This window comes from Amborella trichopoda, chromosome 2, assembly GCF_054954075.1.
Source record: "Amborella trichopoda isolate Santa Cruz 75 chromosome 2, AtrichopodaSantaCruz75HAP2 v2.0, whole genome shotgun sequence".
Classification (NCBI taxonomy): Eukaryota; Viridiplantae; Streptophyta; class Magnoliopsida; order Amborellales; family Amborellaceae; genus Amborella; species Amborella trichopoda.
In genome coordinates, this window is record NC_142337.1 from 63,489,263 (window position 1) to 63,561,351 (window position 72,089).

General features: G+C 34.9%; 3 protein-coding genes, 1 long non-coding RNA gene and 1 other non-coding gene across 11 annotated transcripts in view; 3 read left to right on the forward strand and 2 right to left on the reverse strand.

The window, feature by feature from the left end:
• Positions 1-1,816: 1,816 nt before the first annotated feature.
• LOC18445333 (26S proteasome non-ATPase regulatory subunit 2 homolog A) lies at positions 1,817-30,241 on the reverse strand. 6 transcript variants are annotated; one of them, XM_088859406.1, is made up of 27 exons: positions 29,908-30,241; positions 29,682-29,782; positions 26,657-26,777; positions 26,121-26,180; positions 24,457-24,524; positions 17,094-17,136; positions 14,299-14,364; positions 13,987-14,025; positions 13,822-13,904; positions 11,724-11,838; positions 11,563-11,637; positions 10,749-10,907; positions 8,756-8,843; positions 8,563-8,667; positions 8,301-8,441; positions 8,099-8,203; positions 6,185-6,406; positions 5,777-5,890; positions 4,517-4,732; positions 4,351-4,410; positions 4,126-4,239; positions 3,962-4,047; positions 3,344-3,452; positions 3,081-3,259; positions 2,497-2,627; positions 2,263-2,340; positions 1,817-2,161 (listed from the first exon to the last, which is right to left on the reverse strand). In XM_088859406.1, the coding sequence occupies exons 12-25, from the start codon at positions 10,760-10,762 to the stop codon at positions 2,543-2,545; spliced, it is 1,638 nt and encodes a 545-aa protein (XP_088715532.1). In that variant the 5' UTR covers positions 10,763-10,907; positions 11,563-11,637; positions 11,724-11,838; positions 13,822-13,904; positions 13,987-14,025; positions 14,299-14,364; positions 17,094-17,136; positions 24,457-24,524; positions 26,121-26,180; positions 26,657-26,777; positions 29,682-29,782; positions 29,908-30,241; the 3' UTR covers positions 1,817-2,161; positions 2,263-2,340; positions 2,497-2,542. The 6 variants fall into 6 exon arrangements, with proteins under 6 accessions (XP_088715532.1, XP_088715534.1, XP_088715529.1 ...); XM_088859408.1 differs by having other exon boundaries at positions 2,263-2,343; XM_088859403.1 differs by having other exon boundaries at positions 8,756-8,863.
• A 3,787-nt stretch (positions 30,242-34,028) lies between these two features.
• TRNAG-CCC (transfer RNA glycine (anticodon CCC)) lies at positions 34,029-34,099 on the forward strand. The gene has a single exon. It is a non-coding gene; the product is annotated as a tRNA-Gly (tRNA).
• A 3,618-nt stretch (positions 34,100-37,717) lies between these two features.
• Positions 37,718-41,010, forward strand: LOC110008200 (uncharacterized). Its single transcript, XR_016050096.1, has 4 exons — positions 37,718-37,889; positions 39,209-39,258; positions 39,521-39,619; positions 39,831-41,010. It is a non-coding gene; the product is annotated as an uncharacterized LOC110008200 (long non-coding RNA).
• A 609-nt stretch (positions 41,011-41,619) lies between these two features.
• On the reverse strand, positions 41,620-47,146 carry LOC18445336 (uncharacterized). 2 transcript variants are annotated; one of them, XM_006855474.4, is made up of 6 exons: positions 46,236-47,146; positions 45,926-46,134; positions 43,100-43,298; positions 42,668-42,753; positions 42,502-42,593; positions 41,620-42,365 (listed from the first exon to the last, which is right to left on the reverse strand). In XM_006855474.4, exons 1-6 carry the CDS (start codon positions 46,323-46,325, stop codon positions 42,139-42,141), a joined length of 903 nt encoding a protein of 300 aa, XP_006855536.4. In that variant the 5' UTR covers positions 46,326-47,146; the 3' UTR covers positions 41,620-42,138. The 2 variants fall into 2 exon arrangements, with proteins under 2 accessions (XP_006855536.4, XP_020529821.2); XM_020674162.2 differs by having other exon boundaries at positions 41,620-42,379.
• A 22,114-nt stretch (positions 47,147-69,260) lies between these two features.
• Positions 69,261-72,089, forward strand: part of LOC18445337 (ABC transporter G family member 14) — a 4,488-nt gene continuing 1,659 nt past the window's right edge. Inside the window, exons 1-3 of the mRNA XM_006855475.4 lie at positions 69,261-69,605; positions 69,701-70,562; positions 70,697-71,019. Of these exons, the coding sequence (XP_006855537.3) occupies positions 69,504-69,605; positions 69,701-70,562; positions 70,697-71,019 (1,287 nt within the window). The 5' untranslated portion in view covers positions 69,261-69,503. The remainder of the gene's footprint in view (positions 69,606-69,700; positions 70,563-70,696; positions 71,020-72,089) is intronic.

A 72,089-nucleotide genomic window follows, 5' to 3' on the forward strand; every position in this document is an offset into this window, starting at 1 on the left:
ATTCAATCAATGGCACCAGCGTGACCAAGAAGAACAACAACGCCGTCTATCATTTTATTTTTAGATCGTATGTTACTAATTTTATGCTTTATTGTAGTCCATGTATGTTGATATACTTATTCCATGATAATTCTATGTTTATCCTTTTGTGTGATGTAAATTAAATGTTGAATGGCGGTTCATGCAAGGGAAGAACATATCAATATTCGCATATTCATTCAAAAACATGAAAATTCTTAATGGAGTACCCTCATTTTTTATTGAATTCCTAAAAAACAATATTTATAATGAATTTTAATAATTTTTTCGGATTTTTTTGAAGCTTTATTCTGACCGATTCACCCGATTCAGATTCGGATCACCAATTCGCCGATCCGGATAGATTTTTGGAAAGCCCGATCCGGGTCACCGATCCGATTTTTAAACCATTGTATGAGTATGTTTGCCGAGTCCAAGAAAGTGTGTACATAATTTTCCATTTTTAATTGCAATATTTTGATAATTTAAAGCTCGTCGTTAAAAGGTATTTACAAATAAAAATAAAGTTTCCCTGTATATATTAGAAAAAATAAAATTCCAGAATTTTTTGAGTTGCTTAATTTTTTGTTTTTCAACTAAATGATTTTTAGGTAATAAATTAATCATACAAACTATAAAATTTGGGAGTTACTTATTTTCAAATCTTTTACTTTTTAAATTAGCATATATTAGTTAAATTAATCCAAAATTTTCAAGATAAAACAAAAAGTTATCAAACTATATCATAATTTATGAATTATTCTAACATTTTACCCTTGGTCAACCATTTCTAGTGATGATCAAATGCATTTTAATAGGAATGTCAAAAGACATACATAAAACATTAAATAGTTAATCTCTTAAGGGCATTCTACTATTTTTCCATGAAAACATCAAATGATTAAGTGATCCAATAAATTATAACTTTATATTAATCCCACCTAATCAAGAAAATATTATATGGTAGGTCTCATTCATGGATAGGAAACCTTAAATCCCCCAACCCGCATGCTAATCACACACAAACACAATGAAAACACAAGAAATCTGATGTATCTAGTATCTATTTTAATTATGGGATTGTCTATAAAAAAAAGACTATTTTTCTTTTTGTACATGAAAATCACAATCATTCTCACCCATTAAATATCAAATTGGGTGGCTTGAAATGAATCAAGATGCCCAAGAACTTTTTTAAAAAATTGTATCTATTCAGTAACACTCTTACAACCACCCATTTTGAAATTTAATGGACAAGAATGATTGTAACCTCCATGTACAAAAATAAATAAATGCTCTCTTTATAAACAATCCCTTCAGTTATTATATTCAAAAAAGTTCAAAAGATTTCCTATTCTAATGTAATCCCCTTCCACAATCTCTCTTAGAGATTGATTTTGGAGAAAAAATTACACAGCTCAATAATTTCAACCACCACTATCCTAAATCTAAAGAAACAAATAGGTTTTTAACCTCATACGGATTTCATTCAAAAGAAATAAAACGGTAAGTTTGAATCGGTCCAAAAACAAAACTTAAGAGCCTTTTTAAAAGTTTAAAATCTATTGCATTTATAAATTCATATTTATGATCATATAGGCCGAGATTATCAGCTATATAATTTTAGATTCAAAATCCCAAGATAAAAATTGGGCTTGTGCTTGAGCGATTAGCAGCAGGCCTATTAGCGTCGCTTCATCTCAAGTCCAATTCCTAACACTGAACTACCCAAAAAAAAATCCATCTACAAGATGGATTTCAGGAAGGAGAGAGAGAGAGATCCACCGCAAATTACATATTCAGAAAATATTGTTAAATTATAGCCAAGGTAGAAAATACAGGCTTGAGCAGCGAACGTACAATTTGACCCATGAGCCTCACTTTGAACTACTGCAGAATAAGCATCCATTAAATGATAAAAAACCGTGAGCCTATCGAGTTCCTCTTGAGAATTAACATCAAAGAGATTGTAAACAACCGTGATCCCTGTTGCATTCCTCAATTTGTAATGACAAGCCAACCACCCGCCTCCATCGCCTACATGCTTTCACTACTTTTTTCCCATTCCTTGTATTTTTAGTAATAAGTACTACAAGAAACTCCTCAAAGCCCAAGCTCCAAACCATTTGCAAATGGAGATATCCTAAATAAATATCCATTTTGAACTCAGAAAACCTCAATTCATCATAACTTCTTCAAAAAGAAAAAGAAACAAACAACAAAAGCACTGATTTAGCAGCTCACCCTATTCATTATGCTGTCAACCAAGGACTCTTGACTCTCAATGAAATAGTAGGCCCACTGTTGAGTAATAGCACATTTCTGCTTTTGTCAAGAAAAACAGAGGGGCCCCTAGTCAGTTGCATATGGAAACTATGTTGGGTTCTGTGCGGTTATTTGTAACAAAAAATATCTAGAAACTTGCTATTATACGGAATTCAAGCACTTAAGGTATACAAGTATGTGAAGATGATGTACCTTTGGTAGAAAATCACTGCCACAGAATATTCTCAAATGGAACCCATTAACTCGAGTGATGATCCGCTCGGTATTCTGGGTTCTCCTTCAATACGACAAAACCTTCAAGGACAGATGAGAGTGCAAGATATCTGTGAACAGAAACAGGTCACAAATCTTTCAAATACTAGACCACCAAAGAGAGAAAGCAGAAACAAGATGTAGGCAACATTGTGTGCGCGCACATGCACTTATTGCACAGACCACACTCAAATATGATTCGAAACTTTGAACCTAGAATGATTGGCTGACTGCCCCTTCTGATCAAACTACTTATGATAGAGCATTTTATGCAAACTAAGAAAATTGAAATTGTCTACAAGTATGGGGTTTCATTTTATGTTTGGCTGATCTACATTTACTATGCTGAGATCAGTTCAGAGTATAACTGGTCTTAATCTAACTAAAATATCCCCACCCATACTAGGGAATTCATGACCTCCATCCAAATGAGATCAGCTCTAAAATGTAGAGATATTTGACATATTTGTGTTCCAATTTTTGGGACTAAAATGCACAAAAACTACACAAAAAGGGAAGCCTACTTCTCAGTTGCCAATTCTGCCCTTTCTCCTGCTGATAGGAGAACAGGGGTTGAATGAGTCTGGAACCCTGTAATGGTTTTAGGACGACCTGCCTGTCCAACCACATCAACAGCCTGACCAACTCGGACTGGTACTGACACGGGTTTCAAATCTTCATCCACAGTCATTAGCATTCTAGGCTGCCAAAACAAACAATGAAGGTTTGCATCAAACAACGCAATCTCAGGAATACACAAAGCAGAACCAGAAAACTCAGCCCCAACCTGCACGGCCAAAACAAGGAAGTAGAGGACATAGTGGTATTTCCCCAATACGATGGACTTCATGTCCAGGCAAGCATGTAGCAGAATGATTAATCCAGCAGCTGCAGAACTGGGTAAGAAAATGAAAAGATAAAAGGCATCATATGAAAAGAATGGTGAAAAAAAGGAGCGCAGTACACCACCTAAGAAGAAGCAAAAATAGATTCTATTTTTATTTTTTTGATAAATGAACTGACGACTCCTTACAGACTTGCAATCAATTCAGTAGAAGTTCAGTCTGAAGACAGCTTTTGCAAGTTTGGTGGAAATTTTAGTCCAAATCATATTAAAATCAGAGAAAAGAAAACTTATACAAAAAACTTGAAATAAACTGAGATTCCAGTCAATCATCCCTTCCAACAAGGTTTCAATGAATTATTTAAAATTTTGAATATAAAACCAAGTAATCAGCATAAATCCACTTCACAGTTGCCTAATATTCACGGTATGATACCCTCAAATTCATTGCATCATGCTGACCCATCATACGCTGAATTTCAGCCTGTTCTGAAAAAAGAATGTTGCCTGACATTCTAAATTAAATACATGGGACTCCAGCACCAGGTGCCTTGGACTTACGGTGACAACAAAAATCGATCTGAATGATAAGGAGCTAAGGTCAATAATCCCTTCCCCAGATGTACAAGACCTTGAGCAATCCGTACCTGCACATAGTTAAATCAAATCAGAAGATTCAAAGCCAGCTATGGCCCCAAAGTTGACAATCTAACTTTGAAACTTACACAGTACAGAAGGCTGGCATCTTTGTAGTAATAACTTGAAAGGTTTCGAAGCATTCCAGCAATGCGTGCATTATTCGTGCCTGCACCTATTAAGCCCAACGAGATGGTGGCTGCCTGAAAATACAGTAGTAATAAGAGTTCTATTGGTTTCTTATGGACAGGTATTGAAAGTAGTTAAAATGAAGTTCGAAGAAAATAAAAAGCGACATCCATAATAAAACTGACCATGGCTACATCTGAATCAGCGTCATGGCTCAATCTGCTCAAGGTGTCCATAACATTAACCTGGTTCAATCCAACATGTTAGTCTCATGAAGCCTCATCTAGTCACTATTGAAGGGATGGAATATTCGAGACAGAAGACTCTTGGACGGCCAAGAAAGTAGGTAACCTTAGGGTTGGAGATGCAAAGCAGGCCAAGTGCTGAAGGCACTGCTCTTCTAATGTTCTGTTCTCCATACTGTAAAAGATGCCCTAGAGATCGTATAGCCATATCAAGACCTAACTCTTCAGCCATAGCAATAAGAGCATATCCAATCACAGCAGCTCCTTGGTGGGTCTCGCCCTTCTCAAGATGTTCTGCACAGATCCCCAAAAGGCTCTGAACCTGTATGTATGTAGAAAGATAATTTGTTTAAGCAAGGAGCAAAGTGAACATTCAAGTTTCCAATCAGTGTTCAGAAAGTCAGATGCGACCGCCTAGGCAGCCCTAAAGTGTGGGAAGGGGGGATGTATATTTAGAATAGTGTGAAGAAAAGATGGAAGGCTACTATAAGAAATTTCATCGACAAAAATAGGGTACTTATAGAATATTTTATAATCAGTCATATGTTATATCTTCATTCACAAGGAGCAAAGCAAGAGAGAAAAGAGACGAGGGATTAGAGAGAGAGAGCAGAGATTTTTACAAGCTTAATGGCAGTAGTGGTTTTTCTTACTGTTTCTCTTTGTAACACCTGCTCTTGTTTGTGCAAGGGAGAAAAAAGAGGAAAGAGAGAGGACAAGAGGGGAGTGGGGGGGAGAGAGAGAGAGGAGAAAGAGAGGACGCTTTCTTCAATGTTAATGGCAGTTAATGGTTTTATTCTCGAGCCTGTCTCTCTTCTAAACCCTGCCATCTTCTTCTTCTTCTTCTTCTTACATTTTTTTTGGGATTGTATATAATGAAACCATTTACCTTTGATACAAGGTGGACACATTTCCTTACAACCATTTGATGTGAAATTTGATAGCTTGGATGCGTCACAGAGTAAGAGAAAATTTCTTTTGAAGTTTGAGCCTGTTCAATAGAATAATTGCAGCCACTCAATTTCACATCTAATGGCCATGATTATTGTGATCACCCTGTATCAAAGGTAAATGGTGTCATTCTATTCTCTCTTTCTTTTACTTTCCTTTAGAGGGACTTACATAGCTTTTTTTAGGACTCCAATGTTTTTCTTGAAGGGGGCTTATGTCTTTTAACTCAATTTTTTTGTTTTAAGGGGATGGAACTAGGCAGGAGATCCATGCGCTCGCCTAGACCTGTTTGATTCAGTGGCCTACCTAGACTGCCTAGGCAACCAGGCGTCCAAATTTTTTAACATTGTTTCTAATTTTAAGGCCAAGAAGAACAGATCTTAAGCAATATCTATCCAAAATAACAGAAACACACCTTAAGCACATTCCCAGTGCCTGCATATGCGCAGGACATCAGCGCTACTTGGCAATATTTGGAAATTTTCTGGTTGAATGTTTTGGTCACTTCAATGGTGGCATCAACATTTTCCTGTTCGCAAATGAAGAACACCAACTAGTTATTTAGAAAGAACAAGCATAACTGGAAAATAGCAAAAAATAAATAAATAAATAAATACTAAATTATATTCTTGGGAACTTTTACAGTCATTTGAGAAACCCGAAACCTCAGAAGTCGGGTTATTAAGTGATCACAGACCAGGTTAATAAGTCACCAAATACCAACCAAAGTAAGAAAGACAAGTGAATACAGCAAACTAGCATATATTCAGAAAATAGAGTAAGATGATAGAGGCCATATTTTCCCAAATTTTAAAGATAGTACCTGTTTGCCCAGGTACAAAAGGCCAAGACCTAGAGGAAGAAACCGAGCAAGGGGCTCTCCGAGCTCAGACTCACTTCTTTCCATGAGTGCAAGTACAATGGACTGTGCAACATCATCATTGCAAGAACCGACATAAATGAGCCCAAGTGAGATTGCCGTAAATGCAATAACTTCAATTGGAACTTTTAAGTCAATCAAAATTGGAGCCAGAAGCTGAAGAACCTGCCAAAACATCAGCAAAACAGTACGGCCTTCTTATACATTGATTAAGGGGTATCAAAAGCAGCTTTGCATAGATAGACAACCATATCTTCAGATTTGCATGGATAGACAACCATATCTTCAGCTCATTAACTGTTTTTTTTGCTTTAGTTTTCTATGATGATACCCGTAACCCTCCCTCCCTCCCTCTCGGTTTAATGCTGATGCCTGGTGTCATCCTTTAGAAGAATTGGAAGGAATATGACAAGTAGGAGTACTAGAAAGGAGAGGAAGATCATAAGGAAGGGCATCTAGATAAACATCATATCCGGATCTTGTAAGCAATGAGTTAAAGAGGACTAAATGTGAGAATTTACAATGAACAGAAGGGAAGGCTGGAGTTTGGGCGCAGTTTAGGTTTTGGGTGACAGTGCAGCAAATTAATTTCATTTTTGGAGGAACCTTGAAAAGGAAAAGAGAGGTTAGACTGTTGGAGAATAGTTTATGAGTTGTGGAGCCTAGCAAAGAATAGGAGGCAACAAGTCAAGTGTGCTGTCAATGGAGGAAAGGTGATTCATGTCTATGCTTAAGCGGGAATCAAGGTATGATAATGTTTTCAAGCTAGTGCATCAATTTGGGCTAGGGCCAATAAGGTGTCGACTTGGGGACTGATTAGATGATGTTCCTTTAGATCTTTTAACAGATTTCTGCAACCATATCAGATTGGTATTGAAGAGCAGTCCCACTCCAAGGGTGGCAACATGTGGGTGGTTGGAAATTACAGAGAAGAATCAGAATCTATATATATAACCATCTCAAGGGGTTCCATTTTCTTAGTCCTCCATATGAGCAGAGCACAGAAACCGTGGACTATCTTCTCACACATAACGAGTCCTTTTGCCTTAATGGCATCTTAAGGGTGCTCCTTGGAATCAACTAGGACTCTCCTTATTTCATTTTGGCCTTTGTTCCCTTATCTGTATGAGGGGTTGAATTACATGGAGATGCAGCAATTTCATGACCATTGGAGGAATTTGAAAGAAATAAAAATATGAAAACATTTTTGAGTAATAGAAAGGGGAGGGATGTGGAGGAAAAGGTATCAAGGTGAACATTATTATCAGAGATCATGAAAAGGGCGTGTTTGGTAAGTAGAAAACTTCATGTTCACTGGAAACTATCACAGATGGTGAAACTATCGCAGTAGCAAGCAGCATTCATAGGCCAAGTCTACAAGTCTCATGACTGGGCTTTATGATTTCCTTAAGAACTCCTCTCTGGTCTATTAATTTTGGAAGAGGACTCAGTAAACACAGTTAACTATGAGATCATAATAATTTATTTTTTTAAAAAAAAGGCAAGCAAGACTGCCCCGACAACCGCAAATGTTGTGGAAAAGATACTAGAGATGGTTTATAGCACGAACATCAGTTTTGTTTGCCATATTCAAAAAGCAGTCAATGGCTAAAGCGATACCTTAGCCTGGTGGTGACTAAGGGAGGGAGGACAACGTGCCTGAGAATCAATTTCTTCTATATAACACCTTCTCAATTGTGTAATTTCCTATTGCCTAGTGATCAATAATTACTCTTCAAACAAAAAAAATCACTTCCAGATTTTAGGGACCAGATCGACAAGTCCAACTTCCATAAAAGCCCCAAAGTGAATATCAGAATTATAAATTTACTCATCAAAAAACCAAAAGCAACTCACCTCCTCTTTTTGGGTACCAGCATAGGCAAGACCAAGCCCCATGATAGCCCCTATCCGGATGCTAGAATCATCCTTAGTTACATAATCTGCCAGAAGGGCATAAGCCTGCAACAAATGTAAAAAGACAAGTGTTGGTTCTGGGTACCTGCATAGCCATCAGTTTCAGAAGTCATGGTAAGACAGAAAATGTAATAAAACTCACAGGGTCACATTCATTCCGGATGCCACAATTGACAATCCCAACTGCTAATAAAGCCCCTGTAATGACATGATTGTCATTGCTGTGGAAATACTTGTCAATCTGTGCAAGGCCAGCATCTACATCCCACAAGTGGATCAAACCCTGGATTTGTAGCCCATGTTATTAGAAATGTCCAAAAGAATAACCCAAACGATATTAGGAACTTTAAAAAAGCAGACAAGAGCTTTAGAAAATGTCAATTTTAAATAGAAAAACAGCCTACCAAACTAGCTGCAGCACTGGCTTTTCCATGTTCCTTGTTCTTAAAAAGCCAACTTCCTGAAGAACCGCCACTCGAAGATTCTGAAGGAACAGTCATCAATTTATCCTGCAAATGACAAAATATAGACGTTCATCCTAAGCTGCCCCAATAGATAGACAAGGTTCCAAGTCCAGAAAAGGTGTCCAGAACGTGCCTGACCAAAACCTGCATTCACAAATGCATTGACAAAAGTGGCTGCTAGGTTTTGCCTGGCTGAATCAACACTTGCTCCAGCACTCGCCCTGCCATCAATCAAATGCACCTGAGAAAGCAACGTATAATACAAAAAGAAGCCAGTAAATTCCCATAATTATCGAGAAAACTACATCTTCAGCTATTCAGCCAGATATTGTTCTTTGGCTTCAAAATACATTTTAAATACCTTCTGTCCATTAATAATCTCATCCCACTCAAGGAAAAATACAACTTAAAAAAAGACAGAAGGACAGAGAATGTTCAATTACAGAAAACAAGTGTGCGAAGGCTACTTCTACCAAGGCAGAGGATAAATGTATAAAACAAAAGAGAACCTAAAGAGTAAGGAAAGGGAGAGACTTTAGCATCCAAGATATTTGGATGCAATCCTATAAAGTAGTATCATGCAGTCTCCAATAGGCATATTTATCAAGACCGGACCAAACCGGCTGGTTAGACTGCCTACAAGTGCCTTGACTGGTCTGGTTCAAAGCAAAACCAAATTTGACTAAAAACTTGTTAACGCCAATGTTTAATTGGATTTAGCCTATTGGTTCAACTTGCTTTAACCATTTAGACAGGTTTAACAAAGTATAGAGAACCTTTTTTTTTGTAATATACTTCATTAAACTAGTATTCTTTTTTCCCTTTATTTCTTAAAAATACTATCCAACTTGCTTCGACTGGTTTTGACAAAACCAACCCCTCATTAGTTTGGAAGCCGATCTGGTTCAAACAACACTGCAAATAAATGAGCTACATCCTTAGAACTAGTAGTCTAACACAGAATTAGCATTCAAACATTTGTCAGCACTCAGGAAAGCCAGCTTACCTCTGGAAAATGAAAAACAACCTTAAAGTTGAAACCTTAGTACCCCGTAAATATGACAGATAAATAGTTAATGCAATGAGCCAGACAATAAAAAACTAGAATGTACCAAATAAGAAAACTCCTTTACTATATGAAGAGCATATCAAATACATCATGGATATGCTATAAAATTTGCAAGAGGGTCATTCACGACCCATTCTTAAGAAGGGCAGTGGTTTGTGAAACCCAGGCAGAAGGTAGTATGGAGAAAACTTGGGAAATAACTTGCCATTACTTGTATGCAAACACGCACATGCAGACACACACATATACATTTGATATACATATACCACAATGTTTTTGTGCGTCTCATAAAATCAGATACTTTGGCCTCAGCCTAAAATACACTTGATCATACTATTGTAGACTTCAAAGAGTTACTACCCTTTCCCTTTCCCAAAAAATCCTTGAGACACACGCACACATGCACACGCACCATCCCAAAATCCAGGACACTAGTACAAGTATCATATCCACACAAACAAGCGCACACGCACTAGACACACACGTCATGTATTTACTTTATACACAACAAAGTTTGGGCATATCATAATTATTATATTTCATCATAGTATTATTCTGTAATGTCTCTCTTATATGTCTACAAGGATCCTGAGAGAAGTTATCAGCATCTGTATCATATCATGCCTACCAATAGGCCAGGCCTACTTAGATGCAACACAAGTAATGCTTTCAAGAAGTTCTCTTCATGCAACAAAAGAATTACATGCTGCAAAATCCCCAAAAGCACAAGGTTTTGGACAAAAAAGACCAAAATACCCCCGAAACTTTACAGGGGCATTTTGGTCAATTTTTTTCAAGTAAAATATTTTTTTTATATTTTCCGAAGATTCACCTATTTTTTATGTACACACGCTCCAAATTTCAGATCAATCCGATTTGTAGAAAAAAATTAAAATTCAAACACTACCGGACATTCGAGATCGTCAAATCAGTCCAGATTGTTGGCGTTTACTGTAGCAGTACGCCCTTGGGCTAACAGGATCTTTTCCCTATATATATATATACGAATGTGGAAAGGGATAGATCACCAAAGATAAAAACAATCCAATTGGTGTACCTTATAGATATCATCAGGGGACTTAGGTTCCATGACCTCAATGTCCCGTGCAAGAGTAAGATAACCTTCACTTAATTTGGCATTGCTCATGATTTCTTGTAGTATCTCTCGCTGTTCTTCATTTCCAATCACCTCATCATCAAGATCCAATGACACACCCTAAATAAAAGAAATGTGTTTTAGCACAATTCCGACAAAAAGGACATGACGATATTTTTGGATAACTGTAGATGAATACACACTTAAATTATTTTATTTCCACATATCTTGTCAAATAGTTATATACTAAAGTAAGAATTATGGTCCCAGATAAACTATTAAAAACAGGGGGTTATATGTTCTATGCAGGTCAATGGAGTTAACCAACAAAGAGAAAGGGGTAAAAGACGTTCTGAGAACTTATTCATTAGGAAACATTTTCAAAACTTGTTCATGGCTTCATGTCCCCCTAACAGCGAGTTAAATAACATTAAGTACTCGTTGGTAAAAAAGGTGATCGTTGAATTTGGAACAATAAGTAACATTGACTTGGCTCTCGTGCATAGTGTTATCCATTAGGACTAATGAGCACTTCATATGTGAGGAAAGAAATATCCAAAATATCTCCTCTTAAAGAAATGTCTCACAAAAGTAGGGGAAACACATAGATTCTAGTATCATTGGACGAGATGTACATCATTTTGATCTTGTGTTGAGTAGGATTGCTGAGCTGAACTCCTAGTCAAATAATTTTGAAGGATCCAGTCCCCAAGGGCTTCGATATCTACCAAAAGAGAAACTCCCAAGTTTGAAAATATGAAACCATGCAACATACCTGTCGAGCCAAAATGTAGCAAAGCTGTTTCTTCTTTAGAGGATCCGAACAGCAAACAAATAACTGTCGGACATACTGTCAAAGACAAAATAAATGTAAGGTGAGGAGTCAAAAAATAGCAAGTGGCAACATAATGGGCATCAATGCTGAAGGTATCTTACAGGAGCATTATCCATGCGGAGTGCTACGCAAAGTGCACTAGTGTACTCCTCAAACTTGATGTAAATGGAAAATGCAATTTCGAGCACCAGCATATCATCAGGGCTAGGCAGATAGCTGAAACAGGTTTGAGTGGTAGATATTAGTCCAACAACAAAAACAAGAAACATTAATCATACGTAAAAAACCATAAGTCTTCCAAAATACTCATAAAATAAGTGTGACTGTAGCATCCAAAAAACAAATCGTGTAGAGGGTATAGTAGCGTGGGCCCCATGCTTTCGAAGGGACCATAGAGATGACGGGATCTGTTGGTGAATAGGCTCCTGGCTAGATAAGAGGTATTAATCCCCACTAAAAAGTTGTTGGCAGGAGTATTTTTCTGAGCTACAAAGTGATGGTTCTGCTCAAGCCATTCTTTATCGCCCCATGCTTCAGAAGGGACCATAGAGATGACAAGATCTGTTGGTGAATAATCTCCTGGCTAGATAAGAGGTACTAATCAACAAAAAAAAGTTGTTCGTAAGAGCATTTTTCTAGGCTACAAAATGAAGGTTCTGCTCAAGCCATTCTTTATTGCATTAAAAGCAGGAATCCTGCCATCCTGTTACCATACCAGGTTGTCTGGTAGATAGTCTTCCAACTAACTACCAGAAGGCTGTTAGCTTCAGGGTTGTTTAGTCAGAATGAATCTATCCTCAATGCTGGAGTATCAAGTTTCTGGACTATTTTATGCTATTTCAAAATGAACATGACTTAATAGATCATCTTCTACTTAAAAGTGCATACACAAGGAGATAGGTTTCTAACTCAATGTGGTGCTTCATGGTACCGCTGCCGGCATGAGGAGCAGATGCACTGTGAGGTAAGTATCTGGTCCATCCTCGAAAAACAAATCTCATGAAGGATCCACTAATAGCTATCTCATGGGGACTCTAGAACGCTCTGAATAACAGAACTTCACAAGAAAATTGATGCAGCATCAAGGTTCTCAAGGTGAGAATAAGAGCTTTGATCATCTCATGGGCATTATATAAAGGGTGCAGTTTGTATAGAGCCGAGGCTCTAAACAATCAAAGTAAAGCGCACCTTCAAATAGTATCGAGAAATGTGGTTTCAATATTGAAAATCTTTGTGATAGCCTTAAAATATATATATTCATCTTTAATTATAAAATTTAAAGCTTCAAAAATAGTGTAGATGGAGCAGATCTATGAAAACTTGAAAATCTTGAAAATTGACGGTCCCAAAATGCATTATAAGATGCACTATTTCCAAACCTTGAAATCCATTTTTTTCTCATGTCCATGCATCTTGATGTTGAGATGATCAATTTGAGGATAGTTTGGCATCAAAACAAGCTCTTCTAGTGAAATTTTTTAGGTGGGCTATAATTTGATTGTTTAGAGCCTCAGCTCTATATTAACTTTTCCCTTATATAAAAGATTTTCAAATCATCAAAGTGCACACTATATAAAAGAGTTTCAATGCATCAAAGTGGATGATTTGATTTGGGATTCTAAAGTACATTTAGTGAAATAAATAAGGTACAAAACCAAAAGTAATAGGTTCCAAACCTAAACCAGTTTGGAAGCTACTTTTCTTTTCTTTTTTGCTTTTTTTCTTTTTGGTGGGGTGTGGGGGGAGGGGATGGGGAGTTAAAAAGTTCAGTTTTGATGGTGGATCTAAAAAGGACACTGCTCCTCAAGTGCAGGGTTTTATATGGAACTATGAGGTTCAATTTTGAGTCCAACTGAGAGACCTATAAGGCAGAAGCATAAGTTTAGACCGGACGAGCATATTTCTCATGGAGTTCTTAAGACCACTTGTAGCGGGAGGTGATTTATTGAATCCCTCTACCATGCGTTGACACCAATTTAAAATGTTGATCCTATAATCAGGGTGCATTGCCATGTACCAACTATTGGGAACTCCATCCTGCTTCTCTCTGAGCTATACTCGAGGCAAACAGCATCTGCTGGACTTGAATTCTTGAACAGTTAATGAAAGGTGACAAAAGAATTATGAAAGCGGAGGAAATAATGGTGATGATCATAAAAGATCCACGCATACTTGACTGATAGTTTACAAGGCGCTTACCTAGCAAAACTGGTCAAGTACAAACACGTCCGTACGTAATTAGTGGAGTCGATGTGGTCAACTAACATATCTAAGTCCTCCACCTGAAATGCCAAAAATCAATTAAATAAAATTCAAGACTAAGACAATACACAAGAAAATAGACTAGGAGAATCCAGAGCGTACCTCCATTAAGAGATCAACAGCTTCAGGTTCAGCATTGTGCTGTAGCAAAGTCAAGACAGAAAAAAAAGGTAAATGACAAAAAGAAAAGAAAACTGAAACAAGTTTAGAAAATAATGAAGTTCAACATGAGTATCCTAACACCAAACAAATGGTATCAAAGATTTATTTATCAATAAAAGATCATAGAAAGATATTTCAGATTGTTAACTGTTGAGAAATATTATAGAAACTGAGGACAAAGGAATGAAAAAGCAGCATCAAGACAGAAATTGCAGGGTATCATACCAAGAAAAAAAATTGGAAAAATAGTACCTTTACATGGAAGGAAACAATTTGCTGAACAAGTTCCATAAGATCATCAATTGGGGCTTCATCAATCTGCTTTACAAAGAGGTGCTAGTGTTGGTACCAGAAAAATATGAAGTCATTCATAGCATAAGCATTTTTTTTTGCATAACAGGACATGGTATTTGACAGTTGGTGAAACAAGACATCAGCCTATACAACCCAGATAACCAATACCCAGTCAGACCGCATAATGTGTAAAATAAAAGACAACATTATGTAATTGAAAAAATTGTAAAAATAAGAAGTCCCCAGATCATCTACTTATGCAATGCTTTTTCACTACAGAAATGTAAGGACTGTTCCTTAAACTATTTGGTGTCCCATAGGCAAACCGTAGCATGTGGCCCTTGGCCTCATGTCACGTCGTCACATGTCGACAAGTCAACACATGAGGACAATCTTTATATGTTAACCTCTTAAAAAATATCAATAAGGAACATGGGGGACCTCAAACTCAAGACAGTTCGAGTCACCCCCACTACTTCAACTACTCTCACTCCACTTTGTGTTACAAAGTTACAAATTATATTATCTAGTATAAAACAATAAAAATTTTACTTACAAAATTAAGTGTACGAACGTGTTTAGCCATGTCTAATTTTTAGGCTGACATACTAGACAACTGCATCAGTCATAGACATTGACAACATATCGTGTCCATGTAACACTGCTCACAGGTCAAAGTGATTTCAGTCACTAATTTAGACTGCTGGGTCTTTGGCCCTTTCCATCAAAATGGTCATTCAAGAAGATTTTTCTATGGGACTGGCTCAAGCTAGGATTCAATCTGTCAGTAGGTTCAATAAGAGCCAATCTAATGAACCTTAGATTGAAAAGAATTCCACCAAAGTAGAGCATTAGACTTGGATCATGAGTGGAAGACCATGTTTGCAACGTCCTTCACACCTATTGGTGGATCCCCTTGGAGGGGCTCTATAGCTCATGTTTTAGTTCAGAATTGAATCTAAGTCCTTCTGAATTAGGGGGCATTTTGAGGGATAGTCTCAAGTAGTGAAGAAGGCTTTCCCTCTCACCAGATCAGCATAGGTGGAGAACTAAATGCCATTTAAGCAATAACGCTAAAGAATGCTATTTGGATTTCTTTTTGGGTGTCTAAAGGAAAAATAACTGCATGTTTTACTGAACAAAATTGCATTGACATGTCAAGAATCACTCTTCTTGTGGTGGCTTGTTGATATTCCGAGGAGATCATCAACATTAACAGTAGGGTGCCTATCACTTCCATCATATTTTAGGAGTTACAAATGAGAATGCTGACTCCAGCTAAAGAGGGGATACGATGCATAGAGCTTCACTTATGGTAGGGAATGAAAACTCACTATAATGACACTTCTGCAATCTCACGTGCATATCTTTGCTTGCATGCACTGGCCAGTGCAACTACGTATATATCTTTTAGATCAATGATATGCTACAAGAGCTGACCAGAGAAGCAAAATTCTTCCGTCCATGTCTTTGTTGCACTCACAAGTGCAACTAAGTGCACAACTTTTGAATCAATGAAAATCCAACGCAAAAGAAATTAAAACCTCTTTCCGGCAAAAAGTAGAATGCATGAGAGCTAAACACTATATAGGGAAAGACCTTTTTAACCAACTTTTCAACCACTCCCCCACAAGGACTACCAATGATGAGAACTTGGCAAAGTCTCATTTTATGCAGTTACCACATGTAGAAAGACATACAGTTCCACCCTATGAAGAGCAAAACACGCTCAAAGACTAAAAACTCACAAAACAAATTTTGGGAACGGCCCATTTTTTCCTCAACCCATTTGGGAGTGAAAAACAGTCCTGCTTGGTCCGCTCCACTATTCACAAGTGATGGACTTTTGTAACCCCACTTGATAAAACAATGCCGCCAAAATTTTTATGATCCAGCAACAGGAAAAACCATGCTTTCCCTTCATTTATAAATAACTCCCTTATTAGATTTGTATGGCCATCTAAAAGGGGCTCTAGTCTGGAATGGTAGTTGATTTTACCCAAGAAAGGGACCATACTTGACAGTTGATATCTGTGTGTGTCCGTCTAGTTTTATCCAAGGGAGAGAATAGGACTGTATCTCTATGAAGTTGAGTGATGCTTGTGCATGCTTTCATCCAACAAAACAAAACCATTTCCATTAAAACAGTCAAAATAAAACTGTAAGCAACAAAGGGTAGCAAATGATTAATCAAAAGCAAAAAGAAAAAATAAAAGACCTTGAACAAGAGTTTCCAATTTCATCTCAAATGACTTCCCTACCAAGTCTAATCAACATAAATTCTATAAGTTTTTACCATGTATATTATTTTAGTTGATAAGAGTATGGGAAATAATCATTGTGTCTTCCAATGTCAAGTCATTCAATTCCTTTCATCTCATTATTTATGTTTCAAAGGTAAAAATACCATATTTTAAATCATGTTCTTTTGACAACCAGTTTGTGAACATGGAACAATTAATGAGATCAAGAACATCTTGTCCCAGAAGAAAAGAAACATGGAACAATTACTAGATCAAAACAGCAGCCGTAAACATGGAGTAATTAATGAGATCAAGATGGTAGCCGTCAAGCTTCACCCAGTGTAAACTCTAATAGGAGAATACACCAAGTTTATTAATAAAAAGACCAGCGGCACAAAAAGGAAGCCTGAAATGGAGTTGTCAGTAGTAACCACAGGGACAATCCAACACGCATGCAATATTAGCAAACACAACAAACATAATATTCAAAGGGATAGTTCACAATGTAACCTGGCGCTTTGTGTATTCTTGAGAAATTTCCCCTGCAAGATTTCTGACCAGACCAAAGAAAATTTCATATAGTGAGCAAAATTCAGCACATCTCAGTTAATTCAGTTCAATCCAATGCTAAATAAATGCAATTTTATGAAGGGAAAATAATCCCAAAAGAAGAGAAATGCTTGCATCCACGACAATATTAGAAAAATAATGATCATGATGATGACAACGGCAACGATACTGATGACATACAATTCTAACAATAATAACAATGCAAGCAGCTATTAATGGTGGTGGTGGTGGTGTTGTGGTGAGAAGAAGAAGAAAATGAAACATAAGCATTGAAATACAAACAGATGAATCTAAGAAATATAATTTCAATAATAACAGAAAAAGGAAAGATAGATTAAGCTGTATTAAAACAGAACACGAATATCTGAATTAAACTTGAGAGATTTACAAAAAAGTGATTTAATCCACACTTTTGGTTTTGAAACTTCATAAGAACTTATAAGGGGATAATTTTCAGAAATGTAGATTCTATAGAAGCAATCTTTCATTCCAGAACATGGTGGAATCCACACAAGGTCACTTACAACTCATAATGTATTCATGTGATCACACTTACAATGCATATCACTCATAACCACTTTTTGAAAACCAGGATTGCCTGGCTAACCGATCATTCAAGAAACAGCTCGGGATCGGCAATGCAGTGATCTAAATCGGTGGATCAATCGGTTTGGGCCGATCCAGCCTTAAAAAACATTCAAGTAGTTTTTTAAAATCATTATAAACATTGTTTTCTGGGTTTCCAACAAGGGGGTATTGCATAATGGATTTTCATTATTTTAAAAAAATATGTGACTACGAAGATGTCGTTTCCTGTTTGAGGGTTTATTGATATTATATTCAATTCACAGTCAAAATGGAACATACAATTATAAAGAATATCAATACATAGTCCAAAATAGAAGATACAATTATCAAGATATAGCCTAATACCAAAACAAATGACAAGCTGCCTCATTGGCATTCTGATTAACCTCGTTAAATTGTCAAAATAAATCATTGAGTCAGTTGATGTATGAGTATGGAGGTTCAAACTTGAAAATAATAGGTTGACCGTAACTGCCCAAGTAGTTCAAGAATGAATTGGGCATGGGGAACCATTCTCCTAGCCTGAAATCCCCAAGGGTGCTCCAACCCTTTTACGAAGCCCCACCCTCCTGCGCCAAGGGCTCGGGTTGTGTATCTCTTGGAATTATGCATTTTCTTAAAATGTATTTTAGAACTTTATGTATAGTACTCTTTTTTTTAAATGTATTCCAAAAAGATACTACTATTCTAAAAACAAATTATACATTCTATTGGAATAAATATCGCAATTAAAAAAAGAATTATTATTATTTAAAATTTTATATGTCATATATTAATAAATATGACAATTAATTTTTAATAAAAACCTTTTACATTATCTTATAACAAAAAACTACAATTTACAATTTACAAGATATCACTTTTAAAAAGAAATTATATAATTCTATTTAAAAATTTATGTTTTCAAATTATAAATCAAAATAAAGCATTTTTTTCAAAAATTGCAAGCCTTTTTCCCCAAAAAATTAAAACTAAGCCAAGAAAAATTTAGATCTTCATAAAACAAAGGAAAAGAAATAAGGAAATTGAACAATTTATTAGCTTTTATTTTTCAAAAGGAAAAAAGAAAATCTTTTAAGGGCACCCAAGCATGAGGATTCTTTTGGGCCAAGATCTAAATAATACTAGGTTTAGATCCTTTAATTTGAATCAAAGATGCTATAGAGAGATGGATGAATATCCCTTCAAACCAAATATGAAGAAATTTGGTGCAAAATCAAACATGGAATCTTTGATTAGGGAGATTTTGCAAAACAAAAATATTTTAATGTAATGTTAACAGATACAAAAAATATATATATATATATATATATATATATATATATAACCCTAAATCTGAGAAAATAAAAATTCAAAACAAATAATAGAAATTAAAAATATAAATACCTCGTTTAGATGAAATCAGATGTCTTCTCGATCCTAATTTATAAATCTTGAATTCAAAAAACTCAGATGCCACAAAACCCAAAATTTATCAGGCTAGATATAAGGAAAATTAGATTTTGATCACCCAAATTGAATTTTTGATGTTGAAGAAGCTTTGATTAATATTCTTTAGAATCAAATTTGAAAGAATTTGGTTCAAATTTGAAAGGGAATCTTGAACTTCAATGGATTTATCCAAGAACACCAAAAAAAACTTGAATTGTTCTTTAAAAAAGGGAATATTAGCTTAAAATCTACTTGCAACAACTAGATCGTTGTGTTTAACCTACGATCTAGGGCAAAAAACTTGAATTTTTCTTTAAAAAAGGGATATTAGCTTAAAATCTACTTGCAACAACTAGATTGTTGTGTTTAACCTACGGTCTAGGGCTTAATAATAAGCCCAAACTTCAATCATTTTCATGAATTATTGATAAAAAGATAAAAAAAATGTAAAGCTCAAAAGATGTAAAGCAGTCGAAAAAAATATAGTCCGTCAATTATTGGTGGATTGTTTCGACTTAGAATGATCCACATGTTCTCTGTCTGGTGGGTTGTCGATTCGCTTACAGAATCTGCGACCCACTAAAGAATCGGACCGATTACCAATACGCTCTAGGAACTAGTTCGTTCAACGTTGATTCCCAATTCGGACAGGCGATTCCCAATCCAGATCGGTTACAAAATAATGGTGTAAACAAATAGTACATCACTTCACCAGAATAGGTTGGAATGCCTATATGGCTAATCTATGCAAAGTTGGTGCTTTATTCAACAATACAGCATGTCCTTCCATAACCTTTTGATGTATTTCCCATACAATTGGTTCTTTTTCCTGGACTTTACTTTTAGCAATCCAAAAGTTGAAAGTAGCATGTTGTCTAATTAGACCACGAATTACAAATGTTTGTGAGAGCTCTATTGCTATTTCTTGGGGCAATCCGCATCAATGAAATGAAAGCAAAGGGCCCACCATAATGAAAGAATGATCCAAGTAATGACCCATTTACCATGTAGAGCATCGCAAAATCTTCCCTCTTTGCCTTCAATTACATCTGAAAAAAACTTGTAAACTTTGTGTGACCATCCCTTATTGGTTATCCATTTGATCACATTATCAAGAAATATATCTACGGTTTCATGTACTAATTCCTCCTAATAAATCACTCACCAATCTGGACTGTGCATCACCAATCCAGATTGGAATCAGAGTTCAACAAACCAGTTCCTAGAGATATAGGGAACCGGTCAGATTGTGTGGTGATCGCCAAATCTTGTCAGTGAATCGGTGACCCGCCAAAGAATCGGTCGATCGTTTAGAGTTAGAACGATCCACCAACAATTGATGAGATACCTTTTTCTTGCTTTTACAAGTCTCGAGCTGTAAAATTTTGATACTTGTGATGAGCAACTCATGAAAATCAATGATCTTTGCTCTATATTAAGCCCTAGATCGAAGTCCAAACACAAAAATCTTGTTGCTACAAGTAGATTTAAGCTAATAATCCATATTTTGAGAAAAAAAATGCAGTTTTTTGTTCTTGGATAGATCCGCCAAAGTTAAATATTCTCCCTCAAATCTGGTTCTAAAGAATATTAATTGAACCTTCTACAAGATCATAAGATTCAATTTGAGTGATCAAAACCCAGTTTTCCATAGATCCAGCCAGAAAAATTTCCGCTCTTTGGCATCTAAGTTTCTTAAATTCAAAATATCAAAAGTTACATTGATTATCTACAAAATGCATTGGGGTTTCGAATCTAGGAAGTACCCGATTTCATCTACACTAAGTATTTATATTTCTCACTTTAAATTTCTTTTATTTCAAACTTTTCTTTTCAAAAATTTAAGTTTTCATTAAAATATTTTTGCTCTTCTTGGAAAAATACGAAAAATCAAAGATCTCATCTTCGATTTTTGAACCAAATTTGTTCAAATTTGGTTTAAATTAAATAACCTTCATTCATCTCGCTACACTATTGTTGATTCAAATTAATGGATCTAAAACTAGTATAACATAGATCTAGCCCAAAAAATGCTCACATTTAAGGTTTCCTAAAAATGCTAATTTTTTAAAAAATGTAATATATTTTCAAATTTTCATAGGGGTTCTATTTGACCTCTTATTGGAAAGGATAAATGGCAATCATTTGATTTTATTTTTTTTTCTTCATTTTATAAAGATCACGATTTTTCTTGGCTCAGTTTTCTTTTCTTTTTTTTTTGAGGAGGTGAGTAGGGGGGGGGGAGGGGGGTGGAGAGAGATCTCACGTTTTTTTAAAACTAATTTTTGTTGAATATTTTTTTATCTATATAGATTTTTGTTTTCTTATAAGTTTTAATTTTGTTTTACTAGAAAATGACATTTTTTAAATAGAATGTACAATTTTTTCTATAAAAAGTACTATCTTGTAAATTGTAATTGTTATCTTTGTTATAACACAATGTAAATTTTTTTAAAAAGTATTATCTCCTAAATTATATTTGTTATATCAATTAAAATAGAATATATAAAATTTAAATAATAATTCTTTTTGTTATTGTAATATTTAATCGTATGGAACCACTACAGGGTACGTACAATCAGCCACATACTATTGAGTCTAAACCCCAGACTTATGCCTCATCCGGCTCAATGATTTGTCTTGACAATTCAACGAGTAGAATCAACATTCGAATGACAATGAAGCAGATCGTCAATCTTTTGGTATTATATTGTATCATGCTCCATCTTGGATCATGTAGTTATTTCTTGATAAATGTATATTCTAGTTTGACTGTGGAATGACAGTAATATCAATAGAGAACTCAAACAGGAAATAGCTCTTAGTATTCACACATTTTCATAAAATAATGAAATCCATTAGGCAATACCCCTATTTTTTTAGAAACCCAAAAACACCACTTATAATGATTTTAATCAAAAACGTATTTTTTAAGGCCAATCAGCCCAAACCAGCTGATCCACCGATGCGGATCACTGATTCGCCAAACCAGACCAAACACTGCTCATAACATTCACTCCATAACTAAGTTCGCATATGCATGCACCTATAAATAATAGTATAACCACTAAAAATTTATAATTATTTCATTTATTAATTATTTGTATCTTTTGGCTGTCTTGAACCCCCGCAGTCCATGACTCCATGTAACAGCCGCTTGGACCACCTAGGCATCCAGGATACCCCACCACCTAGGTATCACCAGATGCTGTTGAGCGCATTAAAGATGACGTAGTAGGACATGGCAATAGAAAGAAAATTGACCCAAGTAATTAATACAACTTTCAAGAAACTCAAACCTTTTGTAACTTTGTTATCATTTTAGGCTTTTAAACTTCAAAAGACAAGGTACCAAATGTCAGTTAAGTGGTCAGGCTGAGACAAAAATCATTTTCCAGGGTTCCAAAACACAATAAGGTAAGTGATGATGCTTGTCATAAATGTGCTCTATATTGGGTGGCGAGAAGCAAAGTTAAAGCACATTCCTCAACCAAAAGAATTAAGGAAAAATGTTTTCCGCAATGCACATGAGACGTTTGTCTTTTGTTAATTACATCTTAAGTGGGCAATGACAGTTCCACACAAATGAAAAGACATTACAATTCAATGAACATGGAATATTTGTACTGCAAAGACATTACAATTCAATGAACATGGAATATTTGTACTGCAAAGACCCGTAAGGGATTAACCATGTGGGAATGCAAACACCCTTACTTGATAACCAGACAAAGCTAAGATTCAAAACTCAGGACAGACTAGTAAGTCGAACTCCAGAAAAAACGAAGCCCCGGGGCAAATGCAAGAACAAACCATGATAATCGCAATGATGGCAATGGAGACACACATGAGGTTGTTGGATGGGAGCATGTTGGGGTAATGAAACAGAATCCAAGCAGATACCACGACAGACTCCATGATCATAGACACATTTCACCAATTTGGGAAGCTTCGCACAACAAAGAACTATAACAAGAAATATCATTTGATAGTTTGAGGGTGAAGGCCAAGTGAGTCCTTCATCCATCTTTGGTAGTGCCAGCATAGAAGAGAAAAGTAAGGACAGGGCAGCCAGTTACTTTTGATGACTACATAGGAGAGCAAAGTTTGGTGATAAGAGGCATGATGTATTTGAGTCATTTAACCTTTGATTAAAACTGGAGTGATGCAATCGCATAAATTTTGATTTCTAAGTACTGTGAACACTTTGAACTTAGAATATAATCTTATGTCATGATAAATGCACACAATACTTCTTTTTTTTTTTTACACTACATATAGCGGGGGTTTGTGCAGGAACCCCATCCATTGTATTAAACTGGACAAAAATGTATAGCAGTCAAGAGGTAATCCTTGTGTAATATAATATTTACAAAAATGCATATTCTTGGGAAGCAATTTTCCAATTCCTTATATTTTTTTTCAAAATAGATTAAATAATAAAGCTTTTATTTCCACCAATCACAGATAAAAAAAATGTTTTAAATTAGAGTATCCCTTTTTCATGGTCCTTAATTTTGCATTGATTTTAAAATTCTATTATGAGAAAAATAATCATCTGCAAAGTAGACCTGATTTTGGCTCATTTTGCATCACAAACTGAAAATGACTTCTTCTATGATCAATACAATGAAAATCAGATCTCACCCTTCAAGCCGACAACAAGATCCTATGGATTTTCAAAGCTCTTCCAAATGGAAATTCAAAACCCCAATGCAACAAAGCAACAGGGTTCCAAAACCTCTAACGTTTGCATGAGAACGCCTCAAGACTCTATTAACATCCTCGATTTGAAATTCTACTACACCCAAAATGTCATACTCTGCAACGATTAGTTTTTCAGATTGCTAACACTCCACTTGGGTCCAAACATTAATGACCATGGAACTCCAATAGAGAGAACCAGAACATGACACAAGTACCAAGTTCAATAGCTGAAGCACTGACATTTGTTGTATCAATGCATTTCTCCAAAAGAACATTAAAATGGCGCCCCACCATGATGGCACAATCTATTGAATTTACAAATCATAAGGGAATCAAAATATCTTCGAAGCAAAATTAACTGGTTAGATTTGGTATATCTATCTTGGTATTTCAAAGTATACAAAGCCAACCCAGATCTATTTAATGAGATCAGAGAAAATGGATAACATGCATATTGTAAGGTCATTGTTGTAATAATAGTTGCTAAATCACGATCAATAAAATAGAATCTTAAAAAAAGAAAACTGAAAATAACAGGTAACCAAGAAATGCAAACGTTCATTCATGAAATGCTCACCGCACATATTCATGGCCCCATGAACCAAGATCTCCTTTTGAACCCAGCAGCCGATACTTTAAACTCTCCTGCAAATGTTGACAAGCCAACATACAATATTGTTGAGGAATACTGAATAAATAGAATATGATTCCCTTAAGGTATTATAAATTTCTGACTCAACGACTATCAATAGGTAGCAAAATAAAACCAATATACAACAATAAAATCTGAAACCCAAGAATAATATAGGATTTATGAGATAAAAAAAGGTACAAAATAGATATAAAATCAAATTCAAAGATCCAATACCATTGACTTCATGGCTAAAATCAAGAGAAAATTACATAATCCCCCCCATACCCCACAATGAAGGATACTCAACATAGTGGCAACTCCTCTCACCATCCACACTACTACTGTTTTTTCTCCCATCAACCGACCATTACTTTACAATAGCTTATTGGACAAAGATGCCCCTCAACAAACAATGAGTAAAAAACAATAATAAAATTCTCTTTTCTCTCTCTATTTCTTCCCTGTTTTCTCTCACCAAGTTCTCTTCCAAGGAAAAAACATTCCATTAATGGCCACCATTCTTTAAGTTTCCGGTCTACTGCCCATGGACAGATGCTTTAAGGGTTAGTTTCTCTTCAATGTTTTGCTGCTTTTCTATCATGAGATCTGAGGTTTTCCTTACCACATTCACATTGTATAAGTTTGACACCTGATTATTTTCAGCAATCACTGATGAAAAAAAAGAAAAAAGGCATTGCCCATTTGCCCATGAGTCCTGAAGTCCTTGTTGTCATTGTTTTTGTATTTATTGCCCATGAGTGTGGAGCTGAAAACCAAAGATGTAGAGAGAGAAAGGGGAGAGGTTGGAGAATTAAAGGGAGGAAGGAGAAAGAATCAGAGAAAGGGGTTTGACAAAGATTACATTCCTCACCGAGAAGCACATGTATTTGCTGCAACTTTCAGGCTATCTCTCTTCCATGTTTCTACATTGTACCCCCTCCTTTCTTCTCTCCCTAGTTTGAAGAGTGCGAGGATGGTAGAGAAAGAAAACAAGTGAGAGAGATGGAAGCTGCAAAAGGTGATTTGATGGCAGGAAAAGATGAGGAGGAGAGGGAAATTGTACATGAAGAAATTAGGGAATTGAAGGCGGTGGTTGAAATTTGGGGAAAGAAGAATGAAAAGAGGTTGTTGAGGAAAGGGTTGTAAGGACAGGACATTAGAGAAATACAAGTTTGCTAGGAAAATCCAAAGATGAGTTTTTTTTTTTTCTTTTTTTCTTTTTTTGTGGTTCCTTTTGATTTGCATTTGAGAGAGAGAGAGAGAGTGAGACAGAGAGAAAGAGAGAGAACAGTAGAATGTATAGTATCTTTTATACAGGGGGGATAACATGATTGCCCCCAAAATTAATAAGGCAATCCATAGGTATGAACAACACCACCTCACCAACAAAATTATACAATATACCCAGATAATAGAAAGAAAAAAACCATATGCCCAAGATAACCAGAATAATTCATGTTAATGATGTAATATTTATTTTGTATAAGTTGAAATTGGATTATCCAATCACTAGGTTCCGTTCCAATTGCAACTCTCAAAACTCCTTTTGAATTTAGTTACTACAAGATAGACAAGAAAATGCTTGATATGTGGTTACTTTCACTTACCCGTTCCCCTTCCACACACATGGTCAGTGCCAGAACTGAAAGAATATCTGCTAGGTATTTCTGCAATTTGCATTGAAACACATGAATAGATCATGTAACATTGACCAAAAAGGAAACTAAGAGGAATATATAAGGGTTATGTTAGGGTACTCATACATGTAAGTATTTCCTTATTGTACTCAACATTTTTTGACACTCGATACCATTATCCCAACATGTAGTAACCTCGTTGTCTAGGGGTATTTTAGGTAATTAATCAGGGGTAAAATTGAAATTCTTGATAGAAATAATAGTATTTATTAACTATAGTTGAGGATGACATCATCGTAACATCACCCACATGGAGCAATGATAGCTTCTTAACCACTAATAAATGCCACTATTTTCTTATAGAAATATTTATTTTACCCCTCCTAATGACGAAAAATATTATGTTACAAAACAAGGGTATATGAGTGTCCAAAAAAGTAGAGTACATTAAGGGATTACTCATATGTATGAGTCCCCTAACATAACCCCATATGTAAAAGCCCCACCTTTAGATCAGAATCTGCCATTGTTTCATAATATGCTTTCAAAGTACCATAATGAGGACGAAGAAACTTCAGAGGTTTTGGAACTGAAGTCATGGAGCTTGTTGAAGTACGTATCTCTTGCCTATTGAACAAAATAAACAATCAAATCAAAGGGAAACTATAAAGGACGTAATTTTGTTTGAAATATTTAGAACAAATTTAGAAACATAAGTCTGCCATGTAGCAAAAACTGTGAATACCCTTAAGTACTACCAATTTAAAGATGTCAAAAATGATAGCCAAATGGCTATAATACCATGTTGTGCATGCGATTCAATCAATTTGACTTAATCAAGTCTGCTCAAAGTCATTGCTCACTCAATTGAGTCAGAATTAAGAAACGAAGAAGACCATGTTGAGTTTGTCTCTAGGATCATAACTGTGGGATGTTTTCCCCCTTTCATTTTGGAAAACCCTTTAAGGTCTCCTAATTTTAAGGTTAACTATGTTAACTCCCCATTCCCAAATTCAACTAAATAACCCTTAGAAGGCTGAAATTTATTTACCATTTAGGGTAGCCTCCACATGCTCGTGGATTGAAATGTTCCTTCTTTTTCCTTGTCCTACTACTACTACAGCTTTCATAATTTTATTATTCCCTTAACATAAATGACTTTAAGAATGCATAAACATGGATACATAAACATTCAACCAATCACATCTGAATCACGAACTTAATAGCATAACATCTGCAGTAACCCACATAAATGTGACAAACTCAATTTTCCTAACAACTTGGGAATCTATCTTTAGGGTTGACAAGTTAGCCTCCCCAATTCCAATTGATATCTTAATAATGCTCAAGGAACAAAAATATCATCCCAAGCCCTAAAGTCAACTGTTTTTTACTTTTGAGGCCTGATGGCAATAAGATTCTTTACAGCTTAATATCGGTATCCCTTGAAGATTCCAACCAGGGAACACAATGAGCCAAAATGCATACAGTACATCCTCCAAAATGAACACACATGCACCACTGCCCCACAATCCCCCACCCCCCTCCTCATAGTTTCTTCTTAAGTAGATCTGGCCACATGATGTTGAAAAGTTCATCCCCATTATTAACAGGTTTGCCCGTCTTGTAAAACTTGAAATATCATATGAATAGACATTTAGATCTAATCAAATTTGGCAAAAGGAAGGAGCAATTCATTAATGCAAGAAAAACAATCACTTTTTTAGAGCTAGGGGACAAGTAGGGTTTACCCAGCCATGAATAAATATGCGGACAAAGGGGGTCATATTTTCACTCCTAAATGATGGAACGGGAAAAAATGACCCTAATACAAAAATTTCATTCACCCAAACAGGACCTTAGACAAATATATATAATACTCACAAGTACAGACACAGTCAATATCACTAAAAATATCTGTCATAACAATATTCACATTCTTTAGGGTGCAGGGGAGCAAGCAAAATTTGCAAGCAATAAACATTTCAACAAACTAACCAGGCAGGAAATTCTGATCAATCCCCAAATTAGGAGAGAGGGTCTAGGTTCTCCTATTTGGTTCTTGTGTAGCACAACACAAAAGAAGCATCTGCTGTAACTCTCTATGCAATACAATGTTCTAATGAACAACTATCTTTGAAATTGAAGTTTCTTGTTCCCCATGTCAAACTCATGTTTTGGACATGTAGGTAATTATGGACATTCCACTTATTGACCTAGACATAGTTCATAAGTTACAAGATCCTGGATATTTGAGGTAGTTTGGGAAATCCTAATAATTATGAAATAGCAGGCTTCTTCATTATAACTTTCTTAGAATGCGGGTTCTCATGCCAGTGCTCAATAAGTTTAATTTTAGTGATCCAAGCCCATGCTTTGGATGGTTCGGATTTCAGAAGAAGCATGATCACTTCTTTTTATTATGTAACAGCATGACCACATATCCTAAAGACCAAATAAGTTTCCATGCTAGTGCCCAGTCCCATTTCCTAGAGAGAATGTGTACCTCTTTTTCGTTAATTATTGCTAATAATGCATTTAACTTGTTAAAGTTAACTCTTCTAAAAAATTTGAAAAAAATAATGCATTAACTTGTTAAAAAATAAAATTGGTGGATTAGTTCAAAAAATGTCCAGACTGCTTTGCATAAGATTAGAATTGTTGAGTTCTGAGAACTCCACTTAGGGAGTGGCCATACTTTAATTAACACATCTGAGAGGAATTCAGATCTCAGTTAGCCATGTGAGGTCCGAAATGTGCTTGGTGATGAAGAGGAAAGCATGTAGACACTTTACAATGGGAGAGTAGCAAGTATCTGAACCTTTCTAGAAACCCTTGATAGGTGGAATTGTTAAATGAGCAAGGTGATTGGGGTTCTGATCTGATGATGTAAATTGGATTCCTCAGATGTATAGAAAAAATAAATAAAGCTAAGTATTACATCCTCGTGTTGGAGCAATCTATTGGGGTGATTCATGCCAAGAACATCATGTTGCCAATAACAATGCTGTATAAGAAATTTGAAGAGGGAGAAAGAGCAGATAAAAAGTGAGTTTTGACTGCTCTAACTGGACATCCACAACACAATGAATAGCAGATTGGAACCAAGTGGGGTTGGAAAATAATGGTAACTAGTCAACAATAAATCAGTCGATGCCCGTTGGTGCATGGTTTTCTAGAGTACTTGCAAGGAACTAATATACTTAGTTTTCAATAATTCAAGGACATAAAACCAACAATATTACTTCAATTGCATTAAATTGACACTTAAAACATTGCATCAATTGATTAAAAAGTGGAGGTAATGATAAAACTGGAACTAAATAATACGATTATTCTCAACAAAAAAAATAAAAATAGTGTAGAACGAATAATTGATTAAAAAGTGGAGATAATGATAAAAATGGGACTAAATAATACGATTGTGTAAGAACAATAAAAATAAAGGTGATGGTGATGCATAATAATGAGTGAAACAAAAAAAAAAAAAAAAGAGCTTAGTTGACAAAGCAAAATTAAAGCTAGAATTACCTCATGCTTTCTAAAGCTAACTTTTGAACTCCAGGATCTGAGTCTTGAACTCTCTCCACGTATAATTCAAGTTGTTGTTTCAATGCCAAATCCTCATCGGACTGTAAGAGAACAAAAAACTCACACATTGCCAGATTAAACCAAAAAAATAATAAATCGAGGATAAAAATAATTCAGCATTCGTAATAGCGATAAAAGATGAAGAAATGAGTTTCAAATTATATACCAAATCTTCATCTTTCTTTTCATCTTTCTTCTTTTTAGGGTCTTTAGATGGGGCTTTAAGAGAGGCCTGCTCTAAGCCGCCGCTTGAGTTGGGATCAGGGGCCATATTGGTGAGGAAGGTTAAGGCGAACCAAGAAACACTGGAAAACGCAAACCCTATAAAGCCAGTACAGCAGTGATCTTCGGTAATGGACGTCGAGGAAGAAACAGAAGGAATTCGTCGGAATATTTTAAACTCGCAGGTTAAGTTGGAGAAAGAACACGCCCATTTTAAAGCCTCTTAAGGCTCGAAACAATGAAAGGAAGGTGCATCTCTAAAGAGTGACGAAAGGTGCATCTCTAAATTTTATTTCTATCTTTAATTTGAAGTTTTAAAAATGGGCGCAGTTTCTATAAGGTTGCAACATGAAACAATCCAATTATGGCGCAAGTTCAAATTTCATGATAACATGCATCAAATTTCGTGATAACATGCAATTTTGATGTAAGAACTTTTTGGGATTATTTAAAAATCTATTTTCCTATCCAATTATAAAATCTTAAACTTCAAAAATAATTAGAATCAAGTAGATCTATAAACATAAGAAAATTTTGAAAATAGATGATATAGATACTGTGTTGCAAGATGAATCATTTATGGGACTCATAATTTATTTATTTTTTAATATTCATACATCTTGATGTCGAGATGATCTATTACAGGATTTTTTAACATTAAAATAACATTCACCGGTAGATTTTATAGGTCTATTGTATTTCTACATTTTAAGGTTGGAACCTTGTATAAACTTTTTCTTTTAAAAATAGAGGTTGTACTATGACTATTTATTTTTAATACAAGAAGATCACAAAATTTTTTAGTCATTGGATGTGAAATCTAATATATTAAAATAAAAAAATTCTTTCATGTGGGTTGGACCGCATGTCTACAATATGTGGTCCAAAGGTATAGAGCATCATCCATCTTAAATATGGATGCAAATAGGTGGTCCATCTAAAAACAATTGTACCGAACAGTGCAAATGTTTTCTCCAACTGTTTTCTTAATATAATTATTATTTATAGTTTTTTAAAAAATAAAAATATTTGTGATCTCCATGTTAAAGATTATATATTTTCTAAAAATTAGGATCAAATTAGATTTAAAAATATATTTATTGTCAAGCCCGCATTTATGCAATATGCGGGCTTGGCGCATAGAAACCGTGTACATTAAAATATATCACAATTTTTTATAATATTTGTTTCGGACTTTATACTAAGTTGTGACACATCACCACTTGTCCAAATTTACATCCAATGTGATAGCAATTGCTACCTTCATATATCAAAAGTAAATGGTCTCATCTTATACATTTCTTTAAATAACATAGATCAATCATATCTATAAATAATGTAAAATATTGAAAGTTAACAACCTAGCTAATGCATTGCAAGATGCATTTTTTCCCGTAATTGAAACCTTTTTTTTTTTTTTTTTACGTCTATACATCTCGAGGCTGGGGTGATCAATGTGATGGTTTTTCGACATCAAACATCTTCCACTAAATTTGTAAGTTGCGTCTTAATTTGATTGTTTAGAGTATCAACCTTATATAAATGTGTTTCTTATTGTATAAGGCACTCTCTTTGTATTGTAGAAATAAGGTCCACCACTAAATTTTTATCGGAGAATGATGTTAGAAAACTTGTGGCTGCTTGAAAATCAATTTTTATCCCCAATTATAGATTTTTAAATTTCAAGAATAATGCAAATCGAGAAAATCTACAAGTACTTGAAAATAGACAGTCCAAATAACTAGTTATAAAATGTGTTATTTTTAATACTTGAAATGCTTCTTCTTTTTTTTTCATGAAGAATTATATTTTAAGACGGGAACTCGCACACTCTCTATTTGTACTGATTAAGAACAAAGGAAATTCCATTATATTTTAAGAATGGAAAAAAAGCAATGAAGAGTTATATTTTAAGATGGACAAATAAAAATGGAATATCCGTTATATTTTAAGAAGAAAAAAAATGAAGATTTTTATTCTAGAAAGGGAAAACATGTGGCCGCTTGAAAATCAAGCCTACCAAGCCCTTCTTCGGCAAAAATGAAAAATTCTATGCTCCTCCACTCTAAAACCGAGCCCACCGGGCCCCCTCTTAAGGGAAGAAAAACCTACCAAACCCAAACCCTACCCCTACTTGAGAGGGCACCATCAACTTAATCAGAACAACCCATTCAAGGTACCCAATATCATTGTTCAACCACTTTGCATGCTTTCGCTCGAGTTACAAACCCACGCTGCTGGGTCGGGCCGAGGCCACCGATACTCGTCAAACAATGGACATTTATATGTTTTGAATGTCTTGTGCGGCCTTGATGTGGGAATTTCTACCTCTGTCCACTCTCCCTTCCAAAATGCCTCTTAACTCTTATTAAAATTAAAGCTTTCCTGTGCTCTCTCTTTTCTTGTTTTTATTTCCCCCAGCTCTCCCTCACTCTCCCTTTAAATTATTCACTCTCTTGACTTCACTTGAGTTTTTTTTAAAAAAAATAATAAAAATTGTTAACTTCATTCTCTCTCTCCTCTCTGAAATTAATCTATGCCCCCGTTTCCAATTTACCGTTCTATATATGGCTATCATTTATGGAAAGTTTGGCTTGTGTATTAATAGATGACAAATTTATACATATCTCCCCGAAGTTATTGTTATTTACAATAGGGAAATTATTTCATGCGGGCTGGATACATTTCTGGTCTAAAGGTATAAAGTATCCATCTTAAAAATGGATGCAAATAGGTGGTTCATCTAAAAACAAGTGTAACCAACGGTCTAAATGTTTTCTTGATATAATTATTATTTATAGTTTTTTTTGTTTAAAATATATTCATGATCTTCATGTTAAAGATTAAATATTTTATAAAAAATAGGATCAAATTATATTTAAAATATATATTTATTGCCAAACTGGTATTTTCTACACTATGCGGGCTGGTCGCATAGAAACCGTCTCCTTTAAAATATCACTTTTCAAGTTTAACATTATGTTCATACTCATTATTTGGGTTTTATTATTATTATTATTCTAAATTGTCTCTATTTCGGAGCTTGAGGGTTGAGGGTCCGAATTTTTCCTTTTCGCTTTCCAGGTTCCAAATTGTCACTATTTTGGACCTTAAGGTCTGAAGTTTTGTCTAAAGTTTAAAACTCCATACTTTCAAGATACGAAGTTACTGAAGTTATTTTTTTTATCAATGCAAGACTTTTAGGATTATTATTGTTTTAACATGCTCCCAAATGAATAACTTGCTGCAAATTTGGCAGTATTTAAAAAAAAAAAACTGAGTCTATTAAATAACATGCTCACAACCACATGATTTGAAATGTCAAGGACAAGGTGATTGTGCCGTCTTTATACTAAAAGTAAGTAATCTCTTTTGTAAACTTTTTCTTATAATATTCCCTCTTCCAAACCCTATGAAAGAGAATGAGAGCGCTGGCAAAAGGCAAGAAAAAAAGAATAAGATTGTGCATGAAATGAAACGACTGGTGTTAGATATTACATTGTTCGCCGTCTTTTATCTATAGCTTTAAATACAAACCACACACAAAGCATAAAAAAGAAATCACCACTCTCAAAATTTGTAGCACGGAGCTTATTAAAAAAAAAAAAATTGTATACAATGAGACCATTTACCTTTGATACAAGGTGATCACAATTACTTACAACCATCTGATGTGAAGTTTGATAGTTTGGATGTGTCAAAGTTCAATTATTATTTTTTTTGAAGTTTTAGCTTGATCAAAGGAATAATTGCAGCTAGCCAATTTCACAAATAATAGACAAGATTAATGTCTCACCTTGTACTAAAGGTAAATGATTTCATTTTATATTTTCCCGTAAAAAGCCCCTCAAAATTTTGAGATTTGGCTGGAGTTGTTTTGTGTCGTACCACTGAATTTTGAAATCGTTTCTTATAACGATATCCACTTCTCACTTAAAGTACAAGCTAAGGTTGGCACAGCCATAACAATGAGAAACCCATTGTTCAATACATGGGCTTTCGTCTACACTGCAACTATAGTTTTCTCATAGTTATAACTTTATGAGCAACCCGTTGTAAACAAAAGCGCATCTGGTGTAGTGGTATCATAGTACCCTCCCACGGTACTGACCAGGGTTCGATTCCCTGGATGCGCATTCTTGTTCTTTCCTTTTGTTTTCGTTTTTAATATTTTTGCTCTTCTCTTTTTTTTTCGTTTTTAATATTTTTGCTCTTCTCTTTTTTTTTCCGTTTTTAATATTTTTGCACTTTTCTTTTTTTTTTTCGTTTTTAATATTTTTGCTCTTCTTTTTTTTTTCGTTTTAATATTTTTGCTCTTCTCTTTTTTTTCCTTTTTAATATTTTTGCTATTCTCTTTTTTTTTCCTTTTTAATATTTTTGCTCTTCTCGTTTTTTTCCTTTTTAATATTTTTGCTCTTCCCTTTTTTTTCCTTTTTAATAGTTTTGCTCTTCTCGTTTTTTTCCTTTTTAATATTTTTGCTCTTCTCTTTTATTTCCTTTTTAATATTTTGCTCTTCTCTTTTTTTTTCCTTTTTAATATTTTTTCTCTTCCCTTTTTTTTCCTTTTTAATATTTTTGCTCTTCTCTTTTTTTTCCTTTTTAATACTTTTGCTCCTCTTTTCTTTCCTTTTTTAATATTTTTGCTCTTCTCTTTTTTTTCCTTTTTAATATTTTTGCTCTTCTCTTTTCTTTCCTTTTTAATATTTTTTCTCTTCTCTTTTTTTTTCCTTTTTAATATTTTTGCTCTTCTCTTTTTTTTTCCTTTTTAATATTTTTGCTCTTCTCTTTTTTTTCCTTTTTAATATTTTTGCTCTTCGCTTTTTTTTCCTTTTTAATATTTTTGCTCTTCTCTTTTTTTTCCCTTTTTAATATTTTTGCTCTTTTTTTTTTTTTCTTTTTAATATTTTTGCTCTTCTCTTTTTTTTTCCTTTTTAATATTTTTGCTCTTCTCTTTTTTTTTTCCTTTTTAATTTTTTTTCCTTTTTAATATTTTTTTAATGGATGATGCCTATATTGTTTCCTTTTTATTTTTTTTTCCTTTTTAATATTTTTTAATGGATGATGCCTATATTTTTATTTTTTTTTAATTGACGATGACTCTCTTTTTTGCTCTTCTCTTTTTTTTTCCTTTTTAATTTTTTTTAATGGATGATGGCTATATTTTTTTTCTTTTTCTTTTTAATTTTTTTTTAATGGGTGATGGCTCTTTTTTTACTTTTAAATTATAATTTTTTTTTTAATGGATGATGGGATTTCTATGAGTCAGACAACTCATATTGTGCATATGCGGGCCCCCACTTAAACTTGATGACTCATACTGTGCATATGCAGACCCCCACTTAAACTTATCAGGTCCCCACTTAAACCTATATAAAAAAAATGGATTTTTATTCCAAAATTGCAGTGATTCATAATCTGCACTTTGGGCATAATAAGTCTCTATGATTGCTCTAAAATCAATTTATATGACCAATTATAAAAATTTAAAGCTCAAAAAGTAATACAAATCTTTCGAATTTGTTGACACCTATTTTTACGACAAAATGGACAGTGTGTTATTATATACATTATTTTTAAGACTTGAGATTGTAAATTTTTTTCATGATCTCTGAAATTTTCTAGAGAGCCAAAGTTTTTAAGGAGAATTTCTATTTCTTTTGGACATTTATTATTTGGGGGAATATGCTGGCAAAATTTTGAAGGAAACTCCTTATTAAATAAAAAATATTGTTTAATATCACTTTTAATAAGCTTGTTGTAAAATGAAATTCCAAGATTCCAAATAAACCAACAAAAAGGATGTTGCAAGATAGTCAAAAAATGATGGCAACCTGAAACAAGTTTATTTTGAGAAGTTATTTTGGAAATAAAATAAAATGCCCTTTTATATTGTTTTCACTAAAAAAAATATGTTTATTTGAAGATCCTTTGAAAAGCTCCTAAGCTTTTTACGAAATACAAAAAGGGTGTGGTTTGCATAAGGATGAGGTTCTAAATAATCCAATTAAGACACACCTACAAATAGTACTAAAATATGTTGTTTTAGTATAAAAGATCTTTATAATGGCCTGAAAATTTATTTTAATCTCTAATTATAAAATCTAAAGATTAAAAAATACTGTAGATCGAGCAAATATTTTTTCTCATGTCCATACATCTTGAGGTTAGGATGGACGAATTGAGGTTTTTAGCATCAAAATAAAATCTTCTAATTAATTTTTTAGAGGCGTCATAATTTGATTGTTTAAGTCATCAACCTTAGGGTGTGTTTGTTTTTTTCAAAGTATTATTTCAAAATTTGAAAAAGTTCCACGTTTGTTTCACATTTTTCATGAAAAGTTTAGAAACTAATATTTCAACAAAAGCTCACATTCCTTTGTTAAAAAGTGAAAAATTAAGTTATTAAAGAGGTTGGAACTTAATATTTTCATAATTTTTTTGTTGATCACTATTCATTATGCATAATATAAATACACAATATTAGTATTATTAATATGATATAATATAATATAATATTACTATAACATAATATTATAATTTTTAATATTATATTTATTTTATTAATATAATTTATATTATTTAGTAAATATTGATTATATATTATATGTAATATATATTAATATTTAGTATAATAATATATATATAAATATTTAGTATAATATAATATCAAATATATTTATCATATAATATATAATATTATAATATAAATAATATACAATATATATTTATGTTATACTAAATATCATATATGTAATATTTATATATTTATATTATATATTATATAAATATATTATATATATTATATATGATATATATTATATATAATATATATTATTATATTATAAATAATATATTTATTATATTAAATAAATATCATCTATAATTTAATAATTAATAATTTAAATACCATATACATAATATATAAATATCTCATATTATACCATATGTTATATATAATATATAAATATCTTATATTATATTATAATAAACATTATAGTATATGTCATATATAAGGGTTGCAGTTTGTATAGAGCCTACGCTCTAAACAATCAAATTAAAGCCTATTTTCAAATAGTATCGAGAAATATGGTTTCAACACGGAAAATCTTTATGATAGCCTTAAAATATATTTTCATATTTATTTATAAAGTTTAATGCTTCAAAAAATAGTATCGATCGATAGATCTATGAACATTTGAAAATCATGAAAGTTAACTGTCCAAAACTACATTACAAAATATACTATTTCCAAAAGTTGAAATCTATTTTTTTCTCATTTCCATGCATCTTGATGTCGAGATGATAAATTTGTAAATATTTGAGCATCAAAACAACCTTTTTTAGTGAGAGTTTTGAGGTAGGTTCAAATTTGATTTATATAATACAAATATAAATTAATAAAATATATAAGATATATTATATTATATATTATATTATGTTATATTTATTTATTTTTATATGGTTAATATATATAAGTTACCGATCACAATACCCAGAACTTTCTTAACATTTTAGTCGATTATCAAATATAGTACCCAAAACTTATTTAAACCTTAAAAACAAAATATTTCGGGAAGAAAGAAGATATCTAAAAAAAAAAAAGAAAAAAAAAAAGGGCCTTAGATAAACTTATTTTTTATAATAAAAAAAAAAAAAAAACTTTTTGAAAGGAGATTCTTGGCACCGAGATTCGAGGAGGGGCATGAGAGAGAGTGTGTGTTTTGCACTTTAGGTGAATTTTAGAGGTAATTCGCACCAGGGGGAGAGGCGAGAACTCGCGCGCTTTTGCGGTCGAAAGTTCCCGCTCATATGCGGTACTGCTCACACAAGGGGCGTGAAGAATTATGATCATTGTCATTTCCCCTGTTCATCTTGGCTCGTTCTACGTTCTGTCCCCCTAGGCCTCTCGATTGGGCAGGAGAATCAGTAAGAATTAGGGTTTTTTCGTTTTATTTCATTTGCTGCTTAGGTTTCCTGTTGATAAGCATCAATCTGGCCATGAGAAGCAGTGCTTATTGGGGGATTTTTTGGTTTTAGGGCCTGGTTGATCAGCAGGAGCAGCAAGAATTAGTGCTTTTTTTATGTTTGTGATGAGCTTTTGTGCGTGTAAGAGCCGTAAAAAAAACAGTTAACAATTTTTTTAAAAAAGAAAAAAACAATTAGTGCTGTTTTCTGGCGACATGGGTTGCTAGTGAATTTTTTCCTTTTTTTTTAGTTTGTCTATGGCTTTTTAATATCTTCGTCTCGTACTGGTTGTGTTTTTAGTTTATTTGCTGGGGATATTTTTCCATTTCTTTCCTTTCACAAAGGGGGAAGCATAGCTAGAATTAAAGGTTTTTTTTGCAGATGGGGTTCTAGGCCTTGTAATTTTATGTGGTTTTTTCTCATTTCAATATTTTATTCGGCAATAGATCTCTCCGTTGCTAGAGGTAGTGTGAGTCCACTCCAAGCAAGGACATGGCCAAGTAATGGCAATTCCAAAGGCAACTCGCCAGGCTGAAAAATGATGTAAAAAAAACAAAAAATTCAAAAAATGTTTTGAAAGGCATTTTAGACGCGTTAAAGATGATTTGGGAACTTTTCTTATCACATTATCCAAATTTTTATTTTTTTTTCTTTTTTGATTTTTCTAAAATATTAATGCCATATATCTTTTTTTTTGAGAATTTAATCTTTTATATTTTTTCTACCTTCTGTTGTCATTTAATGATTCCTATGACTTATGTTTTTTGCTGATTTTTCCAATATTTTTTAATTTTCTGTACATTTTTTATTTTTTTATCTTTACTTCGGGGTGAATCTATGTTGGATAAGCAGTAATAATGCGATGTTTTCTTATGTGGTGTTGTATGATTTAATACGGTCCCTCCTCTTTATGCTTCATTTCAGACTCCCTTTCTCTCTCAAGAGTAACTGATGGCTAGTTGACATAAAAATATATAGGAAACCATTGTTGATACAATTACCTCATTGAAAACCCTTTGGAGGAGCACGCCTACAATATGAGGATGACAATAATCTAGAATTTATTGTTCTTGAAATCACCTTAGAGTTTTTTATGAGCTTTGTACTGGATTTTATCTTTTGATTTTCTTGTATCTTGCAACTTCAGTCCTTGCTCTGTTGTTTTCCTTCATTACTGTAGTTTTCATTGCTTTGTTAGTGTTTATTGTGAGTTCAGCGTATGCTTTATTTTCTCAAGGTGGGATTGAGAGTGGTAGAATTCTGAAAATAGGCAATTGCAGGTTATGCGAGGATTCAGGAAGGATTCATATTTGTGTAGATGTATGGAGCTGTAAGAATTTCTGGATTTTATTATTTCATTTATTATATATATTTACATGGAAAACTTGCAAAAAACTAAAAGGTCCGAGCCCAAGCCCTCAGATGAACTCGAATGTACCATATAAAAAAGTCGCTTGTATAGTTCTTGCGCTAACGCATCTCATTTTGCAGCCTGGATCCTCATTAACGATCCTGCTTCGTTAAAATACGTTGGGTAATGTGCCACTGTTTGCTGCATTATTTTGTATAACTTGCTCTCACCTTTTTTGCAGCAATAGGTGCACATCATGGTGCTTTATCATTGGAACTTCAGTCAACAAGTTGACCTAATTGATGCATTTTACCAATTAAAAGCTTAAGATTTGTTTTAGGTTTGTATCATTCAATTTGTTAATTTGTTCCGGGAACTTTGACCGAGCTTTCATGTGTAAAGGTTTATCTGTACTTTGAAAGATCCTTTGAAGAGTTTTAGGACACTAAGAAGGATTTCCAAATGCTAGAGGCTCTACTATTAGCCTGGCAGTTCAGTAGCCAGGAAGATTGATTGAGATGGTATTTGTGGCTGATTACCTGCTTCCACAGATGTCCCTCTGGAGTACCATAGCACCACCACCACTTTCTCATTAGAGCTAAGTTGGTTTTCCTGAGACTACAATCCCTAGGCCCCCTTGGTGGCGAGATAGGCAAATTCTGTCCCAAGAAATCATATGAAATTTGTGCCTATTTTTGTTGTCAACCCACAAAAAATCAGGCATGACTTGTTTGAGGAGAGAGGTAACAGATACCGGCATTTGCTAGATGGGGACGTTAGATAGGGTGGCCTTGATTAAGGTGATTCTATGGCTCTACCTGCCGGGGATAGAAAACGGCCCTTCCAAGTGGCGAATTTTCTTTCAAACTTGCTGATGATATGTGCCCCCACTGAGGGGAAGTGGCGAATTTTCTTTCGAACTTGCTGATGATATGTGCCCACTGAGGGGAGGTGCACTGGTTGGCACCCCATCTATCTGCCAACTCCTGAATGGATTGTGGGTCTATATCCACCCCAATCATCTTGGATTTTTACATGTTTACTTTGAATCCAGTGGCTCATTCAAAGCGTTTGAGAAAGAGGAAAGGGGAGTCTACCTCTTGGGGAGAGGCTTCACGGAAGAGCAAAGTGTCATATTCGTACTGAAAGTGGGTAATGGGAGGTCCTTAGGGTCCAAAGGAGAAGCTGTGTAGCATGCCAGATAAGAAGTAGCGACTAATGGAGTGGCTTAAGACTTTAGCCACTATCGGAAACAGGAAAGGGGAGAGAGGATCCCCCTGGCCGAGACTCCTTGAGGCAGGGAACAAGCCTTTGGGGGACCTGTTAATCAGGACAGAGAAGTGGGGAGTTGATTTACAACCTTGGATCCACTTCCTCCATTGATGGTCAAAACCCATTCAGGCCAGGGTTTCATCGAGGATTGCCTGGTCTACGTGGTCATATGCCTTCTCCTAGTCAAGTTTAATAACCAGACTAGACATTTTCGATAGATGCCTGGAGTGAATACATTCGTGGGCTATAAAGGCGCCGTCAAGTATTTGACAATCTTTTACAAAGGCACCTTGCTGAGGGGCAATAACCGAGCCTAGGACCTCACGAAGGTGATAGGCCAGCACCTTTGATAGGAATTGGTGCTTAACAATAATAAGAACACAAATTTCTTTATTTGCTAATCATTGTTTCTTTTTGTTATTTACTCATGGAATATTAGTTGGATTTCTTCTATTGAAATTTAGAGTACATAACTTAGTATTTCCTTTTCTGTTCATCTATTGTGCTGGTTTTGATCTACTGTGATCTTAAATGAGTTGATGGAGGCTTTCAAAAAGGTAAACCTAGCAAGTTATTAAGTTTTCAATTGACATACCCAAGCTTTCTTTTCAACTTGGAATGGTTTTGCCTATTTTTCATTCTTTTGGTGTTGGCCAGTGGGAAGTCAGATTTGGTCTCCCATCCCTTGTTCTATTTAATCCCTGATTTTCTAAGTTTTGTGTCCTATGATTCTTCTCTCTTGACCTCCGAACAAAAGCAATCATCATTCTGCGTTCTAAGAACATAAAACCATAGCATATTCTTTCTACTTCACTCTCCCTTCTAAAAGTATTCCCTTGTTTTCGGGGTTCTTGTCAGAATCTCAATGGATTTTGGGGATTTTGTTTATCAATTCATATTTTTTATGGATATAACTCAGGAGCCATGTCTGGCCATTGTTTAGCTTTTTCTTAAGCTCTTTTGGCGTCTAGAAGACAAAAAAGAAAAACTTGCTAGAGTAGATTCAGTTTTGGCTTGGACAAAGTTCAACTTTCAGAACCATTTTTCAGTCTCTGCATTAGACAGATATTTGAAAATATGCAAAAACACCCTGATTCTTTCTTTCATATTCTTTTTTTCTTTTAAGGTAAAAATACAATCCATTGTTCCCCATTCAAGGTCTGACCACTCAACCCATCATCTGCTCGCAAAGGGCGTTGGGGCTGATGGAGGCTATCGCTCCATGCCATGTATATGACCCCATGATAGAAGTCAGCCGCAATGAACTGCAATAGAAAAAGGCCAGGCTCCCTTCCCCTTTTGAGAGAGAGAGAGAGAGAGAGAGAGAGAGAGAGAGAGAGAGAGAGAGAGAGATTTTCCCTTTTATGTAAACATTTTTTGTCAAAATTTCAAACAAGTGTTGGTTTTTGTAGATCTGTAAAATGAGAGCAATTCTTGCTTCCCTCTCTGTTGAGAATCCTCTACCTGCTTTCTTCCAATTTCCCTGCCAAAAAGAACGCACAGCTCTCGCCACCAAAAATTCTTCGTTCCTTTAATAGGAGTCTCCAATGGACCAAAAACTGGTAAAATCAGAAGTAACGTCGAGTACTAGCCATGCCGAATTCCTGTGAAATAGTCAAAGTCGTGGTGCCGAACCCCCAGTTGCTTTAGCCATGAGTCTGCAGCGCTCAGCAATGATATCATTCTCTCTCTATCTCTACTCTCTGCACACATCCAAACATCCCCTTGCATTTTGTATGTGGCCATCCCAAAGGGAGGAAGAGCCATCCCTTCTCCCTTTCTTTCTCTTGCCTCGTTATCTTGCTCCCCACTGTCTGCAACCATCCATCTATGAATTGTGAAATATTTTCATGATGACTGTTAAAAAAGAAATCTTTGAGTAGGCCAGGTTTTCTTATGTTGATTTCGGAAGTTATTTTAAATTAGTAGGTTCATTAGTATCTTAAGTACCTTGGAAGGAGGAAGAGAGCGTATGATAAGTGAGAAAGCAAGCGGACAAGTCCTTGACTGTTCGTACTGTGGGAATATGGTAGATGGGATACCTGAAACAAGCATTTGATTAAGGAACCAATGAGAAAGAAAGCATGAAAAAGAAGAATGGGAGATAAGTGTGCACCAGGCCACTGCCATCCAACTTGCAGGGGAGAGATCAACACTTTTCAATGACATGAGCCCAGGAAATCCCCTAGCTGCTTCATTTATCTGAAGGCAATGTAAACTGCAATTGGTAGTGGAAACAGAAAAGGAGCCGTTGATCTATGTGCATGTGTGTACTCATGTGTGTTAGGTAAGTGAATTGGTTATCATGAGAGTCCAGCCCACAACTCGGAGTTGAGAGAGAGTGAGCTCGCTAATTGGCGAGTTCTACCCAGCTTTACATAATCACTCACTAACAATATATAAAGGATTTAATCTTGTTTTGACATTGGAAAGCCAGAGGTCCACACCATTCTCCAAAAGTTTGCCTAGTTCTCTGGTTTTGATTGAAACAAACAACAATAATTGCTGGAAGCAGCCAAAAAGGGTAGAAAGGCAAAGGAGGAGATACCTTGTCCATAAGAGGGATTCTTCCATAAGGTGCAGATCTTTCAAAGTACTGAAAGTAGAGGTAGCCGAGTCTGTCCCTCAAATGCCACAAGTTGTCCTGCTCAAACACAAAATCTTCTGAACTAGCATCCCACCATCTCCACATGTTCTCATTCTCCTCTATCTCCATGACGGAATCTCCAAATTCATCCCTTTCGCCCCTAAGGACCAAGTCATATAAGTGTGTATAGAGTTAGAGTTCCATTTTCTCTCTCTCTCTCTCTCTCTCTCTCTCTCTCTCTCTCTCTCTCTCTAAGTCTTTATTTTACAATAGAACACAACTTGAGAATGATAAGAATAAACAGAAAACTTGGTCTCAGACTCAACTATGTGGAGAATCTGCATTTTCATGGAAATGGGCAGTAGATTGAACTAATAGCATATGCATGATATTGGATAAGTATGAAGTGACGATGTTTGAAGAGAAGACGGCAGATCTAATAGAGGGGAGACAACTTCAATAGAAGGCACAACAGATTATATAGTGTGCGAAAACTCGGGCGAGCCAACTCCAATTAGCCCTGCTGGTGAGTCCGAGTATCCCCGAGTTGGGTGGTTCGACTTGGGGATTAAAAAAAAATTCAAAAAAATATAAAAAAATCCAAAAAATAAGATCCATTTGTAGTATGGCTTTTTGTTGTGTTTTCTATCAATTTGGAAAATATTGGAAAGTGTTTTGGCCATGAATACTTTTTTTAACATTTTCTCTTATGTTTGGATTATTTCTAAAATAGCTCCCTATCACAAATTGATTTTTTTTAAATCCATTTTTTCACCACTTTTTTTTATCCTCATTTAGATGTGTTTTATTTGATTTTTCTTTAAACACATTTTTTTTGGAATATTTTTTGTAATTTTCTTTTTTTTTTAACACATTTTGGCATGGCCGGGCTCTACCCGACTCAAACCGAGTAACTCGGACTCGGCCTGAGTTACCTGATGGGGCATGGGTGAATCTTGTCCCCGAGTTGTGGTTTTGTACACTGGATTGTATTGTCAAAAACCCTATGATCTAAAACTCTATTGTCCTTTTTACATCACCCCTTTGTACACCATGTAAATTGCAAAGTAATTATAGAGAATTGAGCCACAAAAGTCAAGCTAATTCTAACCTAATGAGAGAGGCATACAAATTGGTGTTTCAGATTGGTGGGAAGGTTCCAAAGCATAGTTGCGGGAACCTTGGGGGTTAAGGCCATAGTCCCACCTTAAGAACTCGATCTTACGCTTCCTCTAAGGGATCTTATAGGGAGTTGGTTTTAGAGAAATAGGGATCTCGCTCCTTATAAAATGAGATATCAGTCTACATGCTTGTAGGATCCCTCAAAGGGAAGGAGTTATACTATTAATTAAGCTACTGCTCCTCTCGTTTGTATTATATATTTATTTCTTTAGAATATGCTAAACCATAGTTCATATTACGTTGTGGTATATTAGAATTGCAGTATTAAAAACTACATTTTAGTATCATAGCAAGCCAATTTATGATATCATTACATTGTATTATTGTAAAATTGGAGAATTATAACTATGGTATTGGTAATAAGCTAAGGTGTAAGATAATGGATCTAACGGGCATTGGATCGATCTTAATTTATCATATACTATTAACTAATCTCATTTTGTGTAAAGTGGAGATAGATCCCTTCGAGTCAAAACCTCGATCCCATGACATGGGATCTTGCTCCTATATATCCTAGGATCATGCTCCTTAACTGGTAAAATGTATGGACATTGGTTTTAACAAGGAGTTTCCACCCTATGGCGTCGCTCTTGAACCCGTGCCCGCATCCAACAACCATGTTCCAAAATAAGAGATCTATGTTGGAACATTGGAATGGAAAATGCAAAGTTGATGTAGGCTTTCTCAGTTTGTATAAGGCACAAAAGATATGGCTTGCTAAAATTTATGGGAATGATTATTTGTTAAATGCTTGCTTCCACGACCCCTCAGAAAAACCCCAACTCGGTCCTTAATTTGGCTAAATAGAATCACAATTTTGACGTGTCTTAAGAGGATCAGCCATCAGACAAGTGTGGGCAAGAATCACAAACATTAGCTTAAACTTCAGTGTATGATGTTTTCCACTTTTTCCTATAGTCAAGGTATGTTAGGCAGTGGACCTTAGTGCACACTGTCCTCAGATTTGGATTGACAATGACTCACGTTTCTCGGAAACGAGTGGCCAATGAAAGCCTATGAAGACCTTGCAAATTGTTTGATTCAAATCAAGGCTCTTTCTACTCCTCCAATGTCTTCTAAACTTCCATTCTCACTTGAAACTCCCTTAAGAAGTTGGATTACCTAGCAAGTTCCAGCATTGCCTCAGTAGAGCACAGTCTATGCACTATGCTTCCTAGCTCAAACAATGAAGATCCAGACCAAGAAAATTCTTCAAAGTTCAAAGAATGAGATACTAAAACCAATACTGATTTGGATTATGCTAAAGTTAATTCCCATATGCCAATAATGTTGGTTTATTTTATGCAACTAGGACTAAAAGTTCTAATTGGTTTCAAAGCATGCTCTTAAATTGTAACATGCCATTGTGGTCTCTTTTCTACTTAGCAGAACCATTGAATCGGTTTGTTGGCCTAAATATGTAGGTTTTTTTAGTTCCGCCTACTAAGTTTTTATGCACAGTGCTGTAGAAAAAGATCGAAAAGACAGTAAACAGACTAGAAAGCAAGAGCATTGGACTATACTGGCTTAGCATTCAGAATTGAGAGAGAGAGAGAGAGAGAGAAAGGGAGATTACATGGTGATTAATTTGAAGGTAATAGCTACCTGTAGGAGTTGCTGGTATAGATTTGAATGGCAGAGAGATAAGGCACATAGTATTGAATCACGCTTTCCTCACTGTTCAATACAATGGGGGTGCCTGCACCATACGCGCTCCACTCATCATAACGATTCCACAAATCCCCCAGCGAGCAATACTCAACTGTTTCTTTGTCCCATGGCTGCCATAGCCTGTTGAGGCTCCTAAGGGAAGTCTGCAAGTGAATTTTTTTTCACAGGTTAGCAGTTCGATCATAGAGAGAGAGAGAGAGATGATTCAAAGTTGGCAGTTCGATCATAGAGAGAGAGGATGAACCTTTGGAAGCAGACGAGCCGGCACCACCGGAGTGATGCAGTCAAGGAAGCACTCCAAATTAGATTGCATTGTTGTCCTGGAAGAACTCATTTTTCTTACCAATCCAACAAAGACCCACAAAGTTTCAACGAAAATTAGAGTGGATATTCAGCCAAAAGAGGGAGATTTACATTTCTTCTTTGACCGAGAAGTGTGAGCAAGGAGATGGGCCGGGGAGAAATTTTGTGGTGATTGATCATTAAGAGAATACCACCGCTCAAGCACTAAACCCCATCTTTGAATTCAATCTAATAAAATGCTGAGTTGATTAGAGATTATTTGACATTTCAGCATGGTTGCATTTGATAAGAAGCTTGAAGATTGAGTATAAGAGAAGAGGTGATACTTTTTCCAGCTGCTGCTTAAAGTTCAATCAAACCATGAATCCCCATTTATAAGAAAACGAGAGAAAAAAATTCATTTTCTTTTGATTGTTTCAAACTTCAGTTTCAGGGTGAAATAGAGTGCAGATTACAATTAGATTGGACCAAAGCTTAGGCTTCCCCTTTCTCCTGTTCTTAACAGAGGCAGGGGCCTCCCCTCTCTCTTCTGGCAACGTGGGGTGATGGAGCGGATGACCGAGAAAGCAATCCACTCCAGCACAGTCTCTCTCTCCCTCTTTCTCTCACTAGGCCACCCTTTTAAGAGATGAGAGAGAAAGAGAGGAAATCAATGTCGAAAGGGAAGTCATTCCAGAAAGGAGCCCTGGTCTCCCGTGTGGACTCATTCCTGGTGAAAAAATTTGGAAACAAGTTGTTGAAAGCTTGTGACCGTCCCCTTCCCAGACCGTTAATGGCGTGGCACCTACCCCTAAAAAGAGAGCCACAATGAAAGAGAGCGAAGAGAGAGAGAGACAAATGAAAAGTTATCTGTCTGCAGGTTTTATTTCAAGGGAAAGCTTCCTATGTTCCCCTATTCTATCTTTCGCTTTATCCAACCCTCCATATTTGAATGGAGGGTTAAGATTGTTTCAATCACAATGTCAGGCTTTTATACTAGGCTTTTATACTGTTTTATTTTTATTTTTTTTTCTATAAATTATTTTCATACCAAATTTTGAACGTCGATTCCTGTATTAAACTTGCACTAATGAAAAATATAAAAAAATATTTTCAATAAAATAAAATAATCAAAATACTTTTAAAAATTTTAAGGAGTATTTTGGTCATTATTTTTTATCGAAAAATTATTGTTAATATTTTTTATAGGTGTGCCCTAATGATGAAGTGGCATGTACCAAATTTCATATTCAGAAAATCTGTATTAAAAAAACTAAAAATAAAAATACTTTGAGACGTCGGATCTAAAGATCAAATAGTGAGTGGCTCTCTTGATAAAAAAAGGACGGCGGGATGGTAAGGTAGGATAGAACTTCTATGTTGTAGGGGAACATAAAAAGCTTTTCCTTATTTCAAAAAGTGGGAGAGAAAATATGAAATTAGGGATACCAAAAAATAAGGTACAAATATAGAATCATGAATATTTGAAAGAGAAAATATCCACAAATTTTATCTATTTTTAATTATTTTTTAACCCTAACAAATATAGAAAAGATATGTTTATTCTAAATCCTTTAGGTGATATATTCATTCCAATTTTTCTTTCTTTTTAATATTCAACCTCTTTGTCCCTCTAATGGGAGAGAGAAAGAGTGGAAAAATAGATAGAGAGAGATTTAGGGGAAAATTATATGAAGAGAGATAAATGATGGTGTTTAGAAACGATGTCTTTCTTATAATTGTTTGGGGTAAAAAAATAGATTTAAAGGGGATAAAGTTAGCTTAAAGGGTTAAAAGATATAAAACTTAGAATTTTTATGATTCAAGATATGTTTTGAAACTTTAGGTTTATTGAGATATAAAATTTAAATATAAGAAGTATGGAGATATTTTTCCTATTTTAAAATTGGTTAAAAAAATAGTGAAAAAATCACATATATAAAGACTATACAAGAGATGATTATGATTTATAACTATTGTACAGATATATTAAAGGAATTAAACAATAATTTTATACTTTGATGAGTATGATTAGAGTAATACTTGATAATTTTTTATTGAAAGTTTCAATAAATTCAATAACAATGCCCTGTTGTCACAACAAAAAACATGACGTACATCTATAGGAGCATGAAATGAAACAACAACAATAATACTGAGGGAAAGCTTTCTATGTTCCCCTATCCTCTCCCTATCATCCAGCTGTCCGTTTTTTATCAAGAGAGTCACTCACCGTTTGATCTTAGATCCAACGTTTCAAAGTATTTTATTTTTAGTTTTTTTAATACAATTATTTTAAATATGAAATTTGGTACGTGCCATCTTCTCATTGGGGCGCACCTAGAAAAAAATATCAACAATAATTTTTCGATAAAAAATAATGATCAAAATGCCCCTTGAAAATTTTAGGGATATTTTTGTAAATTTATTTTATTGAAAATATTTTTTTTTATATTTTTTGTCAGTGCAAGTTTAATAGAAGAATGGAAGTCCAAAATTTGGTATCAAAATAATTTATAAAAAAAAGAAAAAATAAAACAGTATAGAGACGTGGCATTGTGATTGGGGCAATCTTAGCCTTCCATTAAAAAATAGACGGTTGGATAAGAGGGAGGATAAAACTTCTATGTTGTAGGGAACATAGAAAGCTTTCCCTAATACTAAACATAAGAATTGATTAACAAATAATAAGAATTGTGAATCAAGATATAAGATTACTTTTCAAAGAGAAAACAAAAAATGGTGTCCATAGAGGATCGTAGTTAGTTAAAAGAAAATACAAAGATCCAAATATATAAAATAGTGGTCCATTCAAAATGCTATATTGTGTATAGCAATAAAATAAATACAAAAATAAAATATGAAATTAATCAAACTTTTGTATGTATAAAATAAGCAACAAGATGCTTAAGAAAATTCAAATCTCGCATTGAATCTTAGCCATTGAAATCTTTAGTAAAATTTAATTTCTCTCTTGCTCTTTATCCAGTGGGTATGAGTTTAAAGAATTTTTTTTTTATTGGGTTACTTTTTTTCGAATTCTACCTTTTATTTTGTGATACATGATTATCATGATTTGTTGTTTTTTTTTTGGCAATATATTGCTTATATTTTTTTGTTCACTTTTTTAAGGAACTTTTGATAGAATTTTTCTGTTAAAATCAAGATTTTTAATTTACTTCCATTGTTAATGTACTTATCTTTAAATCAAAATTCAATAATATTAAGTTCAAGAAAAAATAAAGTCATAAAGAAGATATTTTTTTAAAAAGATAAAATACGGATTTATGTTAGTTTCATTAAAAAACACGATTTTTTGAAGATATTTTGAAAAACTCAGAGTTATTAATGGATTTAAAAAAATTAGAGATTTTTCAAAAAAAAATGTGTGTTGAAAAGGCAGACTTACTGGCTATGAGTGTAGAGTATATGTGTTTTGCATGTATGCAGGTTGAAGTGCAGGTGCATGGGTAGCATGTATATTTATATATATATGTAGGGAAAATTACGTACACCCGCTGACCAGACTTTCTAGGCCCCTGAATTACGTACACCTCTAGACCACACTGTTTAGGCATATGCCACTATATATTTCTTAAGTCATACTAGTAACTCATTTTTTTTTTTCCTCATCCACCTCCAAGTATGAGAATACCATTGTGGTCGAGACTGCTTTGCAACCTTGTTTTTAAATATGACTTTTTTTGGAAGGTGAGGTTGGTTTAGCATTTCGACTATGACAGCAGACTTGATTCTAATATTTTTCTCATATGAGGCCAATTCGAAAAAGGGGGGCAAATATATTAAGGACAAAATCTTAAGGAGGCGAGACAAGAAAATGAGAAAGAACTAAGTACGAATAGGGTAGTTTCAAGATTCATAATATTTCCCTACGTAAAAAAAGAGTTACATTGAAAGAAAGGATCCATCCAGTCAATGTGTGATTGATTCATAATATTTCCCTATGTAAAAAAAGAGTCGCATTGAAAGAAAAGATCCATCCAGTCAATATGTGATGACAAGAGTGAAACAAATAGAGTGAACATATAAGATGCAAAGAGTGATCCAAGTCAATAATGTAATACAAAAAAGGACAAATCACATATATACAACTGAGAAAATTTGCATAAACGTTTTGCATACATACAACTATATGTACATTTCTTGTGCAAAAAATTCATGGTCATTTCATGGTCCAATAATGCTCGTCACATAATTTCTTATCCGGTTCTTTTTAGCATAGGAACAAGCAATCGAGAACAAGAGTGAATTAGGCACGCATCTAGTCTCAAGGCTTCACAACACATGGATACAAGCATGTGACGGGCAGGGTTAGGGCCTTCTTCTCAATGCTATCAAAATTGTCAATATTGAATTTACGAAACAAAATATTAAAAGCATATTAGTGTACACTGAAAAGGAACCATGTATAAAAAGCTCAAAAAAAATACAGTTCAATTATTAATAAAATCTCTCATAAGGATTTCCTTATAGTTTTGCAAGAAATTGTTGAAGAAAGCCTGAGCCGTGGTTCCTACACCATCTACATTAATCTTCTTAAGAGATTTGAGAAGCTATTCAAAATAGAGAAACATTTATTTCAAAACCAGGAAATTCAGATAAGATAGAAAGCGCAGTACCAAAATGTTGGGCAGATAAGTGATACAAAATAGTCATTTGCAACAAAAATTTTCAAACCCAACATAGAAGGCATGAGGGGCTTGTACAACACGATCAAGAAAATCAACATTGGAATCAAAATGTATAGAAGATATACTGATAGAGATCTAAGCACAACAAGTATCCACGAGCATCTTCTTTTGAAGTGTCTAAGCACACCAATTGGCCATGAGTATCTTCTTTTAGAGTGATAAATTCCTCCTAATTTTCACACATATTTGAAGGATGAAAACCCTAGGAGGGTTTCCAAGAAGAACAATAAGGGTAAGAAATAGTTTGGTTTCTTTTTTTAGTTTTTTGAGGCTATTTCAGATTTTTTTTATTTTTTATTTTTTTATTTCATTGCTAGACCAGGTAGGGACTTTTTAGATATTTTAAGTAAAGTTAAGTAATTTAGTTTCAAGTTATACTTAAGTTCGGATCTTTTTTTATCAAAAGTTATTTGTAAGGATAAATATTTTCCAAATCAATAATTTTCTAATATAAATAAGGGCATGGATGGGCTAGAGAGTCATTCATGTATTCCTCTTTAAGAAAAGAAAGGCTTTGTTTTGTAAAAGAAGACTAAGGCTTGAGCTCTAGGTGGGAGAAAGCCTTTGGTTTCTCCAAAATTGCTTGTGTCAAGGTGCTTATTGTTGATTTTCTATGTTTTTTCAAGTTTTTCTGCATCAAACAAGTATACAACCAGTTAAAGGGTGTTCAGAGGATTGACAAATGTAAAATAAAACCTGAATTGGATCAGAAAGAGCAATATATCCATTATCACTAGGCATGCAAGAATTCAAAATGAAAGAAACACATATATGCAGGATTACCCTTTTCAGTTCAGCTTCAAGCTCAGCCATTTGTTTTTCAAGCTTTCTGATTTCTGCTGCCATTTCGTATTATAGAGACAGTAGAAAAGATTTTAGTTAACATCCCCAAATATTCACATGAACAAGGTAAACCTTTTCTGCAAGAGAATCTACTAATAGTACAAAGTTGTATTAATATTACAAAAATTCCATTCCCCGAAGACAATAGCGGTGATCATATGCAATCCACGGCTAATTTAGTCTCTAAAATGAATCCTGAAACTTAACTTCTACCTATTTCTTTTATAAGCAACACCCATGTATATGAGACTGCCAAAGATAAACAGTATGTATAGGGCTGTCTGAGAATTTTTCCATGTAAAAATCATCCACCTCATCCCCGCTCTATCTCTCCTCTCACAAATCTTCCAATTTCCTTTTTTATTCCCTCTGATTTGTAATCACTGCAAGACTCCAACACGCTCCTTCACCTGCACCTATATCATCATATCAACTTCTGTTTTCTTTTGCTTGATTTCTTTCTCCCATTAACCTTTACATTGTAATGTCTCCCAGAGGCACACATGTACCTCAACTCTTCCTTTTTTTTGCACTCTCTTCACTTTACCATTTATTTGCCTCTTTTCCACATCAATCTCTCCCATTCTTCACCTTTTAGGAGCCGTTTGGGTACGTGAAAATCTATTACGTGACAACAAATTCTAAGAAAATAAAATGGAAAAACATTAGCCGAGATTACCCGAGATTTCTTCAAAAATTATGAAATCCATTACACGTGGTGAGGGGTGAAAAATCTATTACGAAGTTGACAGGTAATCTTTGGAAATCTTTCATGTGCTTCTCTCTGCCATATCCCAGCTTAAAAAAACATTTCCCTCTCTCAAGTATACATTGTATTGTATAATTATTAAGGTAAGTAGTAAGTGAAAGTAGGGGATATGGAAAGGGGAATTTTCTACTGCAATCATAATAAAAAAATTTCTACATCCCTCTATCCCCAGTTTCGGTTGTAGCCCTCATCTGACTCTCATATGAAAACAAAATTTTTTAATAATTGGTAAGTGAAAGTAAATGGAAATCTAAATTAATTTCAACAGTTGTAGAACTTGATGATGGACAATTTTATACTGCAATCATAATAAAAAAATTTCTACATCCCTCTATCCCCAATTTGGGTTGTAGCCCGCCATCCTCTCTTGTTTAAAAACAAAAATAATAAAAATAATAATCGGTAATCGATGAAAAATTACGCAACACAATCATAATAAAAAAATTTCACACAACATAATCCTCATAAGACATTAGTAAAAGCTCAATTGAAATAAGATACCTCTTTAGTCTCCTCCAATGCTTCCAAATTTTCTACTGCAATTATCAAACCTTCTAATTTACTAATCAAACTTTTTCCCATTTTTTAACTTGTACCATAAAGATTTTGATTTTGGTATCATAAATTTATTGCTTATTTGAAGTTATATATAGAGAGACATTTGAAAAACTTCTATAAAAAATAAATAAAACTAAGGCTTATCACAATAAAATCATGTTATTCTAATCATATTATTCCAGTGACTTATCATGTTGAAACCAAAGTCTAATCATGTTAGCCAAACATAGCCATATTTTTCATATTTGGATGGTAATGCATTTCTCATATTTCGTCCAGACATAGCCAAACAGTACCAATGCACTTCCCAAGTTGTATTTAAATACTACCCAAACAGTGATAATCCATTTGTAGGTAATGTATTACACCCGTAATATATTTCACAGACAATATATTTCCAGGTATCCAAATAGCCCCTTAGTCTCTTATTCTCTCTCTATTTCTTTGCCAATGCCAATAGAAGCTTGCTAAATAGTTTTTAAAGAGTGGCTCCAGTCTATGCCCCTTTTTTCATTCTTCCACACAATTCAGTACCGTTATTTTGTCAAGCCTTACTAAATCTCCTCTTCACTTGCCCTGACTGATTATCCTCCAGGGCATCATTATCATGGCCTCTCTTTTTGTAATCATCATACTGTGCTGGTCATATTACCTTCCAATATTTCATAGAATCCCGATCGCCATGCTTAGGAGTTGTTTTCTTTGGACTTTATCTGTAGGCTTCCAGGCTTCTAAAAAGCTTTCTAGTTGAGACAAGCACAACATATGCAAACTCTGGCACCACTGTTGCAGAGCTCACAAGGAGATGTTGGCAACATTTAGCCCTGATAACTTGTGTGTAGGCTCACATGAAGCTCATTAGAAGTCACCATATGCTACACTGGGAGAAATCCACAATATAAAGAGAGAGAGATAGAAAGCCAAATAAATATTTCCATACTTGTATGTGAGAAAAAGAGAGAAGAGAGAGATCCACAATATAAATAGAGCGACAAAGAAAGCAAAATAAAAATTTTCATGCTTGGATGTGTGTGTGTGCGCGGGAGAGAGGGAGAGAGAGAATGGCATTGCATTCCAAAGGTTATCGACCTTCCGTATATAGTAGAGGACCTGCAATTCCTAAACTACCCACTAGAGTCACCTTAATATTGACTCTCTACTTATAACACAGAGATTTCATTTGGACCAAGAAACTTCTCAACAAATTCTACATCTGCATACTTTGGTTTGAGCCCCCGTAACCATGATGATCTTCATAGCGCTATATAGACTTCAACCTCTTCTAGTTGTGTTAGTGCTTCAAGTTTCAGTCATTATTCACTTTCTCCAATTTGATTTCCAGAATCTCTAGCTTATGTCTGCATTGATTAAAAGAGTGGCCCGCCCAACGCCTTGGCGGCTGCCTAGGAAGGATGGAGGCCTAGATGCACCACCTAGGACTGGGCGGACAAACTAGGTGGGCTGTCCCTGGGCAGGCAACTAGGGTACTTGGGCGGGCGCCCAGGGGACTACGCCCGACTAGACCCTCGACTGCCTAGGTGTCACTCGACATTTTTTAGAACACTCATTATTCACTTTCTCCAATTTGATTTCCAGAATCTCTAGCATATGTTGGCATTGATTCAAAAAGCGATATGCCCAACGCCTAGGAGGGATGGGGGTTTGGGCGCACCACTCAGTCCTGCGCGGACCAACTACGCCGGCTGTACCTGGGGAAGTGCCTAGGGTACTTGGGCAGACGCCCAGGGAGCTGCGCTTGACTAGGTGAAAAGGTACCCATCGGGTGGGTTATTTTTGGTGTTTTTTGTTTGGATTATAAAAAAAGGGAGGAATATGCCTATTTTGTATAAAATATGTACCTAAAAAAGGGTTACTGGATACAATTTGCCTCCTTTTGAACCTAGGCTGATCAGGTTCTAGGCGGCTGCCTAGGCGCCGCCCGACATTTTTTGGAACATTGTATGTTGGCCAGTTTTGCACCTTCCATCAGGCCAAAGAATTGTTGGTGAAACTCCCCATCTTCCAACAATGTGGCCGAATCTTGTAGCTATTCCAATATTCCCAAAAGCTTAATGAGCTTTCTAACTCATAATATGGTTCATTCTTTATTGCATATTGGAGCTTTTGTAGCAGCAATATTGCTTCCACGATTTCTTGAATTCAGGTCACAAGACTTGGTGAATCCAACAATGCAACATTCTTTGTTGACTATATTAACAAGAGCTCAAAAAAGCTACAGTTCTAGATGATAGTAGACTTAGGTAGGTTGGCCATTTGTAGCGCCGACCAAGTACAACAACTGTTAAGAAGTGCGAGTTAGTTCAAGTAGAAGGACTTAAAAGGGCAGGGGGTACGTCCAAAAGGACGAGGTTGGAGGTAGTTCGGAAAGATATGAGAATTTATGGCATTTAATAAAGCAAAATGGTGGACTAGGATTCATGTAGCCCACCCCAATTAATTGGAAAAGGCTATGATGATGATGATGATAGTCCTATTGCCATTTTCACAATCTTCAAGCTTTTTCCTAGTTGGCATTGGTACCATCACATCAGTGTATAAAAAAGCGCTAGGCAGGTCCTAGGTGGCCGGGGGGATCCAAGCCGCCCAGTGCCAACCTGGGTGGCTACCAGTTGAAATTTGAAAAAAATAAAAACCATACCAAATTACCAATATAATACCATATTCTAAGTTGAAAAAAAGAAAAGATAGACGTTGGGAAAAGAATTTTCATAATCCATATTGTTAAAACAGTAAAACCATACTAGTGTAGGTAGGATATAAAGTCAACACTCAACACAACAGAAATTTAGAAAATATACAGTATAACAAAAGTCAACACTCATGACTCAACACTCAGGACCAAGGGGCAAGAGTCTTCAGTCGTCATCATCATCATCATCAAAGGGAATATCAATAGGGCAAGCCTTATCATATGCATCAGAGTCGAGGCCATCATCATCAGAGTCATCTCCCTATTCAATATAACGCTCGCCTCTGTTTCTTTTGAATCTGCCTCTTCCTCCTCCTCTTCTTCTACCTTCCTCTTACTAGTCTGTGCAGATGAGGCTCAAGAGCCCTAGGAGTCTTGGCTGCTCTAAAATTTTTTTTGTGCCTCTTTGAACTCAAATAATGTATAATTTTCTCCTTGATAGCCTCAAGAACATTTTTACAAGGGGCAACATCCCCCTTAATACCGACAAGGTGTTTTTTAAACCGGTAAATACCCCCATTAGTATCCTTTCCAAAATAATTACGTTTAATGCGATTTTTATCACTTGAATTTGGGTTATAACCATACTTCCAACCCGAATCACCACTCCATCTAGAACCTGGAGAAGATAATTCCATAGAACAAGGCTTATTTTCATCATTTTCTTGTTCTTCAAAATTCAGAAAATGTCTAATCTCATCCCGAACTGCTTCAGGAACCTTTGTACAAAAAACAATATTACCTCTAACACCAGCAAGGTGTTTTTTGAATCGGCTAATAGCCCCATTGGTATCTTTTTCACAAAAATTACACCTTATACAATTTTTATCATTTGGTTTTGGGTTGTACCCATACTTTTAACCTCGATCACTTTTTCTAGGAGTAGTAGAAATAGATCTATGACAAGGATTTTGTTCTTGTTTTTATTTTACATAACTTATAATTTGCTTAATCTCCTCTCTGATAGCTTCAAGAACATTTTTACAAAGGGAAACATCTCCCTTAATACTGGCAAGATGTTTCTTAAACTGGTTTATGCCTCACTTTGTATCTTTTTCAAAAAAATTGCATCTAACGCAATTTTTGTCATTTGGATTTGGGTTGTATCCATATTTCCAATTCGGATCTCCACTCCGACTAACTCTTGAAGAAGACATCTCAAAATAAAACAAGCAATCTAAAAAATGCACTTATTTTTGTTGCTCGAACTCCAAACTTTGAGAAACACTTCGACGATTCGTTCCAATGAAATGTAGTTTTTTGGAGGTTTATTTCTCTCTAATAGGTTTCTTGTGGGTTTAGGTTTCAAATGACCCTAAAACCCATCTTTCTAAACTATTATATCTTGAAAAAGACGAAAAAAAAATAAATTACTTTTCTACCTACGGGAGGGGGGCAGGCTCTGAGCGGCCGCTGGGCGGCCGCCTAGGAACCACCGACCAGTATGGCCGTGTAGGCCTGGGCGATGTGCCCAGGCCTTCTGGACCGCCTAGGCGGTCGCCGGTCGCCTAGGCGCTGGGCGGTCTGTTTTTTGAACAATGGTATTGATTCCAAATATTTTGTTTAGAAAGAATTTTTTCTTTTTGAGAATGTTAAACCTTCAATTAATGGAAAAGAGTACAATGAACCACAAAGCATAGGCTACCCACAGGGAAGAAAGCATCGTACCACTGAGGATTTAAGCTTGACGAAAGTATCGTACCAAAAGAAGTGTTCTCCCCAAAAGATCCTATTGTTTAACTCTATCTAGATTTCCCAAATAGAGACTGTCGCCGCAATTTTGCATAACAAAATTATTGCTTTAAGCTAGGGGAAGGGTTGGAGACAGGTAAGGATAAGGGGTACAGTGGCTGGTACACCCACTGAACATTGAAGAGCTGAAGACGTTCTCCCCATATCTTAAAAACAATCAATTAGGTAATGGGATTCCTCTCTTTTGTATCTGATCCTGGGAGAGGGCTAACCACATGAAGACCTGAATTTGGGAGGGGGAAGAGGACCAAGATTGGGCTACAAGAGATATGGGAGATATGGGAAATGCGGGTGGTTGATTAAGCTAAAAGTGATTACGGCCTCCATATACAAAAAATAAATGGTCTCTTTGTAGATAATCCTTTTATATAATTTTCTCTTATATTTGAGTGTGCAGGTATTTATGACCATAACTTCTACATCAAGAGATAAATGGTTAGCCGTTGATGTCAAACAACACTACATCAAGAGAAAAAATTTACAAGTATTATTTTAAAAGAATATCTTTTCAAATTATAGTATTTAAAAAATGTATTGTTTTAGAGTAGAGGGTTATTTTTCCTCCATTGGAGAATATGTAGTAGAGAAAATCATACTTAAATATGATATACTTTCTTTAATTATTTTTCTTAAAACAATTGGGAGGGAAGGCTCCTTTTCAGAGCAAATGTTCGAGTGTACTCGAGGCGCACTTTGCACCTCATGCATTCACCGGCGCAAAGAAGCTTGTGCACGTGCATGAGTCTAATGTATACTTCTCACTCTTTTTTGTGTCGCATGCAAAATCCATTATCAAACTATTTACAGACAGCTGTAGTTGAATTTACTTGGAAAATTTTTATCTGCATACTAATTTGCAAAGTTTAAAATTTTAAAAAATTAGACTTATTCAACAGGTACTCTTTTAGGGTTTATATATATGGGCAAGCTTTCTACGCTTCTCCCAATCTATCCTCCCCCTTATCCAACCACCCATTCTGAATGGAGGCCTAAGATTCCCCCCTTATCCAACCGCCCATTCCGAATGGAGGCCTAAGATTGTCCCAATCATAATGTCAACTCTCTATACTATTTTATTTTAAAATTTTTTTTATAAACTATTTTGACACCAAATTTTGGACGTCCAATCCTCTATTAAACTCGCACTAGCGAAAAGTATAAAAAAAAAATATTTTTTGATCAAAATATCCCTGAAAGTTTCAAGGGGTATTTTGGCCATTATATTTTACCGAAAAATTAATTTTAATATTTTTTTATAGGTGCTCCCCAATAATAAGATGGCACTTATCAAATTTCATATTCATACAATTTGTATAAAAAAAACTAAAAATAAAATACTTTAAGACATCGTATCTAAGATCAAACGATGAGTGGCTCTCTTGATTAAAATTGGATGGCCGGATGGTAAGGGAGGATAAAACTTCTATGCTGTAGGGGAAGTAGAGTGTTTACATGCATAGTCAAAGTTTATGGGCTTCACTCTAAATTTGAGATTTTCAATTTTTTTGAATTTTTTGAATTTAAGGCCTCACTTTTCAAGGATTTCTATATGTAGATTTTTTTTTAAAATGAGTTTTCAATTTTCTTTTTTGAATTTCTTTTAACTTCTAAATCCACAACTATAAAACCCTGTGGTTGTACAATGATTTCAGTTACAATCACATATTACATATGGTTATTATATGTAGTTGTTTTAGTATGAATTTATGGTTCTCATAATCATCTCTTCTGTCTTTTTTTTTTGACTAAGCCATAAAATTTTGACATAATTCCTTTTGTCACATGACATTTTTTTCTAGTCAGGCTCAACTTTTTCAAATTTTCAGGGTAAAAAGATGCTTATAAGTAGATGTTTATTAAGTGACAAAATATCTATTAGCAAAACTAACATAGATTTATAAGTCAAATGTTGTGTTCCATCTTCAGAATTAGTAACTTCGTATGACATATGAACTTACTTTACCCAAATAACTATTGCCACTTATGTCGACAAACTATCAATATATTTATGCTTGTGCACAATTCTTCTTTCATACTTTGATTCCAATCTTCTTGCAATAAGGAATCATACCCTTTTCTAATTTCATTCCTAACATATATCACTCTATTTCTTGCCCTCATTGGATGTCAATTACTAACCTTACAAGCCCTAAAATTGGGAAATTTGACGATTTGGTTAGAGGATGAGGATAAGACATGGATAATTTGAGGACTAATGTGCAAATCAGTATGATTAGAAGAGAGAGATAGACTTCGCGTTATCTTCGAGAGGAGGATTAACTGTAAAGAGACGAGAAATTTTATAATATTGGTTGTTATTTGAACAAACAGGGATGAAAATTTTGGCTTTCTTAGTTCTTAAGTGAGAGGAGAAAAAAATATATTTAGGACTTGTTTGGGTACCTAGAGATATCTATCTTGGAGATAGGCCTCTCTTGAAATGGGCTTTTTTTGGAATGCGCTTGTCCTTCCAATGGAGATGTATGTTGTTTGGATAGCATCTTGTAAAAGGCTTGAATATGCATGTCCACTGCTTGGATTGTCTAGAAGATGTGTATCCTAGAAATTCATTACAACCAAGTACCAGCATTATTAGTTTTATTCTTTCCCTTCATCTAATTTTAAGATTTAGCACAATAATTTGAAACAAAGTTCCGCTGTAGATAATTTATTTAGCGTGTAATATATCAATTTGTTATCGCATATTTTTTCCTTACCATTGTGGCTTCCTTCAGATTTGCAGGCCAACTTTCTATGGCTTAAACTGCAATTATGGGGCACCTCTATTGGAACTTTCAATGTTTTGTTTCTTGATGTGACTTAAATATAACTTAAAATGCAATTGGAGGGCACTTTTAGTGGAACTTTCTATATTTGGTTTCTTAGGTTTGACTTACAGCTTCTTTTGGTTTTTACCAAGTGGTGAACATTATCTATTTCATGGATACCTTCTCTCACAAATTTTCAAAGTAATTAGGGATGTAGATAATATGACTGGTTCAATGAAACATCCTCATATCTCATTTTAGGAGAACATCATCTATTTCATGGATACCTTCTTTCACAAATTTTCAAAGTAATTAGGGATGTAGATAATATGACTGGTTCAATGAAACATCCTCGTATCTCATTTTAGGAGACATGACATTTGAATTCTCACAATCTTTTTGGGAATTTTTAAGGGGCATCTTTATTGAAACTTTCTATGTTTTGTTTCTTGATGTGACTTAAATATGACTTAAAATGCAATTGGAGGGCACTTTTATTGGAACTTTGTTTCTAGGGTTTTTACAAAGGGAAAGAGTTTATATAGGAGCTGAGGCTCTAAACAATCAAATTAGAGCCCACCTCAAAAATTTAACTAGGGGAGGTTGTTGGATGTCCAAATATCTTCCAATTGATCATCTCGACATCAAGAAGCATGGACATGAGAAAAAAATGGATTTCAAGTTTTGAAAATAGTGCATGTTATAACACATTTTTGGACCATCATTTTTCAAGATTTTCAAGTTTTCATAGATCTGTTTGATCTACATTATTGTTTAAACTTTAAATTTTATAATTAAATATGAAAAAATAGTTTAAGGTTATCATAAAGATTTCCAGTATTGAAATTATATTTATCGACAATATTTGAAGTTGTGCTTTGCTTTGATTGTTTAGAGCCTCGGCTCTATACAAACCACACCCTTTACAAAATGGTGAAGACCATCTATTTCATGGATACTTTCTCTCACAAATTTTCAAAGTAATTAGGAAAGAAGATAATATTACCGGTCAATGAAACATCCTCATATCTCACTTTAGGAGAGATGACATTTGAATTCTCACATACTTTTTATGAATATTTTACGTAAAACTTCTTTATGCCTAATGCTCTTGCATTTCGCTAGTAACATTGAGGAAGACAATTGATCACTGTTTTCAAAATTATAATAATGTTAAAAAATGAGAGAATTTTGTATGCATACAAGCATTGAGAGTAGGTTAGAGAGGGAGAGATAGAGGAGGTTGAATAAATAAGGGATGAAGTTTCTATAAAGTTTAGGTTTTATGAGAACAAAATAAAGCCTCACTTCAAATCGTCATCTGGAAAGCATTTTTGGCAACGGAAATCACCATGATGGCTTTAAAATCAATTTCCAATACCAAAAATAAAATTTAAAATTAAAAAAATAGTACAGATCTTGTGGATCTATAAACACTTACTTTTAGGGTAAAATAGATGGTCTAGATCATTTATTGCAATATGCATTATTTTAGAGCTTGAAATCCTAATTTTTTACCAAGATGATCAATATAAAGTTTTTGAATGCTTGAATTGCCATTTTCGATGAGTTGGAAGATTAGGTTTAACTAATTTTAATAGGGCTACAACCCCATCAAACCATTTTTTATAAATAAATACAAGTGAGAAGAGGGAGAGAGAAAATTGAATAGATACAAGTAAAAGAGAGAGAAAGAATGCAAGAGAGACCAAAGAAACAAAAACAGACGAAAAAGGAGAAACACGGTTAAAGAAGGAATGGAGGAAAAATAAAAGAGAAGGGGCTCCAAAGAGAGATTTGGGCCTAGTTTATGGGAAAGATAATAAAAAAGAGGAGAGAGAGAGAGAGTTGCCTAGTGAGAGAGAGATTTATGTTTTTGTTGTCATGGTTTAGAGTGTTTTTGTTGTGAGAGAGATTGGAAAGATTTTTGTACTTCCTCTGATTTATGTTTCTCTTACCATCCAACTGTTCAATTTTGATCAAGAGAGCCATTCATTGTTTGATCTTAGAACCAATCTCAAAGTATTTTATTTTTAAATTTTTTATACAAATCGTATGAATATGAAATTCGGTACATGTCATTTTCTCATTAAGGTGCACCTATAAAAAATATTAAAAATATTTTTTCGATAAAATATAATGATCAAAATATCACTTGAAACTTTTAAGGCTATTTTGGTCATTTTATTTTATTGGAAATATTTTTTTTACATTTTTCCCTCATACAAGTTTAATAGAGGATTGGACGTACAAAATTTGGTGTCAAAATAGTTTATAGAAAAAAAGTTAAAAATAAAATAGTGTAGAGACGTGACATTTTGATTGGGGCAATCTTAGCCTTCCATTCAAATGGATGGTTGGATAAGAGGAAGTATATAAGTTTTATGTTGTAGGGGAAGCATAGAAAGCTTGAGCGAGAGAGATTGTGCTCTACCTTTTGGTGATAATGAAGTCAGATACCTCACCATCTGGTTTGACAATACTATTGCCAAGACCCCAAGCCATCCTCATTGGGGAAAAGACTTCCCTTTTCAAAACTGCAAAGAGAATGAGAGGTTACCTTATGAAATCCCAATTTGTTCCTATGCCCTATAGGAAGTTAAACTTTCATGTTTTAAGAAAAGAACGTGAACTTTTATTGGAAGAATACCGTTAAAAACAAAAAAAAAAAAATTGTTGGAAGATTACTTTCTGAATTTAGGTGAAACTGTGCGTTCGCACGCCAAACTTTTGAAAAATTAGAAAGATTTCTTTTTTAAAAAAATCTTTCAAAAAAACAAACATGCCCTAAAAGTGTCCATCCTCGAAATCCATGATGGAGATGGAATGAGGATATCAAAATTTTACATATCAATATTATCAGGTCCGTTCATTTTTAAGATTTTTAAACATTTGCAGATCTCCTCGTTTTATCATTTTTGGAGCTTTAAATTGATTAATTAGGAGTGAAAATGGATTTTCAGACCATTGTAAGCATTTTCAGCTAAAAAATTGCATCTTTTAACTAAATTTGGTAGTACGCCTTACTTTGATTACTCAAGTTTGACACTTCATACACATTCTGGAGGAAAAAAAAAAGAAAGGGTTATACAACACTTTTCTTTTTACTATTTTGATTTGTATTTTTTCCGATTGAAAAAAATTTATACAAGGTTGCAACTTTATACTATTGAAGTAAGGTGTACCTCAAAAATCTTGTGGAAGAGAGTGCTCTGGCTTTGGAGAATACCCGATTGATCATCTTAATTTCAAGATAGATAGGCATAAAGGTAAAAAAAATTTCCCAAGTCCAAAAAAGGTGCATTAGGTAATAAATTCTTTAGACAATGCATTTTCAAGATTTTCAAATGTTGATTGATTTGCTCGATCTGTACTATTTTTTACATTTCAAAATTTATAAGTATGGATAAAAATAAATTTTCAAACGGTCACAAGGCTTCTGACGTTGGTTTAGTGGGGCACCTTACTTCTAAAATATAATTCCCAATTTCTCCCCATGTTTTATCATTTTTACCATTTTCCCATCTTCTAGGTTAGATTCCTTCTTTGTCTATACAATAAAATGCCTCTTTCGTCTAAGTTCCAAATTCACCACACAACTCCCTAAAATAAATGGTGCAAAGCAATGGTTTAAAAAATGGATCGGTGACTCGGATCGGACTTCCAAAAAATCGATCTGGATCGGCGAATCGACGATCCGGATCGAGAATCGGGTGAATCGGTCAGAATAAAGCTTAAAAAAAATCCGAAAAAATTATTAAAACTCATTATAAATATTTTTTTTTAGGAATTCAATAAAAAATGAGGGTACTCCATTAAGAATTTTCATGTTTTTGAATGAATATGCGAATATTGATATGTTCTTTCCCTGCATGAACCGCCATTCAGCATTTAATTTACATCACACAAAAGGATAAACATATAATTATCATGGAATAAGTATATCAACATACATGGACTACAATAAAGCATAAAATTAGTAACATATGAACTAAAAATAAAATGATAGACGACGTTATTGTTCTTCTTGGTCACGCTGGTGCCATTGATTGAATTCGTTTAACAATTCATTGATTCGATCTAAAAACGAATCATTGATATTAGCAGGCGTCTGACTATTCTCAAATCCTTGAGTGTTAGTGTTTTGTTGTGTTCCCAATCTAAAATCCCCGAAGATTGTCAATCCTTCATGTTCACCTGCACTGTCGTGCTCATCCCTACACTGTTGCTGTTGGGACTCGAAATGTGAATAATATGGCTGGGATAGGGTGGCCTCAAAATCATCATCTCTCTCATTTTCTCTTTGAATAATATGGATTAAAAAAAAAAAAAACAAATTTTCAAAAAAATTGATCATGGATTAAAAAAAAAAATCACAAATTTTCAAAAAATTCTATCATGGATTACAAAAAAAAATTTGATCATGGATTAAAAAAAGAAAATCACAAATTTTCCAAAAATTCTATCATGGATTACAAAAAATTCGATCATGGATTGCATAAAATTCGATCATGGATTACATAAAATTCGATCATGGATTACATAAAATTCGATCATGGATTACAAAAAAAAACAAACAAAAAAAAACAAAAAATTCAATCGTGGATTACAAAAAAAGAAAAAAACAATTCGATCATGGTTTACAAAAAATTCAATCATGGATTACAAAAAACTCTATCATGGGTTACAAAAAAAGCAAAAAACAAAAAATTCAATCATGGATTAAAAAAAACAAACATTTCGATCATGGATTACAAAAAAAAAACAAACATTTCGATCATGTATTACAAAACATTCGATCATGGATTACAAAAAATTCTATCATGGGTTACAAAAAAAAAAAAAAAACAAAAAATTCGATCATGGATTACAAAAAATTCTATCATGGGTTACAAAAAAACAAAAAATTCGATCATGGATTACAAAAAAACAAAAAACAATTCGATCATGGATTACAAAAAAATCGATCAAGTATTACAAAAAAATCTATCATGGATAACAAAAAAAAAAAAATTCCGGACAGGACTCGCCGATTCACTGTTTGGACTCGCCGATTCCTTTCAGTGAATCGGCGAGTCATTGTATAGAATCGTCCGGTTCTCTTTAGAACCGGACGAGTTCCGATTTTTAGCCGATACGATCCACTTTTTCTGATTTTCGAGTCGAACCGGACGAGTCCGGTTCAACTCGGCGTTTTTTAAAACACTGGTGCAAAGTAAGATGGCATTATTTGAACTCTAAGACCCTGGTCAATGAGAGTCCTCAAACTATCGGTGTTAAATATGACAGCTTTGGGGTGTGTCAAAAAATTCAAGAAATCCTCTTTTAGACTGTGTACCTGGTCAACGACACACCTCCATGCCACTCAATTTTAAATACGATCGGGATTGATTGTGACCTATTTGTATCAAAAACAAATAATTTTAGGAAAAAGTTTATATAAGGTTGCGACCCTAAAATATAGAATTACAGATGCACCTGAAAAATCCATTAGAAAATGTTGTTTAATGTTGAAAAACCTCTAATTGATCATCTCGACATCTAGATATATGAATATAAAAAAAAAAAAAAAAAAAGATTTTGAGTCCCAAAATAGTGTATCTTGCAATACATTATCTAGACTGTCCATTTTCAAAAGGTTCATATGTTTATAGATCTATTTGATTTTAACTATTTTTGAAGTACAAAATTTTATGATTAAATATAAAAATGGATTTTGAGATAATCTTAATATTTTTTTAACCAAAATTGCATGTTATGATACAATTTGGAGGTGGGCCTTAATTGGATTGTTTAATGTTGCAATCTTATAGAAACTGCATGATAACAAGTGAAATTGTAGAAAATGAATGACATGTAAACTAGTTCATATTATAGCTGCCTTTCGATGAATTTTCATAACTAAAAACTCAAGAGAGATCGAATGAGAGAGAGAGAGGGAGAGTTGCAAAGCAAATCATGGATTTGCTTCAGAAAGAGAGAGAGAGTAGGTGAAAAGGGTATGCTTTGTATGCTTTTCCTACTATATATATTCCTACTGTATAAAATTTATATGTTTTCCTTATGCAACCGTCCACCTTGAATGGTTGGCTGAGATGACTCTAATGATAATGTCACATCTCTACAATTTTTTTTTTTTACAAACTAGTTTGACACCTGTAAAAAAATATAAAAAACAATATTATCATTAAAATAAAAATATCAAAATACCCTTGAAATATTTAAAGGGTATTTTGGTCATTATATCTTATAAAAATTATTTTCAATCTATACATACCAAATTTCATATTTATATGATTTATAAAAAAAAAACTACAAATAAAATACTCTGAAGCTCGGATATAGATAAAACAATCAATTACTCCTTTGATCTAAATTGGATGGCTAGAAGGGAAGGAACATATATTTTCTATGCAATAGGGGAAGTATAGTAAGGAAACGGGCTAGGGTCAAGACGGTACAAGCTAGATTTTCATAGCCTAGCAACTCAAGTTCGATGTAATCTTGTCAAAAAAAATAAAAAAAATAGAAACCTTAACTAGGTAAAAACAAAGTACGACTCAAGTTCGATGTAACCTTGTCAACAAAAAAAAAAATAGAAACCTTTGCCAGGTAAATATGGATAAAAACAAACTGAGGGCCTTTGCATGGAGAAAGAATAGGCCACAAATAGCGAGCGAGTGCATGGATTGTTTGGGCAGGTTAAAAGGGCCACGCGTGTGGTGCGTCTCCGCCACGCGCTGCGGCCATCTAAGGCACCTGGTCGAGCCTCGCGCGCCAACGCGAGGCGACGCGTCGACGACCCACCCGCTCAAGAACGCAGACCCTTTACGCATTCCCAAAATTTGGCCTCTATTCTCAACAACTACAATATTTGTGAGGAGTTCAATGAATGATAAATAAATGCAAGTTACTTTGCTTTTCATTGAAAGGGACAAAATCACCCTTCTCCATGCCCTCAACAAGCTTGACAGTAACCATGCTTATATATAAGTAAGGGTGCAGTAATCATGCTTAAATACCTAAGGGTGTGTTTTGTATAACGCTGAGGCCTTAAACAATCAAAATAAGACGCACCTTCAAATAGTATTGAAATATATTGTTTCGGCATCAAAAAATTTTAAGAGTGCCTGAAAATTTATTTTTGATATTTAATTAAATTTAACTATTAAAAAATAATGAAGATCAAGCAGCCCTCAAATATCTTGAAAATTGACAACATAGATAATATATTACAAAATGCAATCCTTCTAATATTTAAAATCCATTTTTTTCTCATGTCCATACATCTTGAAGTTGAGATGATCAAATTGAGAGTTTTTCATCATCCAAACAAGTTCTTGTGATTTTTGAAATACGCTTTAATTTGATTGTTGAAAACCTCACCCTAGAATGAACTTTTACCAATAAGTAATGGTGGTAGAACGTGCAATGGTTTTATCTCAAGAAGATGTATAAGTTCATGGAATTTTCAAAAATGCACTATTGTTTCTTTTGAAGATTTTTTAGTCATTCACGCTATGAGGGGCGGTTGTTTAGGACTCCTAACGAGAAGTAGGACTGGATGTGTATGTGTTCGTCATGTCTGCCTTTTTTTTTTTTTTTCTTCCACGTCTCTGCATCCCTGGGTTGAGATTGGCTTCTAAATCTGTTTTTTAGAAAATCTGCAACTGATCTCAGTAGTTTCTGAGGGCCGCTATGGGCTCAGATTCTTCCTTTGTTAAGCTCATTCATGTGAAAATTGAAATAATCATAGCTTTTCTTAATTAAACAATAACCTATTTCACTTGCTAATGATCACTAAAAATTGTTCCGAATAGGTGCGTCTCTCTTACAATTAACTTATTTAAAGAGGAATAAATAGGAGCTGAATTGTGATGGGTCTTAATTGAGGTAGAGGGTCATTTTTTGTTATTGACTGAGAATAACATCTATAAAAAGACGGCCCAATTTTTGCACAATTACGTACCTGTAATATGAAATGATCCCATTATATGCGGAAATCACAAGGAAGGTACTACGGTATGAGGATGGGGACATCGGACCACTGTTTTTTTCAGAAAATAATAGAGAATGAGCCATGTGAAGATGGGGACCTCGAATCACTTAGGAACAGAGGACTGCTCAGTCTAGATGGAGGTTCGAGGATTATAGCCGCCGGCCGCCTAAGCACTGCCCCTAAAAAACTTGGGGCATTGCCCTACAATAATTTAAATGTGTTCTGACATCATCTTAAGAGATAATTTAAAAAAATTAACAAATTTTAAAAAATTTAAAAAAACATACGACCCCGAAATTGCCCCCATTTCATATTTTAGGTAAATTTTTCGGTCCGTAAGTAAACCACTCTCAAACAAATGGTTCGGTCGTGTTCCTAGTTTGAAGGGGGAGTTCGGTGATCAGGGTAAACTTCTATTTTTTAATGGGTACCAGGTATTTCGTAAAGTGTCTAAAGACCCAATTTTCGAATTTATTAAAGGGAAAAGTTTATATAGAGCCTAGGCTCTAGACAATCAAATTCGAACCTACCTCAAAATTTTTATTAGAAAATGTTGTTTTGAAGCTCAAATATCATCAAATTGATCATCTTGACATCAACATGCATGGGCATGAGAAAAAATGGATTTCAAGTTTTAGAAATAGTGCATCTTGTAATGCATTTTTGGATTGTCGATTTTCAAGATTTTCATATATTTGCTCCATCTACTCGATTTTTAAAGCTTTAAATTTTATAACTAAAGGTGAAAATATAATTTAAGGCTATCACAAAACTTTTCAATATTTGAAACCATATTTCTCTATACTATTTGAAGGTGGGTCTAATTTGATTGTTTAGAGCCTCGGCCGCACCCATTATTAAAACGAATTGTGTAAGTATTGGAAGTGCGGGTAGATACAGTTAGACGATAAAAGCGGGCAGCTAGGAGCAAAGCTCGCGCCCGCATCCCTGAAGACCAGCTTCACCTCTTTCTCTCTCTATAAGACTCGTAAACGCCATTACGCTATCCCCTCCCCCTTTTGGCATCAAAATCTGTTAAGGCACTCTGTCTTTTTCTTTCTATTTGACAATAATAATCTGAGGAATTGGGAGCCATTGATTGAATTTCTCTCCTCCTCCATGGAAGGCATTGGAGGAGCTGAAATGGAGCTCGCCACCCCAGCAGTGGACTCTGAGACTCACGACCTCCTAAGGCAGCCAATCCAACCCATCTCTGTCAAGGTCCGTCATCTCTCTCGTCTCTGCATTTTGCTCAGACCTCTCTTTCTCTCTCTTACAATTTGCCTCACCCTTTCTCTCTCTTGATCATTCTCCAGTTCGAGGACGTGGTGTACAAGATCAAAGGACCAAACAACAAGGAGAAGGAAAAGTGTTCCCTCCTCCCCCTCGGAGCACGCCAGCCCGATGCAGAGCGAACCATCCTGAAAGGCATCACTGGCGCGGTCCGCCCCGGCGAGATGCTGGCCCTCCTAGGCCCCTCCGGCAGCGGCAAGACCACCTTCCTCTCTGCACTCGGCGGCCGCCTACCCCTTAGCAGCAAGACATCCCCCTTTGCTGCTCTTGGTGGCTGCTGCCCCGGCAAACTCTCGGGCTCCATCAAATACAATGGCCATCACTTCTCGGACTCTATCAATCGCCGGACTGGCTTCGTAACACAGGATGATATCCTCTACCCACACCTGACCGTGTACGAAAGCCTTCTATACACCGCCCTTCTCCGACTTCCAAACACATTGTCCAAAGGTGAGAAGGTTCGGCATGCCGATGCCGTGATATCCGAGCTCGGGCTCTCTGCCTGTAAAACTAGTATTATCGGGGGGCAATTTTTGAGGGGAGTTTCAGGGGGAGAGAAAAAGAGGGTAAGCATTGGACAGGAGATGTTAATAAACCCGAGTCTGCTTTTGTTGGACGAGCCGACGTCCGGGCTGGACTCGACAACGGCCCAAAGGATCGTTTCGACACTGTGGGAGCTGGCCAAGGCAGGGAGGACGGTAGTGATGACGATCCATCAGCCTTCCAGCAGGTTGTTCTACATGTTTCATAAGGTGATCTTGCTGTCTGATGGGCATCCGGTGTATATTGGGCAGGCGTCGACGGCCATGGAGTACTTTGCAGGCATTGGGCACGCCCCGTCGGTCGCTATGAACCCGGCCGATTTCCTCCTCGACCTTGCCAATGGTATCTATCCCCTGAATTCCTCTCTCTCTCTCTCTCTCTCTCTCTCTCTCTGTATATTTTTTGCTTCTCTTTGTGTGTTTACTGAGAATTTGCTTCTCTCTCTGAGCATTCTCTTTCTCTCTCTATGGGTGTAGGGGTATCATCTGATGGTGTGGATCAGGACCAGAGGACAGCGAAGCAGCGGCTCGTGACGGCCTACGCTACTAACCTGAAAGCAAAGGTGGTGGTGGATGCTCATGCAGCCGAGCAACTGGCCATGGAGTTCGGGGAAGAGAAAAGGAAGAAGCAGGAGTGGCACACCACCTGGTGGCAGCAGTTCAGGGTATTGCTGGAGAGAGGTTTGAAGGAGAGACGCCACGAAGCCTTCTCCCGCCTGAAACTCTTTCAGGTCTTTACCGTTTCGCTCTTGTCTGGACTCTTGTGGTGGCACTCGGACACCACCCATTTACAGGACCAGGTACGGTGTTTTCCATCGCCAAGAGACACAGACACGGATATTTTTTTTAAGGAAAATTACAAATAACCCTCATGAATCCCAAAACAAATTTTTTTCTCACTTTTTTTTTTTTTCAAAATATAAATACCCAAACCTAAAAAGTCTAAACTACCCTCTTTTCCTTTTACCCCTATCTCTCTCCTCCTTCCAAAAAAAATTTCCAACACATTCATAGCGCGGCGGTTTGGCAGATAATATCGGAAAATATAGTGGCAGTCCGGTATTGACAAAGAATGGTCCGGCAATAAGCCCATGCGGTTTAGCATTGCCAAAGAGCGGTTCGACAATAGGTCCATCCGGTCCGACAACAAGCCCAAAGTGCTGTCTGACAATGTCAAAGAGCGGTCCGCACTTTTTTTAGTTTAACGGGGTCCAGCAATGTTAAAGGGCGGTCTGGTAGCCCATATAAGCCCACGTGAATGTCCGACCAAAATTAAATTTTTATGTACGGAAAAAGGTATTTTCGTAAAAAAAATGTATTTTATTTTACTGGGCTAGAAAAGTGAACTTTGAGGAAAAAAGTTAGAAAAAAAGTTTGGTTGTGGTAACTTGTATAGAAAGTCTAGTCTTCAGGGTTATTTGTAATTTATTTATGGGATTGTATGCAAAACTATTTATCTTTGATACAAAGAGGCCATAATTACTTTATCTTTGATACAAATAGGCCATAATTACTTTATCTTTGATACAAAGAAGCCATAATTTACTTACGACTATCTGATGTAAAATCAGATAGCTGGAGTGTGTCACAAAGTTTGAGAAAATTTCCTTTGAAGTTATAGTTTGGTCAATGAAATAAATGCAGCCATCAAATTTCACATCTAATAGTCAAGATGAATTGTGACCACCTTGTTCCAAAAATAAATGGTCTCATTGCATATTTTTCCTTTATTGATTGCTACTTTGTGTGGTTAATTAACCGGTCAGGTAAAAAAAATTTGTTTAAAATGGGTAATAAAAGAAAAAAAATTCCTAAAAAAAAAAAAGTGATTTACGTACAGACCCTAAATTTTTTTCTAATGTATGAAATG

Coding starts and splice junctions, on each gene's coding strand:
- LOC18445333 (XM_088859403.1), bottom strand. CDS start 30,012: ATGGCCCCTGATCCCAACTCAAGCGGCGGCTTAGAGCAGGCCTCTCTT. Junction 24,525..26,120: donor TGTGTGTGGAAGGGGAACGG/GTAAGTGAAAGT, acceptor CAACATTTGCAG/GAGAGTTTAAAGTATCGGCT. Junction 8,442..8,562: donor CCAGTGCTGCAGCTAGTTTG/GTAGGCTGTTTT, acceptor CTACAAATCCAG/GGTTTGATCCACTTGTGGGA.
- LOC18445336 (XM_006855474.4), bottom strand. CDS start 46,325: ATGAGTTCTTCCAGGACAACAATGCAATCTAATTTGGAGTGCTTCCTT. Junction 46,135..46,235: donor CGGCTCGTCTGCTTCCAAAG/GTTCATCCTCTC, acceptor ATTCACTTGCAG/ACTTCCCTTAGGAGCCTCAA. Junction 42,366..42,501: donor GCTCTCTTCCTCCTTCCAAG/GTACTTAAGATA, acceptor GGATGGTTGCAG/ACAGTGGGGAGCAAGATAAC.